The following is a 72,089-nucleotide window of genomic DNA, read 5'->3' as shown; positions in this document are numbered from 1 at the left end:
CATCAAAGCATGGCGTCAGTCCCTGTTTTGCCTTTCTTAGGAATCTTTATTAGACGAGAATTTATATTACACAGTCAGGGTTCTGTTAGAAAAAGAGAAGCCAGAGAAAGAAAAAAAGGAAAAGGAAAAGAGAGAAGCCATTTCATGTATTTTAAACAGAAAAGGATATAATACAGGAAATTAGGCGCTATGAACCATAGAAAGGCCTGGACAAAGTCAGAAGCCCGTGTCTAGAGGTTAAGAACCTACAGAAAACCAATAACACTTCAGAGTTCCTCCACACATCTGTGGCAGGTAAACAGCACAGGAAAACAGAGGTCATTATAAAACTCATCTCTGTAAAGCCCTAGTCTACTATGAAAGTAAGGATAAAATAGCTTCTGCCTTTCTTTCCAAATCTCGTATAAGTGTGTCTACGAGGCAAAAGGTCAACCTATCCAAAACACTAAAGACAAAGTAGTCTAGAAAATGTACTTCTCAGGCTTATAGCCTTTGCCACATAGGATAAGGCAGAAAAGAGCATAAGAATGAATGCTGGGTGTTTAACACCCCTCCCACATATTTACCACATAGAGTTACAAAAAAGCCCTGAAAACCAGGGTAAAGAGTTTATCCTTAAAAAACCAACCAAACCAAACCAAACCAAACCAAACCAAAACAGGTTCCTTAAGCAGATGGAAAAAATATTGTTGCAAAAGTAAGTTTGTTAAGAAAAACTATCTTGCTATGGCAAGTGTATTCTGGGTTGCTTCACCATCACAGAGTAAGAACCTCCAAGAACCAAAAGGAAATCAGAAGTGGAGTCAAAGTTATATGGGGTCAAGTTAAGGGCCATGTGCCCAAATCTCACTATGGGTCTGGAGCTGGTTTATACACGCCGTGTAGCCACTCTGACCCTTTCAACAGGTCAGTTTGCTTGAACAATAAATTCAGTATGAAAAGCAGGAAATCCAACTGTTTTTTTTTTTAAAGATTTTATTTATCTATTTGGCAGAGAGGGAGACAGCCAGCGAGAGAGGGAACATAAGCAGGGGGAGTGGGAGAGGAAGAAGCAGGCTCCCAGCGAAGGAGCCCGATGTGGGGCTCGATCCCAGAACGCCAGGATCACGCCCTGAGCTGAAGGCAGACACTCAATGACTGAGCCACCCAGGCCCCCCCCCCAGCTGGTTTTTAAAGTGTTGCTCTGGTTGCAACCCACAGACCCAGCTTGGAGCTTCTACAGTCAACTCTGATCAGATGAGAACTGTCACAGTCTTGCGCACTAGTCCTCCATGGTGATGTCTGCACTCAAATACGATTTTCATATCATTGCCTATCTGATTCTCAACATTTCTGCCTGCATGGTTTAGGAAAATTATATTTTAGATCTTTAATGCATTATGAATAGAATGATTGTAATATAAATTCCCACTTGCTAAAAGATAATTTCTGTTTATAACAAATTCCAAGTGGCAAAAAAAACCCCAAAAATTTGAAAACCATAAACTCTTCTCACTTGTGGGTATGAGCGGGGGGTGAGGTCATTCTTTACAAGGGAGAAAGCCATGACGAATTTCGAACAACTTACCTTACTTTCCTACTATCCTGTCTTTATGGCCTACGGGTCTGTACATTCTTTGCATGCAGATGCCGTTTCCCAGTGCTACTGACCTCAGACACTTGCCTACAGCTCTTGTTTGATGAGTAAGTCTATTCTAATAGCCTCCATATCACCGCTGCTACATCACAAGTCTGCACGGAGACCTGAAATGATGGAAGCTTCTTAGCCTAGAATCTCATTGTGTGGGAAGCCCTGCAGCAGCAGCACTAAAGGAGAAGGAGATGGACGAAGAAGAGGAGGAAGAGAGCAAGCAAGAAAGGAAGGACGGTGGAAGGGAAGGAGGTACGAGACAAAACTTCTACCAAGGGACTGAACAATAGCTTACCCAAAGGAATTACTGGTAAGAGCTGGACAAAACATGCGGTAGGGCAAAATGGAATCATATATGGTCTTGACAAGACCCCATTACAGAAGATGTGTGTTTAATATGCCCATACTTAGAAAGCAAGCCTGAGACTATAGAAAATTTGTAGGTAGACTCCTAAAGTATGTTTGTGAAGATGTTCTGAACCATGACAAATGTCTTGAATGGAGGCAAATAGAAAATTCTATATAAAAAATCATGATCAATGGACAGTGGTGTCTGTGATCTGTAATTTCCTAAATTGATTGATTTTCTTTGTAAGAGAGCTCACATTCTTGCCAATATATATGTCTTATGATCTTATCTACGCGGCTCAGCCCCAGGAAGTATGATCAAAGCAAGCAGTTTTGCTACTGTTGGAGAAATCCTTTCAAGTCAATTTTCCTCGGATCAGCTTTCAACATAAATTTTGTCCCTTGTGGAGAAATTCAGTACAATGTAGGCAGGCCCATAAAATAGGAAAGCCTATTTTCATCAAGGAAGTGGGGCTCTGCATATTTATGCACAATGCCCCATGTAAATCAGAAAACCACAAAACTAATGGCATTAAAAACTCCAGGTCTTTCTACAGAATACTGTGGTTGGTGCATTTTTATGTGAGAAAAAGCTAAAGATGAGACTCAATTCTTCTGGGTGGCGGCAATGCTTTGCCTTAATAAAGATCTGCAGCCAGAAAGAGCTGTCATCAATTCACAACATATTTTTCTTTCCAAAATTACATTTCTCTTATAAATATCCCTGGAAAACAACCTTAAGAATCCAATAAACCCTGAATCACTTTACCAGTGACCTTCTTTCTGGTTAAATGTTCTCATCAGCATCCTGGAGGAAAAACTGAAATTTGTGATCTTTTGATGAGCCATGCAGATGACACCTGTGATTGAGAACTGAGGGTTTTGAGAGAAAGTCTAAACAGGGAACAGGGTTTCCATGTCCAGAATCCTATAAAATACCTACCTGTGCACTTTGTCACTTTGTTCCTTTTTGGTTACCTCCACAGGCTCGGAAGAATTTTTGTGGTAATAGTATAATTAAACAGCAGGTTTTAGGTTTAAATGTACCAGGAGGGGTTTTTATCCCCCTTTCTGTGACCCTCTCCTCCCAAACTTTTCCGCCCCATGGGCAGCAGCTTTGCAGAGCTCACCTTTACTGTCCACTTGGTTTGTATTTTTATCTGATTGGGAATGGTGTACCTGCAGAGGTGTTGCTTTTTATCCTCTCCTGTATTTCAAAGCTTGTTTCTCCCTCAGTCCTGACACTGGCAATCCTTTGTGGTTTTTCTTGGACTTCAAAGGCTTAATGGTCCAGCACAGAACTTGAATCTTTGGAGATATACCCCAACACCTCTAACACCAGCTTCAGAGAAGTTCAGGGAGCAGCCACTCAGAAGAGCAAAAGTGGTGCCCATGGTTAAATGCTCCAGGGAGGTTTTTGTCTTTAAAATCAAGTGAATATATTAAAAGATTGCTTTAAAACCCGCAGCGCTCCCCAGATAGCTTAGGGAGGCTTCTGGATTCACTGCAGGTATGAAGATGAAACAGTCTCAAAGTTAGTTAACTCTCTTCCTGAATGTTTGGTGGCCCTTTTCCCAGGGAAGGGAGTACGGAAGAGCATGCCTGGAGGAGGAGAATTCTTGCATGAGACCAGTGCTATGGAAGTGGGGTAACAGTAAATGCTTGGTTGCCTCACAGGAGCACAGACAATAATTCAATGACTGCAGTTAAGCAGATATGATTAAAAGAGGCATTCTATTCTGTTCATCAAGGCTCCTCTTTGATAATTTTTTGAAACTTCAAATGAATTAAGCTACTATTTCAACTCCTTGGAGATTAATATTTTGCTTGTTTCTTTGTCATGAATTATCTCTTAAGGAAGGCCTGACAAGAGGGATAGGGAGGGAGGGAGGGAGACAGACAGACGAAACAAAGCTAACATTTATGTGTTATCGATGCACCCAAAACCCTTCTTACAAATATTAACTTATTTAACCTTCAACAACCCTGTGCACAGGATTATAACTTCCATTTTACAGATGAGGAAATGGAGGCACAGAAAGGTCAGTAACTTGGTCAAGAATGCACAGCTAGTCAGTGGCAAAGCAGGGTTTCCAACCCAGGAAATGTGGCCTCGGAGTGTAAGCACTTCAGCAGCTGGACTTCTGACAGCAACACTTGGGCTCTATTTTTAAGGCCTGCTGAGACTAAACACACAGACATACAGACACAGACACACAAAGACACACACACACACAGGCCTCCCAAACATCAGTTGCTTAACACTCATGTTGTGCCCAATGCATGTTGCTAGACAAGCTCTGCTCCCTGCGCTCACTGGGGGACTCAGACTGTTGGAGGCTTCATCTCAACACAAGCTGCCATAAAAACCACCGCAGTAGGAGGGGAAGGCGGGGAGCCACACCACAGCTCTTAAAGCTACACGTATCACTCTCATAACACTGTATTTGTCACTGTAAGTCATTTGGCGACACCCTGTCTGAAGAGAACTGAGAAATGCAATCCTACCATGTTTCCTAAAGCAGCAGGGCAGGAAGCATACATTGGATGAACAGCACTAATGACCAACAGCACCTTTTTGGGACCCACCCAGGTCTCATCTCACCAGTTTCCCTCTATATCTTTCTGCCCTTCAAGTGGGAAATGATTTTTAAATCTCTAAGGGAAGATCCACATTTCTTAAACTTAGGGTTCTCTAGTGTACGATTATTTATTGAGAATATTTTTGTCCATGTTACCTTGAAGCTCAAGGATTTTTGAACATATACTCCAGAAAGAGACTTAAAATCGATGGGCTCTCTGCTCTGCATTTCTTCCCTGTGGCAATGTGTATAGGCTATTATCTGCTTGAAAGGGAAGACAAACAGAAGTTAACATTTCAAAAAATATTAATCTATCATACTACTACTAAATGATAAAGTCTGAAAGTTCAGATGTTAGTGCAAAAATTTCTTTACTTTTTCAGTCACATCACATTTCAGTCATTAAATTCAATCTCAGTTGGGAATTAATTCATCTCTGCTTCTTCCTAGTCTTTCTCCCTCTCCAGTCTCCACGTGCACTTTCTGCTCCCCACGTTCCACTAACATCACAGCCTGGATCCAAGCTCTTAACATTCAGTTCTGAAGGCCAAGGGCAGACCTTTCATATGCATCATTGATGGAGTATTTAGCAACTTCAGAGTGAAATTTTCTGTGGCAAAAACAACCATGTGCCATATTAATAGTGATGGTCTTTTGCAGAGTGTTCTTCCACTGTTGTATTAGCAGGATTTCTTTCCCTTTCTTTCTATAACCAGGAGACCAGTCCCAGGAGGGATGAGGGAGCGCTAAACCTGCATCCTAACATTGCTGTGTAATGCACTTGGCACGTCCTGGGTACATGACGAACTGTCTCCCAGACCCACTGTTGGTCTCATCCCTCTAACACTGGCACCTTTCTGACCCATTAAGTAACTGAAACGTGGACACCATTTAATTCTAATATCTAGTAGTATTGCCTAAGTCAGTACTTTTAAATATGCCTAGGTCAGCAGTTTTTAAATATGAGGATTCCTTTCAAGATAAAAATATAGTTGAACAAGGATATACAGATGGAAAATAAGCATATGAAAAGATGTTCTACACATCATGTGTCTTCAGGGAAATGCAAACTGAAACAACGAGCTACAACTACACACCTATTAAAATGGCCAAACCATCTGACAACACCAAATGCTGGTGAGGATGTAGGGCAACTGGAACTCTCATTCCCTATTGATGGGAATGGTACAGTCACTTTGGAAGAGAGTTTGGTAGTTTCCTACAAAACTAAATATACTCTTACCATAAGATCCAGCAATTGCACTCCTTGGTACTTATCCAAAGAAATGAAAATTTACGTCCACACAAAAAACCTGCACACAGATGTTTACAGCAGCTTTCTTCATAATTGCCTAAACCTGGAAGCACATAAGATGTCCTCCAGTAGCTGGATGAATAAAGAAACTGTGTTGCATCCAGACAATGGAATATTATTCAGTGCTAAAAAGAAATGAACTATCAAGCCATGAAAAGACATGGAAGAAGCTTAAATGCTCATTACTAAGTGAAAGAAGCCAATATGGAAAGGATTCATGATTTACATCATGTTCAAATGCAGATCCTTGTATGCAGCAGCTCTCCATCTGGAGATCTATGAACGAAAAAATGCAGGATATCTGACCTCTACACACTTAAAGTACAAAGAATACAGTTTTTATAAGGAATTGACAATGTTCTAACACCCAGAGTCCAATTCATTCAAAGTCCAGAATGTTTTTCTTGCCATCAAACCAAAATAAGCAAGCAGAGCTCCATAAAACTCTACCGGATGCTCTTATACTGCCTTTTTTTTTTTTTATTTTTTACGTCCAAATTCCTCCTGGCTATACTGTTCACTATGTGGCTTGGTAGTACTGAGTACATTTGATAACGCCTGACCATTTCTATTAGAAGGGCAGTGGGCTATAAACAAGAGCTAATATCACCAGCCACCACTTGCTCTGAGGCCCCAATACAGACTGTTCCTTGGAAGGCTACTAACAATCACGAGAGCAGGTTTAGAGGAGGCTCTCGGTACTAAGTTAGGGAGGAAAAATAAAAACTTCAAAAATTGACGTGGATCCTAAATTTCTGGAGAGTAGTTGTTTATAAAGACTTTGTTAGACTTCTTAAACTCTGTTTTAACACATTTTTTAAGAGGAAAGAAAGGATTTAGCACAGTAGCTCCATGGTACAGCTGTTATGTTTAACAGAGGTGCTGTTGTTTGATGTTACTTGTGGGTTTATTGATCCTTTTCAGTTACTGTGGTAGCTCTCTGTAAGAATTTTAGAGTTATTTCCCAGTTACCCACTGAAGCCTTATTCATCCTTTGCTCTTTTTTTTTTTCATTGCTTCCAAACACAATATATTTTCTAGCAATGAGAATGGCATTCTGTTGGAAAAGAGAACGAAAGTGAGAACTAATTTATTCTCAATAATTATTGGAAAGCAATTATTAACAGAGTCAATAATTTCTGTTGAATTTTCTGGGTCTCAACCTGGAATTTATTCTCTTGCAAAACTGAAATCCAGGAGAGTTTTCCTGAAACTAGCACCATAATACTGCAAAGGAGAGAAAACAAATCACTCTTCAGTGGCAGTCCTTTATTCTGTTAAGCATATTTTAGGCTGAAACAGAGTGTGTCTCTCATGTTCTAGAATTACTAGAGCTCTGCTAATGAGAATGGAACATTCTAGAGTTATACAAAGAGTTGATGGTCTTAGAACAGGGATAATTAAAATAATAGTGAAAAAACAACATAAAATGAAACAAAACCAACTTCTGGACTTTAAAAAAAATCAAGTCTAATCAACAAAAATAAATCTCAAAAACATGTTGAGGAAAAAAATAAGTTACAGAGAAAACTATATACCCTGTGATATAATTTAATTTTCAAATATGTAGCTATGTGTTATTTATGAATACATGCACACCGAAACACATATACACTGTTTCAGTGTGGTGGTTATCTCTGAAGGGGCAGCAGAGTGGTTCTGCGAAGCATTAAGAAATGGCTTCAATTTTATCTATAACATTTGGTTTGGTGGATATAATGGATGCCTGCAATATCATTCCCTATACTTTTTTATATGCTTTATATATTTCATAAGTTAAAAAATTTACAAAGATTCAGAGAGTACTTTCCACATAATATGCCAACCCTGTATTTCAGGAGATGCAGTGAATGCAGACTAGCATAAGACGTAAACGAAAAGTTCACAGAAAGTAACCAAAGAAGAAAGTGGGTGGGAGAACGATACGAATTAAGGGAAAATGAACTCTATTAGCCTGACCCTCTATAGGTTTAATCAATTCCTAAGAGTTTTCGCCTATGCTCAACCAAAAACCAGAGCACCAAATGAGAGTATATGCAGAATTATTTATTTCATTACTCATTCTGGATTGCCTTTCCCTTACTCAGTATTTACGTTCATCTAATTTACTTGCCTGGCAGGGTGATCGGACCTTCCGACCCTGACGCATCACGTCTTCAGCTGTTTTATCCTTGTTGGACTGTTCTTGCTACCATTTTCAACATATGATTAGCACTGAGATTAAAGGTATCAAAAGGTGATGAGTTACCTGAATTTTAGATATATTCCTTTCTGTCCTATTAGTACAGCAATAACCCTAGATCTTCATTGGGATACAAGAATAAAGTTAACTAAACTTTAGGTGAATTTCCCCAACTACTATGGTAATTCCTTTCTTTGCTGGTTCAGGAGCGCAAGAAGCCCAAAATGTCCAAGTGGAAGCCACAGCTCCAAGATCAATGGATCTGTTACTATATCCCTTGGTGAAAGCATCACGTCACCAGTCCTGAGAATGAGGACCTTTAATCTAGTACATTCTAAGATTGCATCGATGATAAACACGATTTCACAAGTGGATCCCTAGAAGAGATAGTGAGAGAGCCAATCCTACTTCCACACAGTCCCAAATCCAGGTAGTTTAGCTACTGAGTACATAGCATGAAACACTGGTCGTTAGTTCGCTGTATAAACTGCAGCTTTGTGAACAGATCCTGTACCCCGTGAAGAATGATACTCTAGCTGGTATCTTAACCGAACTTTTGATAAGCCCTTCGATCATCCTACTAGGCAAGCTTGTCCACATGATGTGGATAAGGCAGTAGCAGCGGATCACATGGGTGGTCCTGCCTCAGAGTCATGCCTTCTTCATGAGAAGGCTTCCTGTGGTAAGTCAGGCATTAAAGCCCTTGAAGGACAGTGTTGGCAGAGGCACTACAAGTTATAAAAGTCAATCCACGGCTGAGTTATGGGATAATGGCTGACAGTTCCGGGGTTGGAATGTATCTGGTATAATTAACCTGCCCCTAAATGATTATCTGGCTTCTCTTAGGGATGATATCAAACAAGGAGTTTGTGGGCTAGCAGGAGGGCAGCCAGAAATCCTCAGCGTTAGTGACAGGCAGCCTCTACACCCACCGTGATCCCTACTCTGTTCATAGGCCCATTGTATAAGCAGGGGATAAACAAGGAGAAAGACTGGCCAGCATCTGCAAAATGAGTCATCCTACACAGCTGACAGGTAGTGACCCTGTGAGGTAGATGGTGGTAGGATATGAGACATAAAAATTCTCAATTTCTGTGCCCATTATCATCAGTTTTCCTCAAACTTCTTCATTTCTGGTCTTCTACTCTTGTTCTTTCAACATCCCTAAATAACCAAACAACTGACCATGTATATCCACACCTTAGATCAATTCCTCACTCACACAGCACGAACATTCAAGTGCATGCTTGCAGTTCCGCCCACTGGGGAAATGTCCCTTCATAACTGTCTTTCATGACCACGTCTGAGAGTGCTGTAATGTAGTGGTGACTCACTCTTGCCTAGCAGTAACATACTGAGCTCTGTCGGTTCTTGAAGGAAACTTCACAGAAACCATACATTTTTTTGAGAGCGGTGACAGGAATCTGAACCACCCGTCCATATGATTTACTTGTGCATCCTGAAACTGCGTGAACGTTTCTATCATAAAAGGATTCCTGATGCACCTGCCTGGCATTATCACCTTAGAAGATCTGTTAACACCTGATCGTGATGGGCTCCTCTGGTGGCATATTCACATAAGGTTCCTTCGTCAGACTTTGAATCTCTACGAGGGCACGGCAGCACACCACAAGCTGCTTCTCAAACAGTAAGTCATATTCTTACCCGCAACACTGCACTTCCCCAGAGTCTTAGAGGCCTGCGTCGTGACCCTCCTATGGGGGCTTTCCAGACACTGTGCAGAGCGCCCAGACGCCCGTGCAGCACCACTGGACCTGCTGGGCCACATAATCCACCCCAGAGACAGGCTCCTAGAAGAGACTGAATGGGGCCTGTCTTCATGGGGTGCACTGCAGGACGCTCTCAGGAAAAGGGGGGTGACAAAAGATATGTGTAAGTCTTAACCCCCCAGGGCCTCAGAAGGTGACCTTATTTGAAAATAGGATCTTTACAAATGTAGTCAAGTTAAGATGAGATCTTTAGGGGAAGCTCTAATCCAATATGACCTGTGTCCTTATGAAACAGGGAAACTAGGACAGAGAGACAGGCCCACATGGAGAATGCCCTGTGAAGACGGCAGAGATCAGGGGACACATCTCCAAGTCAAGGGACACCAATGACTGCCAGCAAGCCAAAAGAAACTAAGAGAGGGACATGGATCAGATTCTTCCTTAGAGCCCTCAGAAAAATCAACTCTTTCAACCCTCACCTCAGACTTCCAGCCTCCAGATCTGTGAGACAACAATTTTCTGTTGGTTAAGCCACTCAGTTTGCAGTGCTTTTTTTCTACCACAGCCCTGGCAGACTGATGCGGAGCATGAGGGAATTCGGGGTGTGGTAATTATGTTCCTTATTTTGTGAGTATGGTGAGCGAGTGAGTTCAAAACTCATAGAACTCCATACTTGAAGTGGCTCATTTTGTTGGATATAAATGATTCTTCAATAAAGTTGATTTTAACAAGTAAAATTAATGGATTACTCATTATTATTGTAAAGTTATGGCTGCTGCTAGTCATTTTTTGCTCTTCATGCTTATAGACTACTTCATGCCAGTTATTAATTACCTGATTATTAATTGAAAATTAGCCCTGATTACCATAAGAATGTAGGAAAGTACTACATAGTGGGTACAAGGAGGGGTTTGTCTGGAACTCAGTGATTCACTGGGTGCCTGCCGATACTTCCAAGTAAATTGGCAACTGCAGACAAAGCAGGTCCAAGAATAATCCAGGCTGTCTGGATCCTGAGCCATGTACAGGTATCGCATTTTTTAAAATTAAATATTAATGAAAAGGAAAAAAAAAGAATAACTCTATACTCCTCTCCACTCCATACACATAGCCTTCAAATACACAGAAATCCTGGGTAACTATATTTTAATTTTAAAAAATCTCCAGGAGACAGACTTCTGTTCATGAAGTTTGAGGTCAGATTTGAGGAAGGGGATAAGAGAAGGCTAAGACAGAGGAGAGACTGGATAAGATATTCCTTAATTAAAGGCTAGATTTTAGGGGCGCCTGGGTGGCACAGCGGTTAAGCGTCTGCCTTCGGCTCAGGGCGTGATCCCAGCGTTATGTGATCGAGCCCCACATCAGGCTCCTCTGCTATGAGCCTGCTTCTTCCTCTCCCACTCCCCCTGTTTGTGTTCCTTCTCTCGCTGACTGTCTCTATCTCTGTCAGATAAATAAATAAATAAAAAATCTTTAAAAAAAAAAAAAAGGCTAGATTTTAATATATATCCAGAGTCAATTGTAGCGCCTGTCTTGGTGTAAGAAAAAACCCAATCAGGCCTTCTTCTTACAAAAATCTGAAAGCAGGGATAACACTCTCCTGTCCCTGAACCTGGTCCTACACTCTATTTTTCTGCCACTCACGTACACTAGCAATGGTTAAATTATTCTTTATAAATTTTGGTCCTTTGGAATTTCTGAAAAAAAAAAAGTACTGGTGGGAGAGTGAATCTAAATTCTAGTGGGGGAACTGATGTTTAATTTGGAACTTAATGAGTTGAGGAGTGTCTGGGACATCTGAATGTCCCAAATATCTAACAAGCTTACCTGGAGAAACCTGAAAAGTATAACCTAAAGATGCAGAGTGGGAGGCAATAAGGGAAAGGCTGGAGTCCAATGGAACCACTAAAAGAAACGTGTGAAACAAGGACAGTGGGCAGCAGTCAGAAGCCGGGGGTTCACTAACACTTGAACAATGAGGAAGAGCATCAGTGGTCACAGACAGGGAGGCCGACTGGAAGAAGGTGCTGTCACCACACCAGCACAGAGTAGGCAAGCGTGCACAGGGAAGCCTGGAAGCTGCACACGGAACACGCTCACTGGAACTGGCAATGAGATGATAGCTAATAACCTCCAAGAGCAGTTTCCAGAGTGTGGAAGATTGAAAGCCAATCACAGCAAACTGGGGAATGAATGGTAAATGACGGAATATCACACAGTTAACAGTATAAGAAGAAAAGGGGAAGAAGAGAGTAAAAGACATTTACAGGGGACAAGAGTTGAGAAGCTATTTTAGATGGGAGACAGAGTGTCAAGGCAGGGTAATTTGAAAATGGGAGACACCTGAGTTTCTTAAAACGTGAGGGGAAAAGAGTCAGCACAGAAGATAAATTAATGAGGTGGGAGAGAGAAATGTTAGTAAATGGAGCCATACCTGTCTGGATGAGGAAGGAGATGGACTTAAGGGAACAGATGGGATAAGAAGAAAGACCCCCTATTTTCAAGAAGTGTAGGGAAATCTGTCACAGGGATGTAAATACAGATAAGCCTCCTGGTAGAGAAAAAAATTATCTGAAAGAAAGCATATATGGAGTCCTTGAAGTAATAAACGTGATTTAAAAGGTATCAACCCCAACAGAAGGCTTTGCATGATGAAAGTCTTTTTTTTAGATGAAAGTCATATTATCTCAGTCACACTAAATCCAGTGCATTTAGAGATTGTTCGTATAAAAAAACATATTCACAAAATACGCCTCATGGGTAAAATTAACTGTCACTAAAGTCTGCATAGGAATGCAAAACACAATTTTCTTAGTGTATCCTTCCCAAAGGGACCTACTTCGATAGAAAAGAGAACGGGATCATGATGAGGCGTGTAGCCCATATCTTACAAGACCGCTCTTACAGAGCACCATCATTTCTCTGGTTAAATATGAGGTTAGATACGAGGTGCTTTGTCTGCACCACGTGGAAGCGCTGTGGTTGCACGTCAGTGGGTGGATGCAGGTGTGGAAGAAAGACAGGGGTTGGAAGGAAGCCCTATTCTTCTTCACTTCTGTTTCCTGTTGTATGGATCACAGCAAAAAGATGCCAGCTACAAACAGCCACTGCCTCAGAAGTGGATTCTCCTTTAACCTGGAAATCCTACTGAATTTCTCCTTTCTCTTTAGATCAAATACCTAGCTCCAACCCAAGCTTTAGAGTTTCCCTCTAATCCCTCCTACAAACTGCCCACATCTAGCTAAGTATCTATGTCCATTAATGCAGAAGACATACACAGTAAACTACATGCAATAAAGGGCAATAAAAACAAAAACAAAAACAGGTTACAATGGTTGTTTCTCTGTACTGGCAAACAGCATTTGTAGTTAGCCGACACACACGTTCCCCCACCCTCCCTTCACCTAGCGTGTGACTGTTCGACACACCGCCTCAGTAAATCAGGCAGTTTACTGACCTGATTACAATTTTGAGCCCATCAATTATACTGTTCTTTCCTTCACTCAGATGGATTGTGTAAGATGGGAAAAGTGTTAGCGGCTAATGTAAAAAGCAAATGTGTTGGCAGGTTAACTATTTTGTTCTTCAGTGAAACTCCCGCTCCTGTTGTTATGATGGTCTACAGAACAATCACCAGTTAAGTTGGGGACTTGGGGAGGTTCTCCTAACTTAATAAGAATGATAGATACACTGTTGTTCAAGCCACACACTTAGTCCCAGCCAGCATGCCTGGGGTTTTCTAGAGCCCAATTTCATACCACTTTCTATACCTCCACACACCTGAAGTGGGAGTTAATTCATACTGGACACAGCAACAGCTCCCTACAACTCACTATTTTGAAGTAATCAGGTATGAAGCAAATCTCCTGTCCACGAGTTAACGCCTTATTGCCCTGCCTGCCATGGAGTGCTGTGTGTCTGAGATACGTACCCTGACCAAACGGGATTATGTGAACAGACCTTTTCTAGAAATAATGACTTACGAGTGCCTGCCTCATTTCCCTTTGCCTGGTAATACCCTCACAAAGGCCATTTAGAAAGGATTCGGCAGCTTCCAAGTTACGGAATTTGAGTTCTAAAGTGTCCAAAGATCAGTGAATGCCATTCTTTTCCTCCTGTGGAGCATTTCTAATCACAATTTGGTTACTGCAGCCTAGATGCTGGCTGAGATAAACCTATCTGGAACTCTAAACATAGAATCTTCCAAGCTACTTCTCTGTCTTCCGAGCTTCCCAAAGGAAAGCTCTCCAATGATGTGCTGCTCATTATAACCAGAATCTTCACAAATGGGATGATTCTTTTTTTTTTTTTTTAATCTTGGAAGATGCCAGATTGACAGTGCTTACAACTGGGGTCTTTGATTTGGGATTACACCCATGGTAACAGAGAGGCTAAAGTGGCAGTGAGTCGGCCAGCCTCTGCCTTCCACAAGTCATTGAAAAGCAGGTTTCTGAATCTGAGCTGAGAACGGTGATGTCCACATTCATTATCTGGCCACCTTCCTACAGGCCAAACAGATTTTCCAACTGAGATAATTAGGGCAGAACCAACATCTCCGCCTCCTGGACAGCCATGCCTCTGAAGGTTTAACCAAAAACTAGAAAAAGTCGTGAGTTTTATAGTGCTTCCTACACATCGCCATTTTTAAAACTGAGCCGTTTTATTTTACTATAGGCCAATTATTTATGGGTTATTTATTTCAGAAATAAGATATGGGGGCACCACACGAGGAAGAAGACCTTGTTTCCCTCCCTGTCCTATCAAATTAAGTCTCAGCTTCACCAATCCTGAAATACACGAGTGCCATATTTACATCCACTGTTCAAGGAGAATTCTTCCCACTACTCACAGGAACTAGAAAACCCGTAATTGCATAGTATGTTCCAAACAGGAATGGCACAAAACAGAATTTCTAAGAGAAAGAGGGAATGTTCTATCAGAGTTTCTGTTCAGGTGGCTCATTATTTTTCAGGGATGGTTTTAAGAATAGCCTTGCCACTAACAGCATTAAGATGAGAGGGAATATCAGCTTCTACAGTACTCTTGAAACATTAATTTTACTCTTGAGAAAATTAAGAAATGTCCTCATTTCAAGCAAGTTCAAAAAAAAATATATTCTTCTACTGATGGAAATGCAACCTCTCAGAGCATGCGAATGTTTCCAATACAACTTCTTATCCCAGGGTATTAAGGCTGTACCTTTATACAGCGCTTGATATGCTGACCTGTGTCTTCTTGCACCTTGGGTAGGGCACTTTCTTCCCTCTCTTCCTCATTCTACTAGTTTAAAAACAAAAAGAAAGCAAACAAAAACAATGCTTCCCTCACCCACTTGATTGGTGATTAAATTTTCCTTCATAGGTTGTCAACATTTCCCAATTAAAAGGATACCTTAATCTAACACCTTTGCAAGGTAGATATCAAGACCTTACCTAAGAATTTGTTTTAATAAGCTAGGGGGCCATATAGGACAAAGGTAACTCTTTTGGAAGGACAGATGCCGTAATGAGGGAAAAATGAGAAATAAACAGGAAGTTAAAGGATATTTAAGATAGTTGGGTATCCCCACAAGTAACCCAGGACCAGCTTTACCTCTGAGACTGACTTGTTTGAGGAGTACTCAGAGCCTAGGTATCACAGTCAGACAGACTTTGGTCCAAATCCCATCTTGGTTGTACTTACTGATCTATGAAACTTAGGGTGAATCATCTAAAGTCTCTAGACCTCCTTTCCTCCTCTATAGAATGCATACCGGCTACCTGGCCTTTAATGGAGATTTCAGTACATGATACCACTACAGATACATGACTGTGTCAGAACCCCACAGGAGGGACCCAGAGGGACACTCAGGTGAGAGACACTGACAGTGAATGATGATATCAACTACTCATTAGAAAATAGCATAGAAAACAAAAGAATTATACATACATAGATTTTTCCTAAAATACCTTACAAATTTTTTGAACAGTTATTAAAACTTGAAATCGGTTGAAATGCTCTCTTCTCTCAAACAGTCATTATGGCAAGGAGGACGTTTAGCCCAGGCAGGCCCACGCAGAGGTAAGCAACAGGTTGTTTTGCTCCTGGACAGCATGATCAAGATGGTCTTCATGACCCCTCAGCTTGACTATACTTTAGACAGGCTTATTCCCGAGTCCAGGTCCCTGACCTCCCTTTTCTGAGAGAGTATATTTCAGAAAACTTGTCACTGTAAATTCTTTCTCTGCCCCTTTCAAATATATGTAAATCCCTCAGCCTCCTGCCAGTTTTACAACTTAGGAAATGTTTTTGTCAAAGACCTAGGAATCATTTTTGAAATGTAAATACGGGAGAAGATAGCACCCCTATGTCCCAGGCCCTGTGGAGGATAGGGGCTAACTTCCATGGTGCTGATTAGGAAACACAGGTAGGTTAATCCCAGAAAAAAAGCATCTGCAAATTTCGGAATAACTAAACGTGCTCAACACCTCCGTTGACCAACCTCCTCTCTTACCCTCTGGCACTTTTCCACGAGCTCACTCTCAGGGTTTAAAACCCTCCGCCTTTTGTTTCCATGAAGCTAAGTATCCAGACTTGTTCTGGGCTCTCTGCCCTATTGCTGGCAATAGTACTGAACTAAAATCAACTTCTGTCTGCTCATCTTGTCCGGTGCCATTTTTTTTCTTTAACAAGCTCCACTTTCATTTTAGAGCCTCCCTCTTGGCCGTGAGTGCCTCTGTCAACATCCAGTGTAGTGCAGTTTCCAAAACCTCTAAGAGGTAATGACTTGCAGAAGGATGAAGCTTGCAATAAAGGGGAGATTCAGGGAAGTCCATCTACAGTTGGAGTTCTTTAAAATCTACCATAGAATGTCTACACCCAAATAGCTTCCTCTGGTAAGCTCACCTCCTGTTCACCTCTCAGGGGTAAATTGGTGTAGTGAAATGTAGCAGGAAGAGCCTCAAATGTGTTCACATGTCCTATATGCACTGCCATTTGCAATGTGAATTTGCCACCTTTCCTATCAAGAAATGCAGTCTTTTTCTTAAACTCTTGAAATCTGAGCTTGGTCTTATGTCTTTCTTTAGTGAATGGGACATTAGCCAACATGCCAGAAGCAGAAATTTCAAGTGTATACATGCGGGCCTGCCCTTGCTTGCTTCTGGGACCCCTACTGCCTCCGAATACTGAGGAAATACATGGAGATATCCCAGCCCTCACGGGTTTCCTAGCTGAGTTTCCAAACATGAGAATGCAGCCATCCTACCCCAGATGATCCATCACAGCCCAGAACATTTAGGCAGTCTACAGAATCATGATAAAAGATAATTTTTTAAATTTTAAGCATCTGAGTTACCATTTTTTTTTTAAAATATAGCAAAAGCTGATACCATCAGGATGTTACGTTTACTGAGAAAGCATGAATGAATTCCCAAACCAGAGAAATGAGAAACTAGCTGGAGAAGGAGGGGTATCCAAGAAAACATTCTTTCATCATCATGAGTCTCAAACCAGAAATGTTAGCTAGAATTTAAAAGAAGTTTTTTAAGGTAATTCAGAATCTCATAGAAAATCAATCTGTCTGTAGGACTAAAAATATCTCAGCTTTGAACACTTCTTTCATTCTTATTAGACTTGAAAGCATGCCCATTGATCTAGCAAGAGCAATTTGCTAATAATTAGGCTGGCAAGGCAGGCTCAGGTTTGTTACCACACCAGTGGGTGAGGGGCCCCTTTAGTTCACAGAAGCCTCTGCCCTAACAAGACAGAAAAGATGAAGAAGCAGCAACCGAAAATGCCTCTGTTCTCAAAAGTTCAGGTGAGATTAAACTCCATCACAGAAAAATAGTCTCCAAGCAAAAGCCACCCCATTCCGTACTTGAGGCCTTCCACAAAGAAGAAACAGTCTTTAAGTCAGGTTCCCTTCCCAAGAGATCCCACAACAAATACTCATATTCCTTTCATGTGGCACTTACTTCTTTTTCTTCTTCTTCCTTTTTCTTGGTCTTCCAGGAGTATAAGTGATATGCACTGGTCCACCTCTGCCGTTAGACTTGAAGTTCCTTGAGGGCAAGGTCTGTGTTTAATTCATGCTTTTAGCTCCTACAGAACAAGACCCAGAGAAGATGCTCAGTGTTTTTTACATAAATGAATGGAAGAGGGCAGGTTCTAAGTAATTCAGGGACCATCCTGATGACTACGGGAGCTTGGCAAGAAATGGCCCCCTTCTTTGCATAAAATAAAGTTTACGTTATAAAAACCTACATCATTTATGAGAATGTATCATTTTTTCACAAAGGTGCCTGATATTCCACCAGAAATCATGATACTTGACACATCTGTAATATGTTTTCCTTTGAGTGAATTCCAGACATAATTTGTTACTTGCATCTCTTTTTGTCTGGGAGACCGGAAGTTCTGAACGGGGGACAGACTTCATGAAGTGCCAAGACAAAATTCTCTTCCTGAGATGGCACGTAACCAAACAAGCTGTATCTTGACACATATATATTTTTTGGAAACTCTAACTAAAAACAATATTGTTTTGTTTTCGAGTGGTTATTACGGTGAGATTAGTTTTACTGTTTCAGTTGTTCATAACCCAAAAAAGAAAAAAAAACACCTATCCCTTCCCTTATAAAATATTTATTATTTTATATTTTCAAAGAAAGAACCAAATCAATTCTGTTTCGAAAGGCACATTAAAAATGTAAGCACAAAGTACAGGGCACATTTCACAGAAGATTGGAACTGCTAACAGTTTTTTGTTTTTGTTTTTTTTTTTCCCCATCTACCAGAAGAAATCAAATGAAGCCAGTTTGCCTCTGGGGTTTTAACATCATTACAATTCATCTTAATAATGAAGTTAAAATTAACTGAAAGAAGACAAAATGGAAAAAAAAAAAAAACAACCCTCACATCACTAACATGGGTTTATTCATGAGGAAATGGATAAAAGTAATATCCTTTGGGCACAGTTAAGGAAAAAAATCAAAATAACCAGTACACAGGCACCCCATGATAGAAGCAGCACCTCAAACAGCCAGTTTTTGTTTATGGAAGAGCAAACTAATGCATAACACACACACTTCATACCCATAGATAAACATACGTTTGGACACATGTATATACATAATAAAAAATAAATTCAGCCACCCAGAGATCTTTAAAATTATATTCAAAAATATTACAAACAAGACGCTTTACTTACCATAGAGTTGTTTCGGAATCACACAACTAAGCAGGAGCTCAACTCTGGTTCACGTAAGCTCCCTACATTATCTCGGTGGAATCTTTCTGTTGAAAAATGAAAAGACAATAGAAAGGTCAAAAGGTTCATCTCCACTCCACAGGGACCTCAGAATGTCTCCATGAGCACTCTTGCTTTGACTTTCATTCTTCCCCTCTGAGAAAAAGAACAAAACAGGCATCATGTTCCTGGGAAATGGACAGGAGTTTGTTTTGGTTTTTTTTTTTAACCAATTAAACCCTTTTCAGAAAAACGAAAGCTGTCATATTGGAAATACAATGATGGTAACACTAATGAGTTGTGGAGCCAAGTTACATGCTAGAAGATGCTGTGTTGGCTTGGCTGTCAGGTGGGAACACTGCTCACTCATTTACAATCTTCTCTGGTAAAGTTTAGAATTCAATCATTTTTCTTCAAACCAGTAAATTAGTTTGGTTTGGACTAGGAAAAAAAAAAGTGTACATTTCCAGAGAGGGTATGCAAAACTCCAAATGACAGGACTGAAAATATTTTCTTTTTGTGGAGTTTTATTTTGTTTTGAGAGTATGAGAGATTATCAACTTAATATCTTAAATTTTCTTCAGGTTTTTGGGTTTTTTTGGAGAAACCAAACATAAAGAGCAATGTGAATTAGGACACAGAGGAAGCCCAAATTCTCATGGAGCTTTTACCTTTTCAAGGAAACAATTCCAGAAAGGTTGAGGATGAAGTCAAGGTTATCCATTTGCAAATGCTGGGATCTTTTCCCCCCTGCCAATAACCATCACTTCTAATTAATCAGTTTCCACCTTTCATTCTGATTCCTTTCAATATTTAACTTTTTTTATATTATATGAGGTGCAAAATGATTAATAAGGTATCAAAAAGTCACACTAGCATATTATCTATGTTCCAAGATTTTACCACTGGTGAGCTGGTCATATGGCTAATTCTAAGTATAGCTCGAGGAAACACTCAAAGTTACACGCTACCTGTAACTGGGTAATATATATGCACACAAATCTTCCCCACAAAACATATATTTACATAATAAAACTAGAGATGACTTAGGTGGAGAAATTAACATGATGGGGGCTGATATCTAAGTCAAGATTTTAAATGATTTAATAATACCTTTCCACTGAAAACAAAGAATCATAGAATTATGTGAGCAGTATAAAATATGGTATAGGGTGGAAAGCTATGGAATCACAGAGTTCTAATATGCATACATAATAGCTTATATGTCACCACCAAGTGAAAAATAAAAAAGGTGCTTCGTATCACACAACTGATAACTTTGTGAAACACAGTATATTCATTATATTTACAGCTAAGAGGCAGTTTGGCATAGCAGTTAGGTGCATAGGCCCTGAATCCATACTACTTGGATTCAGACGCCAAGTCTTTGCTTGCTAGCTGTGTGAACTTGCACAAGGACCGAGAAGCAATGAACTGATAGCAGGCACATTAATAATAATGGAGTTGTTGATAGTTTTATAAGCATACCAGTTCCTATAAAGCACTTAGCCCAGACCCTGTGACCTAGTAAGTATATCTTTTATTCATTGAACAAACATCAAAGGAGCACATACTATGTTCCAGGTACTGTACTAAGTACTAGGGATTCAATGCTGAACAAAAGCGACACAGTTCCTATTTCAAAGAGTAATAATATGAGCTGTAAAACTGTACCTTTTGAAATGGCTTAGATAAATAGCAGGTCCACAATGTTTACTGTGTGTGTGTGTGTGTGTGTGTGTGTCTACATACTGGTCTAATGCAAAACCATAATTGCTCTTTTCCTGATTTTTTCTCTCTCCTGTGCCTGCCTGAGTCCCCAGTGCTTGGAGATATACATAGAAGATGTAGGGAACACATTACTAGATACGGACTAGATATTCATCACAGCTTAAAGTTACCATTTCCCCCAACCTCCACCTGTCTGAAACATGGAAAAAAGGAAAAGATGGTCAAGTAGTGAGAAGACCAGCACACCCGCCTTAAGATAAGATCGTGAAAACTATGTACAGCTTTAGGGATGTGGACTCTTCAACATTGCTCATTCTTTTCTGCTCATATCTCCTGAGGATTAGAGCCAGAAATTTAAAGGAATAACTGTAAACACTGTCAGGCTTCTATGTCTAAAGTCACCAAGATAATTCAATGCTCAGCTATAGGCCCTAGCATCCAACAATGGCTTTTTTGTTAGTGTCAGATGGCACAGAATAAGACAACTGTATCCAAAAGTCACAGCTGGAAGATTAGCTACATTTTAAATGGCATTGTTATGGGCATTTTGCCAACAAACTTTCGAGATTCTGCTGTGAAGCAGACACTGTATTCAATATTGGCGATTACACAGTGAGCAAACACATAAGTGCCCTACTGTCTTAGGGATGAGAAGCACAATTAATGAAATGATCATCTAATGAGTTTAGGAATATCATCCCAAGGGAATATGCAATAAACAAACATAAACCAGAGCAGATGATCAGAGAAGGGTTCCTGAAAAAGTACTACTTTAAGAAGAGTTAGTAGCCGTTGCTGAGACAAAGATGGGAAGTGGGAGTAGGAAGAGGATGGGGCCAGGGCTGACTTTGTGGTAATCTGTTACCCACAAACAGGTAACTAATGTGTCCTTGTACAGCAATTGATCTGGGTAGGGCAAAAAGAAAATCTTTCTTTTTTCGTATTAAAACAAAACAGGATAAAGTCAAACTAAAGTACTGTGCTGCTTTCTTGGACACCTACACACAGTGTTTTCCGGTTTTGCAGATTTTATACGAAAAAGACAAGAGTAAATGCTTATGTCCTTACCATTCTCAAAGTCATTCTTGGACGCAGAGTGTGATACCATCAGAACGAGAAAAGACTTATATTTCCCCTTCACCCAGACAGCAGCAACATCCAGGAACACAAAGAGTAAGGCTCTCCCCCTAAGAAACTATCGTTTATTGGATGACTGGCTCTACCTTTTCCACTTTCTTAAAAATGGTATATAAAAAAAAAGAAAGTCAAAGTTCTTTTGTTCTCGTTGCTCATATCCTTGCTAAATCAGTAAAGAAACTTTAGGGGGAGACATATCATGGAAATCTTCGCATTTATTTCAAATATATTGATAAGGCTTGGTCTGGTTGTACACTTAACAAGCATTTTGTTCCATTAAGTAACATTTGAGAGCTATAGTAAAAACTCTTGTTTCACAGTGTTTTATGCCTTCTATGTTAGAATACTTCAAAGATGAAAATAAATCTCTGCTCTAGAAACAGAATGATATCAAAAATTGAATGGGAAAGCAGTGACAAATTTTCACTCTGAAATAAATGTGTGAGACTAGCTGACAACAGGGAAGCCAATTCAGATCCTCACTCCTTTCGTGGTGTGGCTTAACATCAAATCTAATAGGCATTTAGCTGGCTGACTGGGGCAGGAAAAGAGGGTCTGCAGCCTTTAATGCCTGCTTCTGTGAGAATGCACCAAAGCCACTAAAATTATCAATTAAGACTTGAGGTTCATGTCAAATTTGGTGATTTTTTTTTCCTTTCAAGGGGATCAGGCTAGAGAAATAGATAACTTTTGGCTCAAATGGTCCAGAGGAAAGTAAAAATAATCTCTGATAGCATGAATAGGGATTATCAATATTGTTATGTCTGCATAAAACATAGAAGTTCTCATTTCTCACAGTCAAGTGTCTACTGGAGATTACAAATTATTTTCATTTTGTTGCTGTCAAGGAATAAAGTCGAACACCTGTGTCTTTAAGTGATCCACCAGCCAGCTACTTAGGTTTAAAAAAAAATTTACATCAGCACAGTGCAGTAGTAATGCCAGTGCTTTGGTGCCTAGAGGAAAAACAGTACTAGAGTTTTAAAAAAATGTGAATTACTTTTGATTTTTCATTCGGTATCAGGATTTTTACACTTTATGCAAGTGACTGCACATGCAACCAAAGGGGAGTGGGGGGTGGGCACCATCAGCTAAATGGACGTTTTAGCTGTGCCGTAGAATTCATGTAGGTACAATGGACTTGCCAATAATTAAACAGCAAAATTATACTTTCTCCTCAAGAGAAAAAAAGCCATGAACATCGGCCTCTTTTCAATTCCAATCCAGATCCATGGAAATGAAGGGAAGGAAAGTTAGGAATTATGGTCTATTTGAATCCATTATATCTGCAGGGCGAACGCAAGAATAGAAAAAATATGTCATCTAATAAAAGATTAATGTGAGAACTCTTCTGAGTGATAACCACATTGCTTCCTCCTGGAGCTAATTATGCTTTCAATCACATTCAGAAGGGAAGACACAAAGTTACCTTCAGCAAATACTTATTTTAATTGCTTAATAGTGAACACTTCTTTTTGAGCTAATTGGGTTATTTTTCTGGAAGGGTCACAAATCCCTCTTCCCTGGCAGAATACTGAAGACGAATAATGTCATTCCTTTGGAAGAAGGATTTGGAAAACTGTAATTATTGACAGATAATCAGATTATTTTTGTCCAAAGATAATTTGAAACCGAATTTATTTTGACTACTGAATTATTCTATCGAGTTTTTGAATGAGTCAGGTCTCAGGAATTAATCCACAGCTGTGCTCTGTGTCTTCACAAAGAAAGAAAAGAGATCTTCTGTAACCTCATTTCTACACATCCACACAGATAGCTAAGAACCTAGGGCTGAGATTATTTTATCACCCAACCCCACTTGGCCTCCCAAGAAAATATATGCAAACGTCAATATCTCTTATAAGAGAGACTGACATCTTCTAACCACTCACTGGTAACACCAATGTAGAAATTATGAGTGGGTTATCTGGTAGGGTAGAACATTTTATTGCTGAAATTGTTAAGAACTGATGGCACATAGTGTTAATAAATTATAACCCAACTTTTAGTAGGTATTATTATTTTTTTAATTCTTCTCAGGCCAGACAGCTGGGCAGCTCAGTTGGTTAAGTGTCTGACTCTTGATTTCAGCTCAGGTCATGATCTAGGGATCCTGGGATCGAGCCTCAGATAGGGCTCCATGCTTGGGGGTGGGGGGCGGTGGGGAGTATGCTTGGGATTCTTTCTCTCCTTCTGCCCCTCCCCTGCTCATAAGCATGCATGTGTGCTCTCTCTTGCTCTCTATTAATCACTTGATGTATATTATCATATTGAATTATTTCAACCGAGGAAAAGAAACTCAGAAGGTAAATAACGTGCCTTACACTATTACTCTACTAGTTACTCAATTAGTTAAACAAGTAACTATAGTTACTCAACCAGTTAAACAAGTCACTCAACTTATTCAACTAGTAACTGACAGAGCCAGGATTAACACAAATTAAAAATATCAAGAGTTTCCTAATGCCCAAGGCCATATATTAACCACTAGCTACGCTGTTCAAATGAGAAGTCTGAGTCTTCCAACTATCACCTCCTTTTTTATTCCTTAAATGTCACAATCCCAGTATGGAAGTGCTTAGGCCAATGAAAGGCTAAAAGAAATGATATCTGTGCCCCAACTTGCCTTATATGAATTCTGCTGTAGGAAAAAGCCATATATATGGAACAGGGGAGTATATTGTCCTCTCTTCTGCCAAGGACAGAGCAAAGAGAAGAGAATGAGTTTATACAGATACATACATATCATCAGTTTATGTACAGTGAAGAAAAAAATAAAACTAAAAGGCAACCTATGGAATGGGAGAAAATATTTGCAAATGACATATCTAATAAAGGGTTGGTATCCAGAATATATAAAGAACTTATGAACTCAACACCTAAAAAACAAATAATAATAACAATTCAAGGAAAAAATGGGCAGAAGACATGAATAGACATTTTTCCAAAAAGGACATCCACATGCCCAATAGACACATGAAAAAATGTTCAACATCACTCATCATCAGGGAAATACAAATCAAAACCACAATGAGATATTGCCTTACACCTGTCATAATGGCTTAAACTCACACAAGAAACAAGTTGTTCCCACTGTGGGTGAGAATGCAAACTGGTACAACTACTGTGGAAAACAGCACGGAGTTTCCTCAAAAAGTTAAAAATAAAACTATCCTACCATCCAGCAATTTCAGTACTATGTATTTACCCAAAGAATACAAAAATACTAATTTGAAGGGATACATTCACCCTGATGTTTATAGCAGCATTATTTACAATAGTCAAAGTATGGGAAGAGCCCAAAGGTCCACTGGCTGATGAAGGGATAAAGATCACACACACACATAAATGGACTATTACTCAGCCATAAAAAAGAACAAAATTACTATTTCCGATGACATGGACAGAGCTAGAGAGTATTATGCTAAGCAAAATAAGTCAAAGAAACAAACACCATATGATTGCACTCATGTGGAATCTAAGATACGAAACAAATGATCATAAGGGAAAAAAACAGAGGCAAACCAGGAAACAGACTCGTAAGAGAACAAACTGATGGTTATCAGAGGGGTGGGGGAAATGGGTTACATAGGTGATGGGTATTAAGGAGTGTACTTTTGGTGATAAGCACCAGGTATTGTATGGAATTGTTGAATCACTGAAGCGGACACCTGAAACTAATATTATACTGCATATTAACTAACTGGAATTTAAATAAAAATTTTAAAAAACTCAAAATTAAACTCACTAGAACATTTTCATACTACAAACAAGGATGAACTTGATAACCCAGATTTGAGAAAAGTACTTCTGAAGGCTTGTATAATTGTTTTGTCAGACCATTCCAAGTGGGTAATTTACTTAAAAGGGAATGGATGTTCTCATAGCTAAGAGTGTGGGAAGGATATGAAGAGCAAACTCTTAGAGAGATGTAGAGAGAAACCTGCTACTTTCTTAGGGAACAGTGTTAATTTAGTTTGGACTCCTAGGTGTGGAAATACACAGTGCCCTAATGGCGATGGTTACTGAGCTGCCCCAATCACATGGAGCTGTGCAGGGATGGGCTAGGAAATTAGCTCTCCAAGGTCCTTAAGACAGGTTCAGGCAGTAGCTTAGGTCTGGGCAATAGCTGAGCTCAGCAGACCACAAAGCTGATTAGATCAAGACACTGATCACCGGAAATCCCCCCTTGGTAGCTTCCATCATTGTCACTGCCATGAGATTTAGGATACAGATTCCTCATGTCTTCTATTAGATTTCTAGTGTTTCTCAAGTTCATCCCTATCTCCCCATAGTAGATCCCAATCCAATAAATGGTTCTAATGCATGAGTTTGCAATCCTGAGTCCCACAAAGACATTCAGCAAGTCTTAGAGAACAGCCTCTATTTGGGTCTCCATTTGCCTATGCTATAGCTGCAGAAGATAACCTTTCAAAAACTGCGGACCTATACAACCCGTTCGGAAAGACAAGTGCCAGTATCTATTTAAGAAGGATCATTGGGGCACGTGGGTGGCTCAGTCAGTTAAGCTCCTCCCTTTGGTTCAGGTCATGATCTCAAGGTTCTGAGACCAAGTCCTGTATCGGGCTCCCTGCTTAGAAGGGAGTCTGCCTCCCTTCTGCCTCTCACTGGTGAGTGCTTGCCCTCTCTCTCTCTCTCTCAAATAAATAAATAAATATCTTTAAAAGACAGGATCATAAGCACAACCTATGGTCTAATAACCACACTTCTAACTACATACTCCAAAGAAATACGTGCACGTGTTCACCAAGAAACTTGTACAATAAAGTTCATAGCAATGCCATTTATAATAGCCAAAAGCTGGAAACAACTCAAATAGGTTGGATACATAGAAGGTTATACACACATAATGGATTACTATACAGCAATAAGAATGAACAAACCATAGCATGTAATAACATGGATGAATTCCACAAACATAATAAGCAAAAAAAAAAGTAGATGGTAAAGAAGTATATGTTGTATGATTTCATTTTTATAACATGAATACAGGAAAACTACTGTACATTTTAGAAACCATGACAGTGGTTACCCAGATGGGGAGGGATAGATAATGACTAGAAGGGGGCAAAAAAAGGATTTCCTGTAGTGCTGGCAATATTCTGCTTATTGAGACAGGCCTTTTCACATGTGCGTGTTCATCTTGTAAGCATTCATGGGACTATAAGCTTATGAGATGTACACTTTCGTTATTACTATATAATGTGATAGTACTTGAATCTGAAAAGTTTACTTTAAAATGATGAAATAATGTAGGCTTTAAATCTGCCTTGCTTTTTCCAACATCCTCCCCCATCCCAGGTCTCACCACCTTTTGCTTTGGGAGTCATGGGAAGACTGATGAACACATCCTTTGGAGTGAGGCTTTCTAGCCTCCCTGGACTTATAAATACTGCCCTTTACCAAACTCAAAGCAACAGCTAGAATCAGGACGTCTTCCACTTGTCTATCTTGTTACTACAAAATATCAAGTTCCGTGAAGATTAAGTCTTGCTTTCTCATCTGAATGTCTAATGTCAGTTCAACCTACCTCCATCTTTCTTTTCATTCATTCATACATTTTATTTAATTATATTTTAATTACTCAGTTATGTTGGGCATCATATTCAACTATGGAGATAACAACAGCAAATAAATTCATGGTCCATACAACCTCCCTCTTCCTTACTTCATTCCTGTAGCTTCACAGCAGATGATCATGACCTCCTTCTCAACTAATCCATCTGATATCCAATAAACCATCATGATGTGGAAAGTCTGTCTGTCCACCACAGTTCATGACAGGTAGACAGAGAGATGCAGCTGGACCATGGCTGTTAGAGTGATTGAATCATTCAGATTTATTCTGAAAGATGTAGGGAGCCAACCATATGAATTAAATGGGTCCATGGCATGATTCCAGTGTATGTAAATAGAATTTATAAAAAATGAATTAAAACCGGAAATATTCTTCTACTTGTCTGCTTGTGATTTTCTTTCTGGGAATCATCATATCCTAAATGTCTAGCAATTTTTAAATACCTTTTTTATCTCATTCCCATGAATTAGGGAGCCCAGTTAAGTGGATTGTAGACTCTAGGAGCTATGTTTTTAAGACATGAAAGAAAAGGAGTTCATAGCATTTCTCTGTGGATTTATCAGCTTCATTAATTAATAACTTATTCAGTGAGTTTAATAATGTCAAGTAATAATACAGCCCATTAATGATTTCAGTTTTTCAGAATAATAGGCATGGCTATACGTGTACCAACTTTTTGAGTAAAACTCATGAAAATGGTATAGTGTTACTATGTTGCCCGATTCAGCCTCATTCCCAACAAACCAGACAATTGAAAACTCTGAAAATGCTTTAAATTTAGATTTGTTGGGGGTATAGATTTGGATAATATTTGCTATATCAAAATGCAACAGGAACTCTAAATACTCTTTTAAACCTACACTTTCCAAGCCAGTTTCCGTGATGACTCACACTTACATTATAAATGATGTTATCACAAAAGAGTAATCAGACTGTTAAGGCTACAAATTGTCTACATTTGTTGTGAAAAAACCTTTGACATTTCCAGTTACACACACCTTCACTATGTACTTCTGCCCTTTGCTCAGAAAAGATGTATTTCCAGACCTCTATTCCACAGATGACAGTTACAGATTTCACTTCACCTCTAATCTGATCTTTATTTCAAATTCCCTTTCTCTAATTAGCCTGAGCAATCTATAGACAGCCTTACAACAGTACCCTTCCTCTCCTTTCTTTTCCCTTCCTCTCTCCTTTCCACAAACATTTATTCAACGCTTCCTGTATTTCAGACACAGGGGCTACAAAGACAAGTAAAACACTCTCTGACCTGTACCACCACAAAATTTCCACCAATCTACCAATTTCAAACCACTCAAGTTCCCTTAGCATCCTGGGATCTGACTGGTTTGGGTTTCTGATATGTAATCTAAGCTTCTTTTAAAAGCATGTTTGCCGCAGATTTTTTTTCCCTTTTCTTATAAGCTGCCAGTGAAACAAATGGCAAGCATTCCTCCATCATCTTCTTTCTTGCTCACGACATCTCCTTGACCACCCCCTTCTCATCCACTCCATGGGTTTTCAGGGCCAGATTGGTAAGGTGATTTCACAGGGAACTCAATCTACTGGAAAAAGCCACACTTCCTCCTAGAACCCCCAGATCACTTTCTGTGCTGAGATTTTACTGACAATTATATTCCATAGACAAGGATTGGGGATAAGATGCAAGGCACAGAAAACTAACACTGACACAGGATGAACCTCACACCAGCTGAGTCCTACTCTACTTAGTCCTAGAACATTTATGGAGATTTGTCATCTTAGAGATAATAGTGATGAGAGAAACAGCCTCTAATTTCTTAGTAACTATAAAATCATGAATAACTATGTCACAACTGTCCCAAATGATTTTTCCTCAATCAATTCTCAACCTGATTTCATTTCAGGGTCAACACTGTGGGTCATTTTATATGCAGAAAATGTCCCTGAACTGATTTTATTGCCTCTCAGTCTCCCAACAGGCTTACTACTCCTGAATCAGAACTTCAACTGTGCTACCATTTAGGACTACATTTTTTTTTCTGCTGGTGGCTGGCAATTAACTCTAATAACATGTGAGTTGTGGCATAGCTTTAAATTCTTCCTGTAGATTGGGGGACGCCTGGGTGGCACAGTCGTTAAGCGTCTGCCTTTGGCTCAGGGTGTGATCCTGGCGTTCTGGGATCAAGCCCCACGTCAGGCTTCTCCGCTATGAGCCTGCTTCTTCCTCTCCCACTCCCCCTGCTTGTGTTCCCTCTCTCGCTGGCTATCTCTGTCAAATAAATAAATAAAATCTTTAAAAAACAAAAATTCTTCCTGTAGATTGAAACCTACCTTAAGGAGAAAATAGTGCTATATTTTTTTTTTTTTGGCTTAAACAACATTTATTTTCTCACAGTTGTGCTGGATACAAGTCCAAGATCACAGTGTCAACAGGGATGGTTCCTTCTAAAACCTCTCTCCTTGGCTTATAGATGGCTGTCTTCTCCTGTGTCTTTGCATGGTCTTCACTGAGATAAATCAGCATACACAATAGTTTCAGGTGTACAACATAATGATTTGATATTTGTATATACTGCAAAATGATCACCACAGAAAGTCTAGTTAACATCTGTCACCACACACAGCTAACAAAATTGTTCTCTTGTGATAAGAACTATTAAAATCTATTCTCTTAGCAACTTTCAAATATGTAATACGATACTATTAACTATAGTCACCTCACTATACATTATATCCCCAGGACTCATTTATTTTGTAACTAGGAGTTTGTGCCTTTTGACCAACTTCACCCCTCTGCCCATCCCCCCAACCTCCATTCACCAACCCTGGCAACCACCAGTCTTTTCTCCGTATCTATGAGCTCGGGCTTTATTTTCGCTTTGTTTTCGATTCCACATGTGAGTGAGATCATGCAGCATTTGTCTTTCTCTGACTTATTTCACTTAACATAATGATCTCAAGGTTTACCCATGTTATCTTAGATGGCCAAATTTCATTCTTTTTCATAGCTGAAAAATATTCCATTGTACATATATATTTTCTTTATTCACCCCATCCATTGGTGGATACTTACATCGCTTCCATGTCTTCATTATTGAAAACAATGCTACAATGAACATGGGATGCAGATATCTTTTCATGTTAGTGTTTATGTTTCCTTTGGATAAATACCTAGAAGTGGCATTACCAAATCATATGGTAGTTCTATTTGAATTTTTTTAGGAAACTCCATACTGTTTTCCATAGTGGCTGCAAAAGCTTACATTCCATGAGCAGTACAGAAGGGTTCCTTTTTCTCTGCATCCTCACTAACACTTATTTCGTGTCTTTTTATAATATCCATTTAACAGGTATGAGGTGATATGTCATTATGGTTTTGATTTGCATTTCCCTGATGATGGGTGATACTGAATACCTTTCCATTCACCTGTTAGCCATCTGTGCCTTCTTTGGAAAAATGTGTATTCAAGTCCTTTGTCCATTGTTTAATCAAACTATTTGTTTTTTTGCTACTGAGTTGTATACATTCCTTATATACTTTGTATATTAACCCCTTATCAGATATATGTTTTGCAATGGATGTGTTAATTAATTTTATTGTGGTGATCATTTCTCAGTATATGCATATATCATATTATTTTGGACAACTTAAACTTACATAATGCTATATGGCAATTATATTTCAATAAAGCTGGAGAAAAAAGAAAGGAAATAGGAATATAGAACAAGGAGGGCAAATAGCATTTTAAAAGATGAAAGATTTCAATTCAAATATATCAACAATTATATTACACATAAATGAACTATAAGTGCTTTAATGCTAAGAAAAATTTGATCAGACTTAAAATTACAACCTGATACACTTACAAGAGACATTTAAAACACAGATACAGTATATTTGAAAAGAAAAAAAGGAAAACCCTACACATACTAACCAAAAGAAAAACTGATATAGCCAGATTATATCCAAGAAATCACACTATTACGAGGAAGCGTTATTAGAGATACAAAGAAAGATTTCAAAATGATAAATTCAGTATGCAAGGAAAATATTTATATCTATCTAAAATGATGCTCTCAAAATACACAAAGCCAGAATTTGCAGAACTAATAATAAAATATGATCTAAATAAATGGAGAAATAAAACATTTCATAGACTGGAACACTCAATAGTGTAAAGCTTTTTACAAACTGATTTAAAGAATTACTGTAACCATAATCAAAATCCTGACAAGTATTTTCTGAAACTTCACAAGTGAATTTTAAATTTTATTTAAATGCTACCATTATCTGTAAATAACAATTTTATTTTTATTTTTTCCAGTCCCATCATTTGTTTGCGTATTCATGCTACAATTTATTGCCATTAAGCCACAGAATGATACTGAATGAAAGGAGCTCTACAGGATCTCCTTGTCTTGATACTGATCTCAGAGGGATCAATATTGTTAAAATTGATGACTTTTTTAAAATCATTTTTTATCAGAACTAAGGGAGTGCTAGTCATTGTTTTCTATGTGTTTTCTCATAATGAATGTAAAATATATTTTTTCAAAAGTGTTTTCTGCATCTGTTTGGATTATATATGAGTTTTTTTTTAATATTCTGTTACTGTGATAAATTACATTGGTTGGCTTCCATATATTATACCAATCTTGCATTCCTAAAATAAAGCCAACTTAGTCATGGCATATTATCATTTTTATGTATTGCTGGATAGGATTTGATAGCATGTTGTTTAAAAGTTTTGCATCCATGTTTATGGGTGAGATTGACCTATAATTTTTCTTTTAAGGTCCCTGTCAGGTTAGCTTTGTAAACTAAGTTTGGCGAGTATACCCACTTTTGCTTTGTATCTTGTCTTTTGAGACTGTGTTGTTTCTTAAATATACAACAGAAAGGTATGCTAAAATATGTCCCTATGAATGTGATTTGTCTTTCCTTTTAGTTTTGTCAATATTTGCTTTATACAGCATATACATTCAGAATTATTACAGCTTTCTGGTGAAATTAATATCATTATAAAATATCCCAATTTGTCTTTAATAATGTTTCTTGCCTTTGGCTGATATTAATCTAGCAAGATCATCTTTCTTGTTGGCATATATAATTACATATCTCTCCCTACCCTTCCACTTTCAAACGTTCCCTATCTTCTAGTTTATGTGCATCACTTATAAGCAGCATATAGTTACTGTGTTTTAATCTCACAGTTTTTGTTTCCTAGTGGTGTTGGATACCTCATCTGCATTTAATCATGAATGATATATTTGCAATTAAATCTACATCTTAGTAAGTGTTTTCTATTTGTCTTGCCTACATTCTGTTCCTCTTTTTTCCCTTTCTTGTCTAGTATCTTTTAATATTCCATTTTCCTATTAACTCAGCAGCTGTACATTCCTTTACTATTCTTTCAATGATTTCAGTAGATTAAGACATGCTTCCTATACTTATTAAAGTCAAATGTTCCCCCACTACTAGTTCCCACCACTTCTCCAAGACGACTCAGGAACTTTAGTACATAACATCTCCCTCCACCTCCCTTACATTCTATTCTTACTATGTTAATTCTATACCTGTTTTAAATGACAGTTGACTTAATTTCATTGTTGTATGTAGTAATACTCATTAGATTTACCCTTATAGCTACCAGTTTTTGCTTCTTCATTCTTCCCTGCATGTCAGAATTTCCATCTAAAATCAAGTTTTTGTTTTTGTTTCTTTGTGCCTGAAGAAAATGCTTTGTCTGGTGCTGATTTGCTGTGGAACTGAAACGTAAGTTTTAGAAAAGCTTACTGGTAAGGGCCCTTTCTAGTATGTCCACATGATTATACACTTTTATAAAATTTTCACAATAAGATGTTTTAACCGAAATGAGTTAAGACCACAGACTCTTACACTCATGTTTCCTCCTCATCAAACTTCCTTTCACAGCAAATAGTACTTGATTGGATACAAGCTAAGAGAAGGCTGAATTGCACACACATTTAGCTTGGATTTAGTGGAATCTATTTTTGTGATTGTCACCTCTGTGTATAGCTAAATAATTTCTAACCATCTTGGGATATTCCTACCATCTGTTTTGCTGATTCACCTGGCATCATGACACAAACGTGGAGGGCCAGGGTTGTATCACAAGAACACCTCCTATGGCGCTCTGCATTGGGAGTATGTGGTTATGGGGAAGGGAAGGGGAGGGAAGAAGGGAAGGGAAGGGAAGGAAAGAAAAGAAGAAAAGAAAAGAAAAGAAAAGAAAAGAAAAGAAAAGAAAAGAAAAGAAAAGAAAGAAAAGAAAAGAAAAGGAGACTGAAATGTTCAAAACCCCCAGGTGGTATGTGGGAAATTCTTTGAGTCACCAGACATGCAAAATCATAAATGGAAGATTAGGTTCTAAATGATGATTAATAAAAACAAAAGATCTCTCTTATCAAGAATATGTTAAATAAGAGGGCATTATAAATAAACATTATATACATTTTCTTTCTTGATGGGAGATGTGAGGTAAAATGTATCAGAATTTCTGTTTGTGGAGTATAAACATGGGTAATATACAAACATCAAGTTTATCTGTGTGTGATGTTTTATGCATATCAACAGAAAGGATCATATGTTAGAGTATTTGATGCACATTTTCCTGATAATATCTAGTGGTCTAAATGAAACAATAGGCAAAATTGGTGCAGCAAGTTAACTCAGAAGTATTTAAAAGAAGGATTATAGATATGTTTAGTAGTTATTTAATTTAAATATATAATTTGGATTTGGGGATATTTGTGAGGGGTTTTTTGGTTTTCTTAAAAGCATTTGTTATTTATTTTTATTCCAATAAATTTTACTTATTAACTTTATACTCAACATTTTAATTCTTTATTTTAAAAAAGGACCCAAAGTTAATGAGTTCTAGGTTCCATAAACCTTGAATCCAAATGATCCCTTTAGTGGCTTATTCAATATTAAATACTCTGTTTTTTGCTTAAATGCAAATGTCTTTAATTGTCCATTTTGGGGGAAGATTTACTGGACTTTGAATTCTAGGTTATGAATTATTTTAATCCTTTGAAGATATTTGTCTTCCTTCTGGTTTCCATTCTTTCTGTTGAAGTCAGCTGACATTCTGAATATTGCATCTTTTTAGATAAACTTTTTTTCCGCTGGCTGTTTTACAGATTTTACTATTTCATTGGTTTTAATGAGTTTACTATGCTGTATGTCCTATTTATTGTTCATAGTGCCTTGAATCTGTGGCTTGGTGTCTTTCACCTTTCATAGAAAATTCAAAACAATTCTTTTTTATTGCTCCTGTTCTTGCACTCTCTCCTCTCCTTCTGAAGCCCCAGAAGTACAAACCTTTATTGGAAATTTTTATGCATCCCTATATGTCTTATGCTATTTTTTGTATTTTCCCTCTTTTTGCTTCTGCATGCTTCATTCTGGACATTTCCTTCTGAAAAGTCTTCCAATTCATTATTGTCTATTCAACTCTAAATAATGTATTTTTAACTCATTCATTAAATTCCTAAACCTAGATATTGTGGTTTTTTTTTAGTTACAGAAGTTCTGTAACTTTTTATTATTTTGTCCTCTTTCAAAATTTTCACTCACCTCCCTAAACATATTGAACAGATTTAAAGTTTATATCTGACTTTTTCACTACATGTATCTCTTACAATTACGTTTACCACCTAGTTACAGTATGTTGTCCCTCCTGGGATTTGGCCACATTTTTTTTTCCTCTTGTATGTTTAGGTATTTTCTGTTGAATGCCAGCCATTTTACATAAAAATAAAAATGACAATTTGAGGCCTAGAGTCTTGTTATTTTTATCCTATGGAGGAATTAATTTTTCCCCTGGCACAATGCCAGAGATACTAGCAAATCAAGAGAACCTTAATTATTTAAAGAAGAGGAGGATTCAAACAAGGCTTTACACCCTGAGAGGACAGGACTGCTTCCAGTTCACTCTTACCTTTAAGAAACAAATGTTCAGAGTTTCAACCTATGGAGTTGACCAAGATATCGCCATCCTGGATGGCCCTGAAATCCAATTTTATAATGTAAACCTGAAGAGCCTGTAAAACACTCTGATTAAATGAAAGAGAGAGAGAGAGATTCACAAAGAAAAAAAAAAAAAAAACCCACCCTGGCTCAAGAACTATAACATTAACTATATGAAAAATCCCTAAGAATCTATAAGAAAGCCTCTAGAATTACTGAGTTTAACAAAATCATAGGAAAAAAGTTCAGCACACAAAAATCAATCACATATATTAGCAATGTATAATTGGAAACTTAAAAACAATACCATATATAGGCGCAAAAAAATTAAATACCAAAGCTATAAATCTAAAAAAAAAAAAAAACCATGTATAGGAGCTCTTATTAAAATCCTTAAAATTCTAGGGGTGCCTGGGTGGCACAGCGGTTAAGCATCTGCCTTCGGCTCAGGGCGTGATCCCGGTGTTATGGGATCGAGCCCCACATCAGGCTCCTCTGCTATGAGCCTGCTTCTTCCTCTCCCACTCCCCCTGCTTGTGTTCCCTCTCTCACTGGCTGTCTCTATCTCTGTCAAATAAATAAATAAAATCTTTAAAAAAAAAATCCTTAAAATTCTAATAAAAGAAATAAAAGACAACTTAAATAAAGAGACATACCATAATCATGGATTAGAAGATTCAACATAATAAAGATGTCAATTCTCCCCAAATTGATCTATATATTCCTGGAAAACAAACTAAAATCTAGAATAACACATTTATTTAGAATAATAGTTTGTAGATATGAACAAACTGATTCTAAAATTTATATGGGGGTGCCTGGGTGGCACAGCAGTTAAGCATCTGCCTTCGGCTCAGGGCATGATCCCGGCGTTATGGGATCGAGTCCCACATCAGGCTCCTCTGCTATGAGCCTGCTTCTTCCTCTCCCACTCCCCCTGCTTGTGTTCCCTCTCTCGCTGGCTGTCTCTATCTCTGTCAAATAAATAAATAAAATCTTTAAAAAAAATAAAATAAAATAAATAAAATTTATATGAAAGAATAAAGAAGCTAGAATAGCTAGAACAAATAAAAAAAAAACAGTTGAAGGAAGTGAATCTAACACAAAGATAGAGTGCTATTGGTGAGGGAATAGCACACAAGTCAATGGAACAGAAAACAAAGTCCAGAAATATTTCTACATGAATGTGGCAATCTAATTTTTGACAAAGATATAAAAAATTTAATGGATAAATTAGAGTCTTTTCAACAAATGGTACTGGAGCAATTACACATCAATATGCAGGGGGAAAAATGTGACCTTTGACCTAAACTTCTCACTTATACGAAAACTAATTCAAAGTACATCACAGATCTAAATGTAAACATTAAATTATAAAACTTTTAGAAGAAAACAAAGGAAACATACTCATGACCTAGAGTTTGGTAAAGAACCCAAAGGTATTATGCTAAAATCATGACCCATAAAGGAAAAAATTTAAACATTAGCCTTCATCAAAATTAAAAATTTTACTCTATGATAGTCACTATTAAGAGAATGAAAAATCAAACCACAGACTGAGAGGAAACATGAAATCACACTTAAGACACAGGACTTATATCTAAAATATATGATGAACTCTCCCTCCTTACACTGAGGCAGAAGGAATAAAGAAGAAAGAATAAGAAAAACACCATCTCTGCTTCCTCGTGGAAGAAAACATCGCAAGTCCAGAAGTGTTTGCTAAATGCATTCACTAGTTTTTCATTCTCTTAACTATTGAGCTTAATCATTAAGCCTGTGGTCTAGCAGGGCTGAGACTTTCCCTCTCAGGGCAGAAGGGCAAGCCTTCAGGGCAGAGCCCTGCTCCCATCTTCATTAGACCACTCTCCTAAGGCCAGCCACTGCTCTTTTGTGTTTTATCTGGAGACACCTCATGGACAGCTCAGATTTGACTCCAGTATGTTATGGAATTGGTCAGAAAGGAGGATTAATTAAATCAATTCCACTGTGTACTCAAGGCTGAAAATAAAAGTCTTTCTCTTCTCTATGTTGGTTCTCAAGTTACTTCCAGCAACATTATCCAAAACAGCATATCATAAATCCTGCAATGAGATTAAATGCCAACATAAAGATACTTGAATAATAAAATGCCAACATAGAGATGTACCAAGATTCAATATAAACCACTTCCTATTATCAAATTCCTGGAGAGAAAAGATCAGAGATTAAATTTACTTGCAAGTTTAAGTCCAAAAACATTCAAGTCCAAAGACATTAAACTTCAAAATCAAATTTTCTTGCTCTTGAGAGTTAAAAGCCCAAAGTCCAAAGAGCCTCCTCCCAGATTTTCATCCTGTTCAGTTTCAGTCAGAGGAGTTCTTAATGCCTAGCTGAAACTGCACGGTGCTTTACATATTCCAGGCAAGACTATGTGCTCAAAAGAGCACTTCATTTTCCAGACCAGACAGAGACTCAGAATTATCTGAACTGAAAAAGGGTGGGTGAAGAAGGATGTTGGTCACCTATGAACATAAACTCAATTAAGAAAAGTCATCTTATAAATGAATAAGCTGAGATTTAGGGGTAGATTTCCTGTACTCTAGACATTCATTCATTCATTCATTTAAAACGGTTTTATTTATTTATTTGAGAGAGAGAGAGAGAGAAAGAGCAAGCACAAGTGGGGGGGAGGGGCAGAGACAGAAGCAGACGCCCCACTGAGCAGGGAGCCTGACTCATGACATGAGCCAAAGGCAGACACTTGATCCACTGAGCCGCCAATGCGCCCCCTCCAGATACTTAATATATGGCCAATCTTGGATTTAAAAACAAGTCTGATGACTCTTAATTCTTTGCTTTTCCTGCAACATTCACTAAGACCGTGAGAATTTTAGGGAATCATCATTTTCAGCACATTGTTCAGCTAATGCCTTAATAATGCCATATAACAAATTACCCTAAAGCCGGGCTTCTCAACTTCAATATTACTGATATTTTGTGCCAGATAATTCTTTGTCTGTTCTCTTCACGGTAAGAAGTGTAGCAGCATCCAAGGTTTCTACCACTAGAAGCCCCTGTGGGAGACAGAATCATAGCTATCTAAACATGCCCACATTCTAATTCCAGAACCTATAAATATGTTACTTTTGATGCAAAGGCCTTTGCAGATATGACAAAGGTGATGGAATATTACTCTCAGGATCATATGTCATTAATAAGATTTATCTTAACACACTGGAGAAAGAGATCCTCCTGTTGGCCTTGAAAAGTAAATAGTCATATTCTGAACTGCCTATAGAGTGAGTCACATGATACAGAACTGCATGCAACCTCGAAGACCTGAGATCATTCTCCAGATGACAGCCAGTAATAAGCCAAATGAGACTAGAAGTAGCTTCTTCCCTAGCTGAACCTCCAGATGAAAACACAGACTGACTACACTTGGCAGACTGTTAGGCAGCAGAGAACCAAGGTGAGCAATGCCCACAACCTTGACCCATGGAAACCGTGGGATAATAAATGAGTGTTGTTTTAAGTCAATAATTTCTGGTAATTTGTTATGCAACACTGAAAACTTATGTACCATGACAGTGAATAAGACATGCCTTAAGGCAATGAATGGTAGTTCTGGCAGGGAGAGCAAATCAGTACCCAGAGTGAGCGTCTATCCTAATGAGAACAACTTGTGTCTCTTCCAGGACGGAAGTGGTCCTCTGTAACCAGCTAACTAATTCCCCTGTAGTACTGTGCTATCACAGGAGCCTAGGTGTTGGTCTGCTGGTGACAGGCAGTGGCTATAGCCCAATCAGCCTTGCTGAGTGGAAATCTGTGCTGCTGAGTGGAAAGATAACCTCTAACCCTAATACGATAGGTACTTTGTGAGCCTACTGGACAAGAACAGGGATGGCTGAGAAAAGAGGCCTCACTGATATCCTTAGGATAGTTCATGTGGCTTTAAACAAAAACAGTCATTTTATCTCTGCTTCTTTTGTCAGGAATCTAGTGAGAACTTGGCTTTTTATTTAGGGTCTTTCATGAGGTTTCAGTCTTATGTCAGGTGGGGGTCTATACATCTGAAGGTCTGAGTGGGTCTGGAGGATTCACTTCAAAGGTGGACCATTCACATGGCTGGCAAGTTTGAGTCCTGGGTCTGACCCTTAGTAACCATATTATTTGAGGACAACTGCTTAAATTCTGTGAGCTCCAGTCTGCTTGGCTTCAAAATGGAAATAATAACATAAACTTTGTAAGGTTGATTTGAGAGTCAGTGATCACATGTCAGAGCATGTGACAAAGATTATACTAAAAGAAAGGACACTATTCCTATCATACAGGGGAGGAATGGGAGCTGACGTTGGCAGTGTGACTAGAAGTTTGTTCTAGAGAAACAAAATGATTTAAAAGACTAAACAATTATTAGAATGTACCTCAAACATAAGAACCCTTTGATCCCAGAGAGCTAACTCCTTCAGAGTCCTTCCATCCCCACTCCATTCCTACCACAGTGCAGTGTGATGGTTTGGCAGCAAGGGCCAGCCAGTCCATGCTTCCTGATGGGTCAGTCCCTTTCCATCTCCAAAGGTAAACCAGAGATTTCCACACAGCTTTTCACTATTCCTTCCTTCCTGCTAGTTAAGTCCTTGTAAGTCATACCCACTCCATGTGTAACGTGCTGTTGCCCCTTGTGCTTCCCACCTGTCTCTTTGCTCACAATGTTCCTTCCATCTTGAAACCCTCCCCCGCTTGCTTCCTTGTCAGAAAATTTACACTTGCTTCAGGGTCCACACCAAATTTCACTTCCATATTTAGAATTAATCCTGACAGAGTTTTCTTTCCTTGGAAGGCTCTTGGCATACTATACCTACATTAGTCTAAACCTTATCTCCCATTAGTCTAGAAGTCCCCTGACATAGTGTGACTATGTCTTTAACATTCTCCATGGTGCCTAGTACAGCATGCTTTTCCTAATATGCATTCAAAAATTCATTTTGAGTATTACTTTACTTCGAGAATTAATTCACATCTTTGCAGTAAACTGACATTCATCTTCAGTGTGAATATCACAACAATGCTAAATATTTGTATTCCTGTGAAAAGTAAACACTGAATAGGAAAGAAAACACTGAAATAGAAAAACTTCCTTTTTTTCTTTTACTTCTCTTTGAAACATTTTTTTTCTCCATTTTATGTGAAAACCAAGAACACATATTTAGTTTCCTGACACTATTTAATGCCTAAGGCATTCTAATAGAATCACAATAGTCCTAGAAGGAACTTCAAAAGGTAAAGTAAGGCACTCTTACTCCTAAATAAAACTGCAATTAACTCTGCCTAGAAAGGGAATATACATATTCTCTTAAGAATGTGCTTTAGAGAACTGGATTAGAAAGGGAAGTCAGAGTAGGAAGACTCAGTCTTTCAACCCTGATTAACTCCCTTCCGTTCCCACAGTTTCCGTCTTCGCAGTGATCCTCCCTGGATGCCTTCTGGCGTTCCCAAGGAGAATATGCTCAAGGAGAACATACACGTTATTTTTTTCTGATAATTCCGGTTGTTATTTTCTGCCCCAATTTAGAGAGAATGGAATTCTCTTTGGATTCTTTAAAATAGTTCCCAGGCCCATGTCTCCTTAATCAGCATCAACCACTATACAGCCGCAATTTTTCATTTGGGGTAAAGTCACTTCACAGAACAGCCATTGAGGTAAAACCAAATATTAGAATGTGAGGACCCTATGGCTTTAAGAGGTCTTCTAATTTATTCCTCTGACTTCAGGTATGAACACACAATCCATCACAGGGGAGACTCCTAGGCTTCATGATTTTAAGGGAAAAAATTCCAATCTCCTTTGTCAACTGATTTCCAACTTCATACGACTCGCTATGCTATCTCCTGGTGTGACGGTGGTGGAGTGGTTTAGTTGGGCTTAATGAAGTTAGGTTTGTTTTGTGCCTTGACAATCTCTTATTAGAATAATAATTATAGGATACCTCTAGATAGGAGAGCCTAATTGTCTTTCAGCATTTATTTCCTAACTCAGTTTCTTGAGGCTCACAAATCATGCGTGTCCACTCTTCATTTGGTTAGTGCCTTCTGATCTGTCTCTATATTATCCTCAACCCTCTCTGGGGACTACCAGAAGGAACAGTGTAGACGACCCTAGTAACTGATACGTAAGAATGGCCGAATTTGCCACTGCACTTTCCTCCTTGCCAGTATTCCAACTTCGCCCTTATATTCCACGTATCCAGCCTCCTCATGTTGGCACCACAGACCTGGTGAAGTCTAGTCAAGCTGCAAAGCAGATTCAAATGCTATGATCACAAAGTGAATTAACTGTTCCCTCTTCTGTGTTCCTCTTGCTCTTTATACTTACTTACACCTACTAGTGACAGGCTTTTTCGGGCATTTATGAATTCGGGGGCACCCCGCATGCATTCCCCCATGCACTTGGTAAGAGCATTCCGACCTTAGATCCTTAGGCATCTGTTTAAACTCTTAGGGAAAAAGGAGCTTTTCTGTCTGGCAGCCTTGAACCTGGGAAGATTCAGGACAGGGGCTGCTGACACCCATTGTACACCATTTGTAGCCTGAGAATAAAGCCAACACAGAGAAAACAAAAGCTTGAAAGGTGAAGAGAGACTGGGTGCACTGATGCTTTTTACACCCGGGTCAAGACAATCCTGTAGAATGAATACATTTCCTTTTCTTACTTAGGCGTGACCTGGGGTTTCTGATTGGTCCTAAAGGAAATCGTGCAGTATTGAATAAAGCCAGGTCATCTAGCTCTCAACCTGTGTTCTTCTCACTACCTAGGTACTGCCTGCCCCCTTCCCAGTATTGTTTTGCTTTTCCATTATCAATCAAAGAACAAATCAAAGGACAGATCTTCTCTAGCAATTCTACTCTGAATACGAAGCTTGAAGCTTTTAAAGGTGACCTTGGTTATCTCTGCATGGCCCTGCATCTGATGGGTAGAAGGATTACCTTACCAACCCTATGTAGCTAGATCACTATATATCCATCCCCAAAACATGCTTGCTATTTAAAAAAGAAAAGTACAAAGCTCCAATGCTCCCAGAGCCTTCAGTCTCATTCCAAATGTGTTCTAGTTTTTGTTTATTCAGAGTTGCAAACCAGAGCCCTAGGGAGCCCTGAGTTCTGGTGCATACATATGTATGACCTTATCAACGCAGAGGCAGAAATTCTCTGCATCCAGAAAGCCCTGCGCCAGAGGTGGTTCCTAGACTATTGTTGGAATTGATTTCCTTGGGCTATTAAGATGACTTTTGTGACCTTACTATTGTAGCAGAGAGGGTCTTATTTGCTCAGTAACTGATCTACTGGCTTGGTGGAAACAGCTCACTCTCACTTCCATGGCTAGGTTCGTACCAGCTAAACTAAATCAGAGGGAAATCCCACATCCAGAAATCAGCACAGCACTCTGATCTATAGTTAATATTTCAAAAATAAAATACAATTAAGTCTGCTGAAGTTTTCTGCCAGGCCTGGGAGAAACCTGCACCCACAGAAGAAGAGAGGTGTAAGAATCAATTTACATTATGTCAGCTTATGATTTAAAAATATTTTACACTTTACGATATAAGAATATTCATTCCAACACTGGCCTGACAAATGAATCACAGGAGCCTAACTCCCCATGAGTAGGAAGCTAGTTGAATGAATTATGATACACACCTCAGTGGGTTTCTACAGAGCTATTAAAACGAAGAAGGCTGGTCTCTATGACCTGATATGAAATAATCTCTGAAACATCTTTTAAAGTAAAAAAAGCAAGGGGACAGGAGAGTGTGTGCACAATCCAAGTATTCATGTTAAATGGTGGGAGAGGGAGCTCTGTCAATGTGCAGGCACACGTACACGTACACACACACACTCTGATATGCAGGGAACATTCCCTGAAGGATCCACAAGAAAAGAGCATCAGGGGTGGCCTCAGGGAAGGGAACTGGAGTACTGGTGGGGAGAATAACTTTACAATATATTTCTTTTTTGTGCTATTTGAATTTGTGTCTTCACATTGCCTATTAAAATAAAAATAAAGAACAATATTACAAGGTCTGACTTTGATTTAGAGTTTAACAATAAAAACATTAAGATTTTATATTCCTTTCTTCCTTTAAGGCAAAAGCAGGCCTTTTCCATCTTTGGTACTTGCTTTTGAACAAAGAGGCTCTAGTATTTTTAGACTTTCTCCCTGGAGTCCAAAGCTCACTGTATTAAAGTAGCCAGGGAAATACAGAGGAGTTGGAGCCCAAGTTCTGTGTCCTAAATGTTTTTCAGTCACGCAGAAAGTAGCTTTTCCCCAGTACTGCTGGTTAGAGCAGTAGGAACATACACTGAGGTAATTTCTTCTTTCCTGCTAAAGACAGAATTTAATCTTTTTTTTCCTTCTCTCTCTCTCTTAGAGAAGGTTCTGTTGTTCTTTTCCTCAAAGTGAACACACATGTCTGAAAATAGCTCTCGTGCATTTCTGCTGGAAGGAGCAAGGAGCTATTAACAGCAGCACTCGAGGCTGCTGTGAAAGTCCATTACCCCAGAAATAGATGAAGGCAAGTTTGCAAAAATGTGTTCCCCCAGCATTATCATTCTTACCTGAAAGAATGTGGCTCCTATTTAGCAGGAGACAGATGTTCTTATCTCATTTCACTGAAAAGCTGAAGTGAGATAAATAAAGACAAAAAGTCTACCTCCTGAGAATTTGCACTGCTTCTTTAATTTTGAATCACATATTTTAGATGGGGCCATTTTTTTTCTCCACATACGTCCACCCCTGCCACCTCCGCTGAGGTCCTTAATGGCACCTGCCTGGGACTGTGGCTCTGAAATACCTAGTTTGAGTTTATTCCCAGACACGGTGGAACTGGATCAATCAGGGAAGGGAAGGACCAAGCCTAAGCCCTTGTCATTCATGAAGCAATTTGCATAAACTCATCCCACAGCTGGTCCTTAGGCACAGAACTTAACTAGCGTCAGCTCCAGACACACTCTAACTGGGGACAAAACTATCTCAGAAGAAACTTCGACTCCTGGACTTCCTCTTCTCCTTCCCCGACCATTCTCTCCTACCAGCTGCAGTGCTCCAAAGGGCAAAAGATAAAGTTCAACTGTGCCCTGGCTAATGTTTAAAAGAGGAATCTGAGAAGGCTATATAGAGCTCAAGCTGAACCCTGCCTCACCCCCAAAAGATGTACAGTTCTCGGGAAGTTCATTTCCCACAGCAGTGTCAGAGTTTCTTCCATTTAATATATGGGCGAGAAAATCATGACTCAAGACTAGAAGGTGTATCCGTCAAGCTTGGGAAGAAGGCTACAGCGGAAGAGCCGCTGTCAGCTCAATTCCGTCTGGACTACACTTCAGACATCAGAGGCAAGAAGGGACATCCTGTCACATACAATCGATAATAAAATCTGAGATCAAGAAAATAGTAAGATTTCCCTGTTTCCAGATCAGTGATTCCCACATCCGGCTTCATGCCCATTTCGTATGCCTGAGACTTTCCCATAGGAAACCCGATGAGGTGATACTGATACGGCAGGGAACAGTATCTTGACAGGCCCTGCTCTGTGGCCTGAGCTGAACACTCAACGGTAGCTCTGGCTGAAGACCCTCAACGGCTGGGACGGCTTGACGCTCTCTCCCTGGTGATCAGACAAACTGGCCATCTGCTGCCTTCTGCACCTATGGCACTTTCCTGAGCGCGGTACACTGTCTCATCACAGCCCTGCAGGGTAGGTGAGCCAGGATACTTATCTCCATTTTACAGATGAGAAAACTGAAGATTCAAAAGACCTGCCAAAGGTCAGAAGCATATAGAGTCAGAGACAGCTCCAGAATTCCAAACAAAGCCTCTATAAATAGTTTCCCTCTAGCATGGCAGCTTCCTCTAGCTTCAGGCCCAACATGAGCTGTCTAGATGTTGGCAACCATTCTGCTTCCTAGGATCAAAGGAAAAAGCAGGAAATTCTGGCCAGAGCTGAAGAGGACAACCCTTTAATTGTATAGATAAGGAAATTGAAGCACAGTGACTTGCCCAAAATTACATAGCCAGTTAGTGGCAAGAAAAATAAACAACAATGGGATTACAGTTAATATAGACTAAAAGCACAGCAAGATGGAGGGGAACTGTGTATCTCCTGTTTGGGGTTTCAACGAAGTCAAAGTGATGACTGCACAGAGAGCTGCTCTGTGTTTGGAAGACTGCCCGCTGCACTGAGAAATGGACCATGGCAAGGGGTAGCCATACAAATCACTGAGGTCACCTTGATGGTCTTTGTGAGTGTGCCAGTCAGTCTGTGACTGTGTGTGTGTGTGTGTGTGTGTGTGTGTGCGTGCGCGCACGCTTGTGTGTGTTGTTTAGCTGCCAAGGGGATGCTCAAGCAAGCAGGAGCCTGTATACATTTAGCAAAGGTAAAAAAAAAAAAAAAAAAAAAAAATCTCCCTGGAAAGTGTTAGCACAATTACCCAGCCAGTCTGGTTCTTACCTGGAGGTAAATGCAGTCCCTACAATTCCTGTCAATTGTGACGATCATTCATGACGCAGAAGTGTGCAGGGAAAAGGTCCCCCTCTCTCATTCCATCTAATTTCTCTAACCCTCTAGCACAGCTAGAGAAGAACCCAACTCCTATAAAACAGAAACGAACTTCAAATCCATGTCAGAGCCCGCCGGGGAGAATGATTTGCAAACTGCCAGCAGAACATTGGGGGAAACAAGATAATGCACATTAATTCTCAGCAAGGCAATTAGCATTCAGTTATTCTGAACAGGGCCTGACCTTGATGCTTGAGGATCTGAACAGAATGCAACCTGTAGCTTAAAGGAAAATGCCACCTTTTCCTCTCAAGTTGGCAGGTCTCAAGGGCTCAAGAAGCACTCTTCCTCATACAGACACACAAAGGGGCAAAACTGGTCTCAACACAACTCCTATGCTTCACAACTGATGTCTTTTTGCCTTTGAGGCCACAAACACTTTGAGGACTCTCATCTTTGATCTAAATTTCTAAGGGATCTAAGTGTTATGCTCTATTCCAGAGGCATCTTTCACTTCAAGTCATCGGAGGGTTTAAAAGGTCTTAAAATGAAGAACTGCACACGTTTCTTTGGATATTTCTTCAACTGCTAATTCAAAGAAGAGTATTTGTTTGTAACTGCCATGCTTATTAGCATTATCTCTGCTTTCTGGGGGTATTTTTCCTTGGATTTGGGGAAAGAATCAACCAGAGTCCCTCACAATGTTTTGCTGCTCCAAGGTGATCAGTTACATACCCTAAAAAGGTGTGTGACCCGTCTGAGTCCACTGGAGCAGAGATTCCCAAAGTTGAACGTGTACATTAATTACCTGAGGCCTTTTAAAGGGAGAATACCCCAAAGATACAGATGTAGTGAAAAGAAGGGGCAGATACACCCCAGTGTTCATAGCACCAATGTCCACGATAGCCTAACTGTGGAAGGAGCCAAGATGTCCTTCAACAGATGACTGGATCAAGAAGATGTGGTCCATATACACAATGGAATATTACTCAGCCATCAGAAAGGATGAACACCCACCATTTACATCAACATGTAGGCGGGACTGGAGGAGATTATGCTAAGTGAAATAAGTCAAGCAGAGAAAGACAATTACCATGTGGTTTCACTCATATGTGGAACATAAGGAATACCACAGAGGACCACAGAGGAAGGAAGGGAAATCTGAAGGGGGGGAAATCAGAGAGGGAGACGAACCATGAAAGACTCTGGACTCCGGGAAACAAACTGAGGGTTACAGAGGGGAGGAGGGTGGGAGGATGGGGTAATCGGGTGATGGGTATTAAGGGGCACGTGATGTGATGAGCACTGGGTGTTATGTGAAACTAACGAATCATGGAACACTACATCAAAAACTAAGGGTGTACTGTATGGTGGCTAATTGAACATAAAAAAATAAAAATAAAAGAATAAAATAAAATAAAAATAAAGGGAGATTCTGATTCAGTAAATCTGGAGCGGACGCTGAGACTCTACGTGTCTTACAAGCTCCCAGCTGATGCGGATGCTGCCGGTCCAAGCACCACACTGCAGGGCACGACCTGAGGTACTTGTCTGAGGAACTTCTTCCATGGAACAAGTAGTTCTTTAAAAATGGGTCCTTCCACAATTTCAAGACTCTGCTATTTGTAACAGGAGGTGTTCACTAAATACTATTCCAGATGAGGGGTCTCAAACTTGTCCTGCTCAGACACCCTAGGCATACAGGTTTAGAGGAACTCCTCCAACACCAACCCTTTCATATCCGGGGGACCCCCATTTGAGAGAAGTGTTCTCTTTTTTGTTGGTCGGTTTGCTTACTGTTTTTTTGTTTCGTGGGGTTCATAGTTGCCCACTCTAGGTTAATTGGATGGAGACAAACCCAAGTCTAAGGGTACTAATGGCCCTTGCTTCTGTTGGACTACCAAATGATAAAGAAAACACTGATGAAAACAGCAGATATAATAATATTGCTTCCCTCAGAGGTTGCAAGATCAGTTGGCTGGGTCCTGGGTGAGGGCAAAAGTAGATTCTTTATTAGACACAGACAAGGCAGTTGGCTGCTGGGGATAAATCTGACTGGGAACCAAAACAGTGTTGTTCATGGAGTCCTTCTCTAGTGCACTCAACAGACACTCTCCAGGCAACACTTTGCCTCTTGCCCAGCCTATCCTTCCCATACAGACACACACACACACACACACTTCCTAGGCAATTTCTCTGGAATCATTTAGAAGTCTCTGTGTCCCATCTGTCCATACCATCTATTCTCCACGCCTTCTCAGAATTCCAAACCAATAATAATATAACAATAAATAATAATAACAATAATAATCACCCACTGTTTAAATCCTCATTACAACCTTTAAAGATAGGTATTATTGTTATTCTTTTTATGCATGAGGACTCTAAGGCATAGAGAGGATAAACAATTTCCCCAAGGTCACACACCTAATAAGCAGGGATACAAACACAGATAGTCTGGCACCAGGGTCAATGATCTTAAACACAACATACTTGTCCATACTCTTTTAATCACTTTACCAAAAAGAAAAAGAGATAGAGCGAGAGCAAGAGAGAGAGAGAAACCTTATTATCCTCTTTATCTTTTACAGTGGATGGCTCATTAAAACCAGAGCCAAAATAATTAGCAACCAAATAAATTAGTTTCCTTTCCAGGAGAGTGTTTTCAAACACTCCCCTGAGGTGAGAGAAAATATTTGCATTCTGTCCCTGTTGGTGGGGTGTGTGCAGTGAAGTGCATTCCCTTAGAATGGGTTGGATCCTTTTAAGGAAGCAGAAAATAAGAAGGAAAACAAACCAGTTGTTTCCATAGTGAAATATGTTGACTCTTCTTACTCCCTTATATTTGAATAAACTCTATTCCCTCTTTGGGCGTACGGGTCATACTGCCTTTGTGATGCTGCCTGCATTACACCAACCCCATTCCTTCCTCAGTTTTTTAAAAACCGGCCACTATTATTAGAATATCTGTATATGCCACTTGAGTAAATACATCATATGTTTTTCTTTGTTTCACATATGTTATTCTGGTCTCTTCTACTTGATTCTAAGCATTTTGGTTTAAACACTTATCTTGGGGCGCCTGGGTGGCTCGGTTGGTTAAGTGTCCGCCTTCAACTCAGGTCATGATCCCAGGGTCCTGGGATTGAGCCCATCGGGCTCCCTGCTCAGCTGGGAGCCTGCTTCTCCCTCTCCTTCTGCCTGCCATTCCCCCTCCCTGTGCTCTCTCCCTCTCTCTGTCAAATAAATAAATACAATCTTTTAAAAACATTAAAAAATAAACACTTATTCCCAGAATATTGTTTACTAATTTTGGCTCTTTATATATATTAAGTAATGGGTATGTTCATGCTTTATTGGGCAAACACTGTCACTCCCCTTTCCTAACTTGGCATAACTTAGCTATGTGTGATTTGCTTAGGTAGTTAGTGCATCCATTTACCTGTGCCCGCATAGTCTAGGTCACAGGCGCTCTATGTAGCCCCACTACCTGTATCATGAGAGAATTGCTCACGACACCTCAAAACCTAACTAACCATCTCATACCAATGCATCATGGTCACAAGGATACGAGCAAAGGATGTAGGCTAGACCAGAGCAAATCTAGGAACACAGTACTGAGAAAACAAACTCAGAGTTCAGCCTCCATGGATAAAGGTATGGAGGGGTCATCTTTGTATATAAAGGGCAACATTTAAAGTTTTTATTTAAGCACTGAGGAAATCTACTCCATTAAACTGATGAGGGCCAGCTGGAAAAATTCAGAGAAAAGTTCTGGTAAACCCCATGTTTTCTAAGTTAGTAATTCACTCATGGGTCCCTGATTATATGAAGGAGCAGGTTTTTAAAAGACAATGTTAATTTAAGAGCACCTGGGTGGCTAGGTCAGGTGGCTAGGCATCCAACTCTTAATTTTGCCTGAGGTCATGGTCTCAGGGTCATGAGATCAAGCCCTGCACTGGCTCCACACTGGGTGTGGACCCTGCTTGGGGTTCTCCCTCTCCCTCTGCCCCTTCCCCCTCATCCCTGCACATGTGCACACGCACACACACACACTCACTCTCTCAAAAAAAAAAAAAAAGGCAAAGTTGTTTTTGAGCATTTATCTGATGGTCCAGGCTGAAAAGGTACTGGAAAAGATCATTTTAAGACCCATTTTTGGACACTTTGAGAAAAATAAGATAAGGGTAATGTTTAGAATATGTTTGATCAGGCTACCTTAATGTTCTCTGACAGAGTGAGGCATCCTGAANTCTCTCATTCCATCTAATTTCTCTAACCCTCTAGCACAGCTAGAGAAGAACCCAACTCCTATAAAACAGAAACGAACTTCAAATCCATGTCAGAGCCCGCCGGGGAGAATGATTTGCAAACTGCCAGCAGAACATTGGGGGAAACAAGATAATGCACATTAATTCTCAGCAAGGCAATTAGCATTCAGTTATTCTGAACAGGGCCTGACCTTGATGCTTGAGGATCTGAACAGAATGCAACCTGTAGCTTAAAGGAAAATGCCACCTTTTCCTCTCAAGTTGGCAGGTCTCAAGGGCTCAAGAAGCACTCTTCCTCATACAGACACACAAAGGGGCAAAACTGGTCTCAACACAACTCCTGTGCTTCACAACTGATGTCTTTTTGCCTTTGAGGCCACAAACACTTTGAGGACTCTCATCTTTGATCTAAATTTCTAAGGGATCTAAGTGTTATGCTCTATTCCAGAGGCATCTTTCACTTCAAGTCATCGGAGGGTTTAAAAGGTCTTAAAATGAAGAACTGCACACGTTTCTTTGGATATTTCTTCAACTGCTAATTCAAAGAAGAGTATTTGTTTGTAACTGCCATGCTTATTAGCATTATCTCTGCTTTCTGGGGGTATTTTTCCTTGGATTTGGGGAAAGAATCAACCAGAGTCCCTCACAATGTTTTGCTGCTCCAAGGTGATCAGTTACATACCCTAAAAAGGTGTGTGACCCGTCTGAGTCCACTGGAGCAGAGATTCCCAAAGTTGAACGTGTACATTAATTACCTGAGGCCTTTTAAAGGGAGAATACCCCAAAGATACAGATGTAGTGAAAAGAAGGGGCAGATACACCCCAGTGTTCATAGCACCAATGTCCACGATAGCCTAACTGTGGAAGGAGCCAAGATGTCCTTCAACAGATGACTGGATCAAGAAGATGTGGTCCATATACACAATGGAATATTACTCAGCCATCAGAAAGGATGAACACCCACCATTTACATCAACATGTAGGCGGGACTGGAGGAGATTATGCTAAGTGAAATAAGTCAAGCAGAGAAAGACAATTACCATGTGGTTTCACTCATATGTGGAACATAAGGAATACCACAGAGGACCACAGAGGAAGGAAGGGAAATCTGAAGGGGGGGAAATCAGAGAGGGAGACGAACCATGAAAGACTCTGGACTCCGGGAAACAAACTGAGGGTTACAGAGGGGAGGAGGGTGGGAGGATGGGGTAATCGGGTGATGGGTATTAAGGGGCACGTGATGTGATGAGCACTGGGTGTTATGTGAAACTAACGAATCATGGAACACTACATCAAAAACTAAGGGTGCACTGTATGGTGGCTAATTGAACATAAAAAAATAAAAATAAAAGAATAAAATAAAATAAAAATAAAGGGAGATTCTGATTCAGTAAATCTGGAGCGGACGCTGAGACTCTACGTGTCTTACAAGCTCCCAGCTGATGCGGATGCTGCCGGTCCAAGCACCACACTGCAGGGCACGACCTGACGTACTTGTCTGAGGAACTTCTTCCATGGAACAAGTAGTTCTTTAAAAATGGGTCCTTCCACAATTTCAAGACTCTGCTATTTGTAACAGGAGGTGTTCACTAAATACTATTCCAGATGAGGGGTCTCAAACTTGTCCTGCTCAGACACCCTAGGCATACAGGTTTAGAGGAACTCCTCCAACACCAACCCTTTCATATCCGGGGGACCCCCATTTGAGAGAAGTGTTCTCTTTTTTGTTGGTCGGTTTGCTTACTGTTTTTTTGTTTCGTGGGGTTCATAGTTGCCCACTCTAGGTTAATTGGATGGAGACAAACCCAAGTCTAAGGGTACTAATGGCCCTTGCTTCTGTTGGACTACCAAATGATAAAGAAAACACTGATGAAAACAGCAGATATAATAATATTGCTTCCCTCAGAGGTTGCAAGATCAGTTGGCTGGGTCCTGGGTGAGGGCAAAAGTAGATTCTTTATTAGACACAGACAAGGCAGTTGGCTGCTGGGGATAAATCTGACTGGGAACCAAAACAGTGTTGTTCATGGAGTCCTTCTCTAGTGCACTCAACAGACACTCTCCAGGCAACACTTTGCCTCTTGCCCAGCCTATCCTTCCCATACAGACACACACACACACACACACTTCCTAGGCAATTTCTCTGGAATCATTTAGAAGTCTCTGTGTCCCATCTGTCCATACCATCTATTCTCCACGCCTTCTCAGAATTCCAAACCAATAATAATATAACAATAAATAATAATAACAATAATAATCACCCACTGTTTAAATCCTCATTACAACCTTTAAAGATAGGTATTATTGTTATTCTTTTTATGCATGAGGACTCTAAGGCATAGAGAGGATAAACAATTTCCCCAAGGTCACACACCTAATAAGCAGGGATACAAACACAGATAGTCTGGCACCAGGGTCAATGATCTTAAACACAACATACTTGTCCATACTCTTTTAATCACTTTACCAAAAAGAAAAAGAGATAGAGCGAGAGCAAGAGAGAGAGAGAAACCTTATTATCCTCTTTATCTTTTACAGTGGATGGCTCATTAAAACCAGAGCCAAAATAATTAGCAACCAAATAAATTAGTTTCCTTTCCAGGAGAGTGTTTTCAAACACTCCCCTGAGGTGAGAGAAAATATTTGCATTCTGTCCCTGTTGGTGGGGTGTGTGCAGTGAAGTGCATTCCCTTAGAATGGGTTGGATCCTTCTAAGGAAGCAGAAAATAAGAAGGAAAACAAACCAGTTGTTTCCATAGTGAAATATGTTGACTCTTCTTACTCCCTTATATTTGAATAAACTCTATTCCCTCTTTGGGCGTACGGGTCATACTGCCTTTGTGATGCTGCCTGCATTACACCAACCCCATTCCTTCCTCAGTTTTTTAAAAACCGGCCACTATTATTAGAATATCTGTATATGCCACTTGAGTAAATACATCATATGTTTTTCTTTGTTTCACATATGTTATTCTGGTCTCTTCTACTTGATTCTAAGCATTTTGGTTTAAACACTTATCTTGGGGCGCCTGGGTGGCTCGGTTGGTTAAGTGTCCGCCTTCAACTCAGGTCATGATCCCAGGGTCCTGGGATTGAGCCCATCGGGCTCCCTGCTCAGCTGGGAGCCTGCTTCTCCCTCTCCTTCTGCCTGCCATTCCCCCTCCTTGTGCTCTCTCCCTCTCTCTGTCAAATAAATAAATACAATCTTTTAAAAACATTAAAAAATAAACACTTATTCCCAGAATATTGTTTACTAATTTTGGCTCTTTATATATATTAAGTAATGGGTATGTTCATGCTTTATTGGGCAAACACTGTCACTCCCCTTTCCTAACTTGGCATAACTTAGCTATGTGTGATTTGCTTAGGTAGTTAGTGCATCCATTTACCTGTGCCCGCATAGTCTAGGTCACAGGCGCTCTATGTAGCCCCACTACCTGTATCATGAGAGAATTGCTCACGACACCTCAAAACCTAACTAACCATCTCATACCAATGCATCATGGTCACAAGGATACGAGCAAAGGATGTAGGCTAGACCAGAGCAAATCTAGGAACACAGTACTGAGAAAACAAACTCAGAGTTCAGCCTCCATGGATAAAGGTATGGAGGGGTCATCTTTGTATATAAAGGGCAACATTTAAAGTTTTTATTTAAGCACTGAGGAAATCTACTCCATTAAACTGATGAGGGCCAGCTGGAAAAATTCAGAGAAAAGTTCTGGTAAACCCCATGTTTTCTAAGTTAGTAATTCACTCATGGGTCCCTGATTATATGAAGGAGCAGGTTTTTAAAAGACAATGTTAATTTAAGAGCACCTGGGTGGCTAGGTCAGGTGGCTAGGCATCCAACTCTTAATTTTGCCTGAGGTCATGGTCTCAGGGTCATGAGATCAAGCCCTGCACTGGCTCCACACTGGGTGTGGACCCTGCTTGGGGTTCTCCCTCTCCCTCTGCCCCTTCCCCCTCATCCCTGCACATGTGCACACGCACACACACACACTCACTCTCTCAAAAAAAAAAAAAAAGGCAAAGTTGTTTTTGAGCATTTATCTGATGGTCCAGGCTGAAAAGGTACTGGAAAAGATCATTTTAAGACCCATTTTTGGACACTTTGAGAAAAATAAGATAAGGGTAATGTTTAGAATATGTTTGATCAGGCTACCTTAATGTTCTCTGACAGAGTGAGGCATCCTGAAAATGGATAGAGATAATATATCTTGATTTTATTGAGACTTTGATTTCATCCTCTATGGCATACTCATCGATGAACTGGGCAAATGGGGTCTGATTTATGCAACTGGGGATTGGACAAACAGACAACCTAAAGGCAACTCAAGGCTATTATTAATAGGTCTGTATCACCCTGGGAGTCCCACTAAGTAATGAAAGTATATTGTCAGCATGTTCTTGGATATAGCCATTTACCTAAATGTTGACATTAGGGTATTATCTACTTTTCCTACACACTGGGTCATGGAAGCAAACTTGCCCATTTCAAGAAAGTCACTTCCCCCCACCACTCACAAGAGCTTGGAGATATTTAAAATGGAATAGGTTTTTATCAGTTGAGAAAAGGAGGTTAGGTGGAACTTAAAATGAAAGTGAGTTGATAGATTAAGCTACTTGCAATTTTAACCCTTTGATTTCCTGGGTTTTGAGTAACACCAATAAAAATCCATTACCATATTCATGTCTGTGTCTAAACTCCTAGAGTTTATAAACAGACCAGGCTAAGAAGTGGACTATGAAACAGGCGATACATCTCCCTGGGACACTAAAATCCCAGTGTGACGCTTAAGCTTCCGGAAGACTACAAGTAACCCCATCATCACCATGGAAATGTCACTTACTTATAAGGCAGCCTGATCCATTAAACTCAAGAGCCTGTGGAGCCTGTGGTTTTGGGGGATATGGTGAGACTGATATATTCTCCTCTCAGACCACTGCCCTCCCCTTGTGTCTCTCATCTCTTTACTCTTCATCCTCGCCATGTCTAAGTCACCAAGTTGTCCCACTGGTTCTGGATTTAACTACCATTCCTCTCCAGCTTGATCTTCAAAGTTAACATCTTTAATAACGACTTCACTATAGTGCCAGAAACTCCTGCTTCCTCTTCACTGGGTTGTGTTAATAATCAAACAAGTTCATTTATGTGCAAGCAACTGGAAAATNGGACTCTCATCTTTGATCTAAATTTCTAAGGGATCTAAGTGTTATGCTCTATTCCAGAGGCATCTTTCACTTCAAGTCATCGGAGGGTTTAAAAGGTCTTAAAATGAAGAACTGCACACGTTTCTTTGGATATTTCTTCAACTGCTAATTCAAAGAAGAGTATTTGTTTGTAACTGCCATGCTTATTAGCATTATCTCTGCTTTCTGGGGGTATTTTTCCTTGGATTTGGGGAAAGAATCAACCAGAGTCCCTCACAATGTTTTGCTGCTCCAAGGTGATCAGTTACATACCCTAAAAAGGTGTGTGACCCGTCTGAGTCCACTGGAGCAGAGATTCCCAAAGTTGAACGTGTACATTAATTACCTGAGGCCTTTTAAAGGGAGAATACCCCAAAGATACAGATGTAGTGAAAAGAAGGGGCAGATACACCCCAGTGTTCATAGCACCAATGTCCACGATAGCCTAACTGTGGAAGGAGCCAAGATGTCCTTCAACAGATGACTGGATCAAGAAGATGTGGTCCATATACACAATGGAATATTACTCAGCCATCAGAAAGGATGAACACCCACCATTTACATCAACATGTAGGCGGGACTGGAGGAGATTATGCTAAGTGAAATAAGTCAAGCAGAGAAAGACAATTACCATGTGGTTTCACTCATATGTGGAACATAAGGAATACCACAGAGGACCACAGAGGAAGGAAGGGAAATCTGAAGGGGGGGAAATCAGAGAGGGAGACGAACCATGAAAGACTCTGGACTCCGGGAAACAAACTGAGGGTTACAGAGGGGAGGAGGGTGGGAGGATGGGGTAATCGGGTGATGGGTATTAAGGGGCACGTGATGTGATGAGCACTGGGTGTTATGTGAAACTAACGAATCATGGAACACTACATCAAAAACTAAGGGTGCACTGTATGGTGGCTAATTGAACATAAAAAAATAAAAATAAAAGAATAAAATAAAATAAAAATAAAGGGAGATTCTGATTCAGTAAATCTGGAGCGGACGCTGAGACTCTACGTGTCTTACAAGCTCCCAGCTGATGCGGATGCTGCCGGTCCAAGCACCACACTGCAGGGCACGACCTGAGGTACTTGTCTGAGGAACTTCTTCCATGGAACAAGTAGTTCTTTAAAAATGGGTCCTTCCACAATTTCAAGACTCTGCTATTTGTAACAGGAGGTGTTCACTAAATACTATTCCAGATGAGGGGTCTCAAACTTGTCCTGCTCAGACACCCTAGGCATACAGGTTTAGAGGAACTCCTCCAACACCAACCCTTTCATATCCGGGGGACCCCCATTTGAGAGAAGTGTTCTCTTTTTTGTTGGTCGGTTTGCTTACTGTTTTTTTGTTTCGTGGGGTTCATAGTTGCCCACTCTAGGTTAATTGGATGGAGACAAACCCAAGTCTAAGGGTACTAATGGCCCTTGCTTCTGTTGGACTACCAAATGATAAAGAAAACACTGATGAAAACAGCAGATATAATAATATTGCTTCCCTCAGAGGTTGCAAGATCAGTTGGCTGGGTCCTGGGTGAGGGCAAAAGTAGATTCTTTATTAGACACAGACAAGGCAGTTGGCTGCTGGGGATAAATCTGACTGGGAACCAAAACAGTGTTGTTCATGGAGTCCTTCTCTAGTGCACTCAACAGACACTCTCCAGGCAACACTTTGCCTCTTGCCCAGCCTATCCTTCCCATACAGACACACACACACACACACACTTCCTAGGCAATTTCTCTGGAATCATTTAGAAGTCTCTGTGTCCCATCTGTCCATACCATCTATTCTCCACGCCTTCTCAGAATTCCAAACCAATAATAATATAACAATAAATAATAATAACAATAATAATCACCCACTGTTTAAATCCTCATTACAACCTTTAAAGATAGGTATTATTGTTATTCTTTTTATGCATGAGGACTCTAAGGCATAGAGAGGATAAACAATTTCCCCAAGGTCACACACCTAATAAGCAGGGATACAAACACAGATAGTCTGGCACCAGGGTCAATGATCTTAAACACAACATACTTGTCCATACTCTTTTAATCACTTTACCAAAAAGAAAAAGAGATAGAGCGAGAGCAAGAGAGAGAGAGAAACCTTATTATCCTCTTTATCTTTTACAGTGGATGGCTCATTAAAACCAGAGCCAAAATAATTAGCAACCAAATAAATTAGTTTCCTTTCCAAGAGAGTGTTTTCAAACACTCCCCTGAGGTGAGAGAAAATATTTGCATTCTGTCCCTGTTGGTGGGGTGTGTGCAGTGAAGTGCATTCCCTTAGAATGGGTTGGATCCTTTTAAGGAAGCAGAAAATAAGAAGGAAAACAAACCAGTTGTTTCCATAGTGAAATATGTTGACTCTTCTTACTCCCTTATATTTGAATAAACTCTATTCCCTCTTTGGGCGTACGGGTCATACTGCCTTTGTGATGCTGCCTGCATTACACCAACCCCATTCCTTCCTCAGTTTTTTAAAAACCGGCCACTATTATTAGAATATCTGTATATGCCACTTGAGTAAATACATCATATGTTTTTCTTTGTTTCACATATGTTATTCTGGTCTCTTCTACTTGATTCTAAGCATTTTGGTTTAAACACTTATCTTGGGGCGCCTGGGTGGCTCGGTTGGTTAAGTGTCCGCCTTCAACTCAGGTCATGATCCCAGGGTCCTGGGATTGAGCCCATCGGGCTCCCTGCTCAGCTGGGAGCCTGCTTCTCCCTCTCCTTCTGCCTGCCATTCCCCCTCCCTGTGCTCTCTCCCTCTCTCTGTCAAATAAATAAATACAATCTTTTAAAAACATTAAAAAATAAACACTTATTCCCAGAATATTGTTTACTAATTTTGGCTCTTTATATATATTAAGTAATGGGTATGTTCATGCTTTATTGGGCAAACACTGTCACTCCCCTTTCCTAACTTGGCATAACTTAGCTATGTGTGATTTGCTTAGGTAGTTAGTGCATCCATTTACCTGTGCCCGCATAGTCTAGGTCACAGGCGCTCTATGTAGCCCCACTACCTGTATCATGAGAGAATTGCTCACGACACCTCAAAACCTAACTAACCATCTCATACCAATGCATCATGGTCACAAGGATACGAGCAAAGGATGTAGGCTAGACCAGAGCAAATCTAGGAACACAGTACTGAGAAAACAAACTCAGAGTTCAGCCTCCATGGATAAAGGTATGGAGGGGTCATCTTTGTATATAAAGGGCAACATTTAAAGTTTTTATTTAAGCACTGAGGAAATCTACTCCATTAAACTGATGAGGGCCAGCTGGAAAAATTCAGAGAAAAGTTCTGGTAAACCCCATGTTTTCTAAGTTAGTAATTCACTCATGGGTCCCTGATTATATGAAGGAGCAGGTTTTTAAAAGACAATGTTAATTTAAGAGCACCTGGGTGGCTAGGTCAGGTGGCTAGGCATCCAACTCTTAATTTTGCCTGAGGTCATGATCTCAGGGTCATGAGATCAAGCCCTGCACTGGCTCCACACTGGGTGTGGACCCTGCTTGGGGTTCTCCCTCTCCCTCTGCCCCTTCCCCCTCATCCCTGCACATGTGCACACGCACACACACACACTCACTCTCTCAAAAAAAAAAAAAAAGGCAAAGTTGTTTTTGAGCATTTATCTGATGGTCCAGGCTGAAAAGGTACTGGAAAAGATCATTTTAAGACCCATTTTTGGACACTTTGAGAAAAATAAGATAAGGGTAATGTTTAGAATATGTTTGATCAGGCTACCTTAATGTTCTCTGACAGAGTGAGGCATCCTGAAAATGGATAGAGATAATATATCTTGATTTTATTGAGACTTTGATTTCATCCTCTATGGCATACTCATCGATGAACTGGGCAAATGGGGTCTGATTTATGCAACTGGGGATTGGACAAACAGACAACCTAAAGGCAACTCAAGGCTATTATTAATAGGTCTGTATCACCCTGGGAGTCCCACTAAGTAATGAAAGTATATTGTCAGCATGTTCTTGGATATAGCCATTTACCTAAATGTTGACATTAGGGTATTATCTACTTTTCCTACACACTGGGTCATGGAAGCAAACTTGCCCATTTCAAGAAAGTCACTTCCCCCCACCACTCACAAGAGCTTGGAGATATTTAAAATGGAATAGGTTTTTATCAGTTGAGAAAAGGAGGTTAGGTGGAACTTAAAATGAAAGTGAGTTGATAGATTAAGCTACTTGCAATTTTAACCCTTTGATTTCCTGGGTTTTGAGTAACACCAATAAAAATCCATTACCATATTCATGTCTGTGTCTAAACTCCTAGAGTTTATAAACAGACCAGGCTAAGAAGTGGACTATGAAACAGGCGATACATCTCCCTGGGACACTAAAATCCCAGTGTGACGCTTAAGCTTCCGGAAGACTACAAGTAACCCCATCATCACCATGGAAATGTCACTTACTTATAAGGCAGCCTGATCCATTAAACTCAAGAGCCTGTGGAGCCTGTGGTTTTGGGGGATATGGTGAGACTGATATATTCTCCTCTCAGACCACTGCCCTCCCCTTGTGTCTCTCATCTCTTTACTCTTCATCCTCGCCATGTCTAAGTCACCAAGTTGTCCCACTGGTTCTGGATTTAACTACCATTCCTCTCCAGCTTGATCTTCAAAGTTAACATCTTTAATAACGACTTCACTATAGTGCCAGAAACTCCTGCTTCCTCTTCACTGGGTTGTGTTAATAATCAAACAAGTTCATTTATGTGCAAGCAACTGGAAAATATTAAAGTACTGTGTGGCTATTATTCCTATTTTTGCTCTCATTTCTGACACTGATGATACTATGTGGCATATAGCAGGTATTCATTAAACATGGGTTGAATGAACCAATAAACAAACAGAAATATATTCCACCTTACATATCAAAATCAGGTCAATATTCCTGAAGTTAAGCACCCCCCAAAAAAAGTTGACTGTAATTAGGTACTTTGTTCTACACAAGTATTATGTGAAGTTTAGGATTTTTTTTCTATTTCTGTGCAAAATATCATTGGAATTTTATTAGGGATTACAGCAAAACTGCAGATAGATTTGTATAGTATGGGCATTTTAATAATATTAATTCTTCCAATCTATGTGGCTATGGGATATCATTCCATTTATTTGGGTCACTAGGGAAAGGATAGTCTCTTTAGTAAATGTATTGGGAAAAAGTGAATACCCAAATGCAAAAGAATGAAACCAGACCTTTATCTCACACCCTACACAAACATCAATTCAAAATTGATTAGACCTAAACATAGCACGCGAAACTATAACACTCCTAGAAGAAAGCATGGGGGGAAAGCCCCTTGACACTGGCATTGGCAATTTTCTCATATGTGACACCAAAAGCAGAGGGAATAAAAGCAAAAATAAGCAAGTGGAACTACATAAAGCTAAAATGTTTCTGCACAGCAAAGGAAACCATCAACAAAATGAAAAAGCAACCTACAGGATAGGAGAAAATATTTTCAAATCACATACTCAAGAGAGGGCTAGTATCAAAAATATATTTTAAAAACTGATACAAATAGCAGAAAACAAATTAACTGATTAAAAAAAGGGTAAAGGACCTAACTAGACATTTTTCCAAAGAAGACAAACAAATGGCCAACAAATACATAAAAAATGTGTTCCACATCACTAATCATCAGGGAAATGCAANAAAATATTTTCAAATCACACACTCAAGAGAGGGCTAATATCAAAAATATATTTTAAAAACTGATACAAATAGCAGAAAACAAATTAACTGATTAAAAAAGGGGTAAAGGACCTAACTAGACATTTTTCCAAAGAAGACAAACAAATGGCCAACAAATACATAAAAATGTGTTCCACATCACTAATCATCAGGGAAATGCAAATCAAAACGATGAGATATCTTCTTACACCTGTTAGGATGGCTATGATCAAAAGTCAAAAATTAACAAGTGTTGGTGAGGGTGTGGAGAAACTGGAACACTGTTGGTGAGACTGTAAACTGATATAGTCACTATGGAAAGCAATAGAGTTTCTTCAAAAAATTAAGAATCTCACCTTTGAAATGATATCCAAAGGAAATGAAATAGTGTCTTGAAGGGATATCTGTACTCTCATGTTCATGCAGTATTATTTACAACAGCCAAGATTTGAACTACCAAAATACGTGTCCATTGACAGATGAATGGATAAAGAAAATGTGGTATACAGATGCATGGAATACCATTCAGCCATAAAAAGAAGAAAATCCTGCCATTTGCAACAACATGAATAAAACCAGAAAATATTATAGTAAGTAAAATAAACTAGACAAAGACAAATCCTGATCTTACTTGTAACGTGGACTCTAAAAAAGCTAAACTCCTAGAAACAGAGAGTAGAACAGTGGTTGCCGAGGCTGGAGGAAATGGGAGGATGTTGGTCAAAGGATACAAGCTTTCAGTTCTAGGGTGAATAAATTCTGGAGATCTAATATATGGCATGGAGATTATATTTAATATTTAATAATACATCGTACCCTGGAAATGTGCTGAGACAGCAGATCTTAGATAGACTCACTACCCAAAAAAGAAAAAAAAAAGTTAAATAAGTGGTGGGTGGGTGAATTAGCTAGATTGGGGGAATCATTTCACAATGTACTCATATAGCAAAACATCACATTGTACACCTTAAATATATACAATGTTCATTAGTCAACCATATCTCAATAAAGCTGGAGAAAGGAAAAGAACTGTGGCCTTTATTTCTTAGAACAATGGACTTAGTTTTAAGCAGTGGTATGATATGGATCAGAATTGCATTTTGTTAGGGTGATGAGGCTGGGGTATGGAAAAAGAATATGAGAGCAAGCAAGGGTAGAAGCAGGAGACCCAACGGGAGGCGGCTACGGCAGAGTACAGAGTAGAGGAGAGGAGAACATGGATCATCAAAGCAGTCACGGGATAAAAAGAAGAGGCTGAATTAACAGGTATTTGTGAGAAAGAATCTGTAAATGATTATCGAATGGAATTTGATCTAGTTTAATGTGAAAATGCCACAAGGTGTAACTGGAAGCACATTCATCCTTGTTTTGCAATTCTGGGAGTGAGGCAGCTCCAACAACTGAGTCATCAATTACAGTCCATCTTTTAAAGCAAACAGTTTGATGATATTTAGACTGAATATGAACATACCTTGCCCATTTTATCAATAATAGTTAGTTCATGCTTCTAAAATTCAAAATGATGAAGTAAAAAAGAAAAATAGTATTCTCCCTCAAGCACAAAACCAAATCTCATTTAAATATGGATTTATGAACTTTTTTTTTCCACTGGAAAATTGTGAAAATTTGATTTTGGTCGATTAAAAATGTTACTGCCAACAGACTCCCAAACAAGTTTTTATTTGGGGGAGAAAAAGAAAAGAAGTGATTTACTGAACAGATGTAAAATATATTGTGCAATGCTCTCTCTCACCCAATGTCAACACATTGTCAATTTGGGGAACAGATTTGTCTTTAAAGGTGCCATAGAGAGGACAGCATTTATAATGCCCTCACTGGGTCTTTGTTACCTAAAAGAGTTTGAAAATGAGAATGCACTGCTCTTTTAAAAGCAGAGTCAGAGGACTTAAATGCCACTTTCCAATAGTACCCAGAGGTTTTGATAATTAACCAGCTCTGAAAATATATTATGAGCTCTCTGAAGGAAAATTAAAACACAAATCAAAATTGCTGAGGGAAACATTAGTGCCCTCCAGGAGCTGAAGAGCTGCACGATGCTGTGCTCACAGCCCCTCCAGGCCAAGGCCAGTAACGCAGAAACTACATTTCAACGCAATCCAGCATACAAAGAAAGAGTACAGGTCACCTTCCTGTAGTGGTATCAAAATCTTCTACTTTCAGGCCCTCTCTTTCCAGCAGCTCCCTTGCTTCCTGCCTGAACAGAGAGGTTTAGGGATCTTTCTGTTGGAGCTCTCAAGTTGTAAACCCATTCTCCGTTCCAACATGGCAACTCCGTTGTTAGTTTCCAAGCTGCCAGGCATACAGCAAGGACTGTGCTGGGAGCGAGTGTGATTTGGTTCAAAGGTAGATTAAGAAAACACCCAGACTTCTAGAAATAATTTAAATTCCAAAGATGACTAGAGAAAGAATTAAGTATAGACTTAGCTTTGGAATGTACCTTGCTAATAAGGAAACATGACTGCTGTACAATACACATTACAATAAATCTTAGTATCTGAGTGTAATACTGATACAAGCAACTTCTGATTCTCTTTCCACCCTTCACAATTACGACTGTACATTTTTTTATCCTGAAATTCAATATTTACTCATCCATCCATTCAGCCAACATATATTGGAGCAATACTATGGACAAGACATTGTGCTGGATTCTGTGAGAAAATTCAAGATGAATAAGACCCAGGGTTTTTATTAAAGGGGCTTACAGTATAGCAGAGAGGGGACATAATCTTGAGTTTGCATATCCAGTCTGGCTGTTAACATTGGGGAAGTTTATGGATCTGAGCTCTGGCTTCCTTGTTTGTAAAATGAGGATAATAATAATATATATCATACAGGGTAAGCATGAAGAGGGGGAGACTCAGAGGCACAGAGCCCAGTACAGGAAATGGAAAAGTCAGGTCAGTCTGCCTTCAGGATCACCAGGTCAGCAGGAGCCAAGAGTAGTCGGGAAATGCGGTTTGGGACCAGACTTTGAATGTCAGGCTAAGAGATATGGACTTCACCTAAAAAATGATTGGATGTACCTAAAAGTTATTTTGTGCAGGAGTAAGGACACGGATAAATCTATACTTCAATAGGATAACTGCATATGCAATGTGATAAAGAAAGTGGAAGGAAATGAGAAGCAAAGAAGCCGTTTAAAAGGTGACTGCAAAAATACAGGCCAAAACACAGTGCATACCCTCAACCTAGTAATGAAAAACGACCAAACAGACCCAAATGAAAGGGCGTTCTACAAAATAATCAGCCTATACTCTTCAGAAGTGTTAAGGTTCTAAAAGACAAGGGAAGACTGAGGAAGTATGACAGGTTGTCGAGAATGAAGGATTCATGACAATTAAATGTGATGTGGATCCATGACTGGATCCTGGAAGAGATCAAGGACATAGTGGGAAAACTGGTGAAATTCAAATAAAGGCTATGGTTCAGTTGATAATATGGTTACCAATGTTAATTTTGATACATGCATCATGGTTAGACAAGATGTCGACTTTAAGAAAGCTGAGTGAGGGATATAAGAGTTCTCTGTATTATTTACAGAACTTTTCTGTAAGCCTAAACTTTTTTTTTTAAAGATTTTACATTACAGAGATAGAGAGAGAGAGAGAGAGAGAGAGCACATGCATGAGCAGGGGGAGGGGCAGAGAGCCCGATGTAGGGCTCGATCCCAGCACCCTGGAATCATGACCTAAGCCAAAAGCAGATGATGCTTAACTAACTGACTGAGCCACCCAGGCACCCCAAGCCTAAACTTATTTCAAATAAAAAGGTTTTTAGTTGGTTTTGTTTTTGTTTTTTTAAGTCTACGCAAAAGAAGATATGGACCTGAACGAGGGTTCTGAGAAGTGGGAGAACAAGAAGCAGAATTGGTAAGATACTGGATGCTGACTGGGATGGGTAGGGTGATGGAGGAGTCATTTGAGAATATGACTCAAGTCTCAGTGGCTGAGCAATTAGTCATTTACTTTCCAGGAATCCCAGGAAGGAGCAGGTTGTACAGGACAGGCGATGAGTTCTACCCTGCATCTCTTGAGTTGTAGTTCCAGACAGATTCATAGGAAACTGGATATGAAAGACAGAGAAAAGGCAGAGTTGTAGATTTGGGAGTCAGAATATAGGGTAATGGTTAGAACTATGGGAGTAAATACATTTACCAAAGGAGAGAGAGAGAAAAAGGATGAAAACAAATGCTTTTGGGGAAATACCCACATTTAGGAGGAAGATGAAAAAGGAGGGGCCATATTTTAACTCTAATTCTTACACCAGGGAAAAGCTCATGTTTAAAAATATAATAGATTTGGATACACTGGGGCTCTGGAAAACACAAGTTTTATATGCCCATAATGGAGGTAGTTAATTAGTGATGGGAATTAAACGAAAACAGAAAATGGAAAAGAGAAAATCAGGGGTCATTTGTGTGTGCTTTCAAATAAATAGAAAAGCTTTAACAAGTATGTTATTGGATTGATCGAGTCTGGGATTTGGAATCTCAGTGGCATGTTTTAGAAGAATGTAACTGTGCTTTTTACCATTAAGCCTTAAAAGTTAAAGCCCCATCTCCCCCAAATGTCCTGGCTTCTTGTAGAGTTCCACTATGCATTTAGAAGAATAAAAGATTGCAAAATGAGATGAGCAGGATAGCTGGATTGTCAGGCATTTTAGGAAATTCTGCTCAAGAGTAGTATGGTGTTTTAAGTTTTCCTACAAGAGCGTCCCCACACACATATTTTAGACATGTATGCCCATATGTATGCCTCCCAAATCACAAGTTTACACTTTGGAGAACCTGTCCCGAACACAAATGGCCTTGTTTTCCAGCTGCCTGATGGAGCTGCAGAGTTGTCCATCTGCAAGTCCCCACTTTGCGGAGAGTTGCTCCTCCTCTAATTCTAAATGGTTCTTAATGCCACGATCCCATAGCCCTTGTGCTGGACCTCAGGGGGGTCGACCAGAGCTCCTCCTTGGGATTCAAAATGGTAACTGATTATTTAGACCCTAGAGTGATGAAAGCCACAAGTCCTGAAACCTGGAAACTGTCAGCAGCCATAGTCTCTGCAAATCTGTATTTAAAAATAAGAACAAAGCAGGTTGAAGCTGATGTGAAACATCCCAAAGGAGTTCTGGTGTCATCTGGTTACTGCCCCCAGTTGTTGCTGGAGCACAGAAGTACCACTACCCCCTTTCAACTCTACACATGAGCACATTACTTACTCCCAAAGCCTTCCGACATCTTTTTTTTTTTTTTTTTTTTTTTTTTTTTTTTTGCCCAAGGTAGTCAGGAGTAGATTTGTGTCAGCTGCAACTGTCAGAGTCATCACTAATACTCCTAAGGATTCTGCCTGATTAAGAGGACTCTTCCTCATTCTTCTTTTTAAGCCATTTCTAATGAATCCTTGTGCCCTAGGATAGGACTTGTTAAATTTGAACTCTTAAGGGTAGGGGCCTCCTTCCTTGCTCCCTCCTTCCCTTTCTCTTTGTCTCTCTCTGTGTGTCTGTTACCGTCTCTTTTTCTTTCTCAGTTACCACTGAGACCAAGTACGCACCTGATACCTAAACTAGATTTGGAATCTTGGACCATTTGAAAGCACCCCTCTATCTCCAACCTGACTCTGCATGTGAAGTTTGGTTTTCAGAAGGAACAGTCTTATTTTTGAACACAAAGAAATAAATGTGATTTGGTAGTACAGGAGCAAAAGGAGCTTTAGAAACAACCAAAACTGCATACAAATCTCTCCTCTGCCACAAACTTAGTAACCTTGACTAAACTGCTTAACCTTCTGCACTTCTCATAAAAACTAACAATGAATAGTTTCTACTGTGCCAGGCATTGTGCTAGGCATTTCGCATGTTACCTTTACAAGATAGCTGCTGTTATATCCCCATTTTACATAGAGAATACTGAGGTTTAGAAAAGTTAAGTCACTTGCCAAAAGACACTGCATGAAGGACCCCAGAACCCACACTTAACCACCAGGGGACATTATACAATACCTATCCCACAAGAATATTGTGAAGATTAAGATATTGTAGGTACTGTGTCTGCAACCCATATGTCGTAGTAATAATTATGATTTATTCCTAAGAACCAAGTCTCTGTTTTCCTCTTATCTCCTTGTTGTATGTCCAACTCTAAGCTACAGGAATCTAACACTGATTATTTTGAAAAACAGGGGCGCCTGGGTGGCTCTGTCGGTTGAGTGTCCAATTCTTGGTTTTGTCTTAGGTCATGGTAGGGGTTGTGGGATCCATCCCCATGTCGAGCTCTGCATTCAGTGTGGAGTCTGCTTGTCCCTCTCCCTCTGTTCTTCCCCCTTCTTTCTCTCCCTCTCAGGGAGGGAGGAAGGGAGGAAGGGAGGAAGGAAGGGAGGGAAGGAAGGAAAGGATAGGAAAGGAAAGGAAAGAAAGAGAGAGAAAAGAAAGAAAGAGAAAGAGAGAGAGAGAAAGAAAGAAAGAAAGAAAGAAAGAAAGAAAGAAAGAAAGAAAGAAAGAAAAAAAGAAAAGAAAAGAAAAGAAAAGAAAAGAAAAGAAAAGAAAAGAAAAGAAAAAGGAAGGAAGGGAGGGAGGGAAAGGGAAGGAGGGAGGGAAGGAGGGAGAGAAAGAAAAAGAAAGAAAATAAAGAAAGAGAAAGAAGGAGAAAAGAAAGAAAAAGAAAAGAAAGAAAAGAAAGGAAGGAAGGAAAGAAGAAAAAGAAAAGAGAAAGAAAAGGAAGGGAGGGAGGGAGGGAAGGAGGGAGAGAGAGAAAAGAAAAAAGAAAAAAGAAAAGAAAAGAAAAGAAAGAAAAAGAAAGAAAGAAAGAAAGAAAGAAAGAAAGAAAGAAAGAGAGAGAAAGGAAGAAAAAGAAAGAAAGAAAACAGGTGCAACAGAATCAGACACCACTTAGGATGTTTTTGTTGTGTTGTTTTAATGTTCACACCATGAAATAATAACCAAATTAATCCGTCTATAGACAGCAGCTACCCACTAAAGGTAGGTTAACGAGCAGGGCCACTACCTACCTACTGTACTGCCCATGAAGAGGGCAATGATCTTCCCTATTCAGAAAGAACACAGGCCCCAGAAGACAAGGCAGAGAAGGCCCACCTGGCTGCTCAAGGAATTGGTTCTGGGCTTCCCCCTACACCGCTTCCTGTCCTACCTCTTCACACCCTTGGGTTTGCCACTCCTGCTCGTGTTTGAGCCCAGAGAATCCGTGGCTTGTATCGGAAAGAGACATCTTTCCACAGCTAACCAAATGAGTAAAGAGAATAAATGGTACGTGCTCATATAATCAGGCAGTGTGTCTCTTTATATTAACAAATTAAATGACGAAATTCTTCCTTTGTCCACTACAGGCTAAACTGGGCCTTCTTTCTTCCCACTTTGCTCAGGGACTTTTCCCTCAGTCTTGCCCCTAATATAAGTGAAAATTAAAAACCTTCTTCCCAACACTCAGTATCAAATACTTTCTCTGTGTGCGCAGGTCTCTGAGACGAAGCTTTACTCTGCTACCTGATTTCACACATGAAAGTTGTCTATATTCCTCTTTCTAAAGACATAAAAGGAGAAAATGCAATTATAGGTTCTGTCATAGAAACTGCAGCACAACATTAGCTCACTATACCTGTCACATAAGCACCTTTACATCTCACTGGGGGCCACAAAGATGACAGGGCAAAAACATCCCTCATTCTTCTTGCCCTTAAAAAAAAAAATGACTGGTCATGGAGAGGGTTTTTTTAATTATTCAAGTAATTCATCTCATTTTCAACTTTTCGATGTCAAATTAATCACTGAAATTTGATGATGATGTTTTTGGCCACTCTACTATGGACTCAGGCAAACTAGTTAAATAAAAATTAATTGAAGAAATAGAAATTATTTTTATCATACGGTACCACTGCTTATTCTAACAACATTATTCTGGAACATAAATTTAAAAGTTCTTCCCTGACACACTTACGAACAGTGCGTTTACATATATGAATCTGGGGCTGCACCAGACAATGCACTTAGTGTCTGAGGAAGCACAGAAAACTAAAATACTGTACTTGGCCTAGGGGATATTAATATTCATGAGACTCAGTTTACTCACTTGTAAAATTGGGATTATAATGTCTTAAAGATGTAGTATCAAGATTAGCTATCATAAATATAACATATCCAGAGGCATGCAATATTTAGTGAATGTTAGCTCTCGATACATGGCATGTGTTTGTATGTGTTAATATTACCTAGATACACAGACACACATAATAACACGCAGACACTAAATCATCTGAAGGATATACTCAGAGACTGAAACGTGGAATACTGATTCTGCCAAACCTCATACAGCTATTCAAGGTCATTCAAGAGACTTCAGCGTCTCCACCCTCTGCAAACAGAAATCCCCTTAGAAGGTAGTGTTGAAATTCACCAAGGCTTCAATGACTGGGGGACGATGACTTTCAGAGCCAAAGAACAGGAGCAGAGATACTTGCCAACTTTATTTTTCTCATCTCGAGTCAGAACTAATAGTGCCATCCATTTTGAGTGACCCTAAACAGTTCCTCACATTTGGATAGTGTTTGTGCAGCCATTAAATCGACTCCCTGGGAACAAATGGAAAAACAAATCAGCGACAGGCACGTCTTTTGTCAGTTTCTATCAGCTTGGGCTGGCACTGCCTTTCCATTATTGGTCTCCAGGAGAACATGTGACCCAGTGGGCAGATAACTAATGTGAGAGTCAGAGCAGTTAACTTCATTTTTCAGTATTCCCTCCAAATTTGCTCCTAGAAGGGTTCATGGGTAATGGGATGAGTTTTCAAATCAAAAGGACTTAAATTGGAAACCCAGGTGGACATCTCATGGACTGAGTAACTTTAAAAAGGTTATTCAACTTTTTGAACACCAATTTCCTCATCTGAAATACTTTCTACCACAAAGGCTTGTTCTTACAAGTCCATGTTCACGTGTCTAAAGCACCTGCCATATACCCGGCAAACGGTAGCTGGCTGTTAGCAGTTTATTTCCTAAAAAATACCACTAACATTTCTATCTACTATAAAACCCTGTGATAGGCAACTGCTGAATCTAGAAACATTCTGATCTAACAGAACAAAGGCATAAAAAGCTAAATGTCCTCAACAAGGAACACTGACCACACATTTGTTAATCAAAGATTGTGTTGACACAGCTTTTGAACTCATGATTTTTGCATGCACTAAAGCCATCTATATTTAATACATTAGATAAAACATTCAGCAAATGTTATATTTGGATTTGACTAATAAGGAGACTTTCTACACATCTGCTTTGCTTATGTAATACTCAAGCATGGCTAATAATTTCAAAGAAGGAAGGCTGCAAATAAGCATCAGTTTCATGTATGTAATACAGGGAGAGCAGTTCCTATCTAATACAGTTGTCATGAAACTTAAGATAATGTCAATAAAAGTGCTAAATTTGAAACATTTTATAATTTGTGAGTTTTTCTACTATTAAGTCAACAATGGTTATTTTTCTAACAGCAAAGTACCCAGTTCAGTAATTTGCTGATTGTTATCCCAAATTACACTGATTATTTACACTGCAAAGTTTAAAATACATGACATTTAAAGTAGTTAAATTAGATCACAATAAATATCCCTGAATGGTGAAATGTAGCAAAACACTATCCCATACTTCAAAGAACATCCTAGTTTCTAAAAACTCAAAGTAAAGTTATAAAATGACCAAAAATAGCTAGATTTGTAGAAAGTAGATCAGTGGCTGCTGGTGAATCAAATTCTTTTGTTTTGCAGTATTTATATGTGCAATGTGTTGAGCAATCACTTCTTATACAAAGCCCCAGATGCCCAGTGAAATGTGCAAACAAGATTCTCTCTGCTTTGCAGAAGTTAGACACTCTTGGACAACTGTTTTGTGAGCTCTTTTCATCTTTATCAATTTTTGGCTTGTATGTATAATCCAATGTCTAAAATCTGCCAATTTAATCAAACCTACCCCTTTATCTACTCAAATTGCCAGGAACAATAATTATAAGATAAAAGATTTATTCCCTAGGCCCACTTAAAAATGTGATGAAAACTATGGGTCTTCTCTGCATATAAACACACACACAATTCTGCAGACTGCTTCAGGAACTGGCCGACCATGTAGCTGAGACTAAGAATTCTTCATACAGAAGGATGTGTGTGGTTGGAAACACGGAAAAGGAAAACTGTGAATTCCACCTACATCACATTCGTCTTTATATATTTTGTGACTAGCACAGTGGTGTGACAAAAGGTGTTCTCTGTAAATGTTGGACCAGTAAAAGAATGAGTGAAAAATAAAGTAGGCAGAGGACAGCAAAGGACCCTTGATTCCCTATTTTATGAGGGAATAACCAAATTTTCCCCTAAAAAAATGCTTACTCCCTGTAAGACTGACATTCTATGAAGCTCTCTTGATACTCTCTTAGCATTGCCACCTGACTCTAGGGGCTTAGAAGAATTAACACAATTTCACATAGTGACTGACTTATAGCAAAGAAGGAAATTGTGTCTGGGATGTATGAATCTCAAGAGATCACAGGTTTTACTTGGTTGAGCTGAGTGATGTGTTGATTCTTGACTCATTCATAGGTGACACTCTTGTTTGCTAGGCAATGACATCACAGCCATTCTCTGCAAACCACAGAGGACTGAATACGCTGTCTGCCCACTAGGACTGTCTGACAGCCCCTGGTATGTGCATAGACGAAGTCACTCATGAACTCACTATTCTCTCTTTCGGGCAGGGACATTTTCTGAGGTGATATTTTAACATTAGTTGTTTCACCTACCTAATTGTTTGTCTGTTAATAGCAACCAGCCCAGAATCTGTGTCAAAACTACCTATTGCCCTCAAGCCGCTGGCATTCAAGGACGCCCCAAATTCACAGAGAAGATGTA

The sequence above is a fragment of the Ailuropoda melanoleuca genome, chromosome 3 (assembly GCF_002007445.2).
Source record: "Ailuropoda melanoleuca isolate Jingjing chromosome 3, ASM200744v2, whole genome shotgun sequence".
NCBI classification, from domain to species: domain Eukaryota; kingdom Metazoa; phylum Chordata; class Mammalia; order Carnivora; family Ursidae; genus Ailuropoda; species Ailuropoda melanoleuca.
The sequence above is the reverse complement of the archived record's forward strand: the minus strand, read 5'-3'. Positions refer to the sequence as shown.